General features: G+C 43.3%; 2 protein-coding genes across 2 annotated transcripts; both read right to left on the bottom strand.

Moving 5' to 3' along the window:
• Positions 1 to 3,455: 3,455 nt before the first annotated feature.
• LOC116986654 (chitotriosidase-1-like) lies at positions 3,456 to 34,628 on the bottom strand. The gene is made up of 7 exons (XM_033042228.1): positions 34,499 to 34,628; positions 21,909 to 22,113; positions 18,159 to 18,215; positions 12,826 to 12,991; positions 11,841 to 11,965; positions 5,016 to 5,139; positions 3,456 to 3,665 (listed from the first exon to the last, which is right to left on the bottom strand). Exons 1-7 carry the CDS (start codon positions 34,626 to 34,628, stop codon positions 3,456 to 3,458), a joined length of 1,017 nt encoding a protein of 338 aa, XP_032898119.1.
• Positions 34,629 to 45,166: 10,538 nt separating this feature from the next.
• Positions 45,167 to 57,691, bottom strand: LOC116986653 (acidic mammalian chitinase-like). Its single transcript, XM_033042227.1, has 7 exons — positions 57,633 to 57,691; positions 56,746 to 56,802; positions 51,701 to 51,866; positions 50,224 to 50,348; positions 48,539 to 48,662; positions 48,231 to 48,413; positions 45,167 to 45,336 (listed from the first exon to the last, which is right to left on the bottom strand). The coding sequence occupies exons 1-7, from the start codon at positions 57,689 to 57,691 to the stop codon at positions 45,202 to 45,204; spliced, it is 849 nt and encodes a 282-aa protein (XP_032898118.1). The 3' UTR covers positions 45,167 to 45,201.
• Between the last annotated feature and the right edge of the window lie 1,008 nt (positions 57,692 to 58,699).

The raw sequence follows: 58,699 nt of genomic DNA, 5'->3' as shown, positions 1-58,699 counted from the left end.
GGGGAATATTAATCAATGTGGTCCTTAGCTTCAAGAAGCATCACATACATGTCTTTATCCTACATGAGCATGATCTTATTGGTAGCATGAAATTACTTGCCTGGCTGATCAGTTTGCATAACACAGGATTTAGCTACTGCTTGATATCGCCTTTATTTATGTTAGGCGATGACTTATCCATTGGCTGACGAAGTGAACTACAATGTTACAGACAGGACTAATATAGAAATATTTAAAAACAAACACATATTTGAATCATAGCGCTGAAAGAGTAATAGCAAGCCACCATAAATAAATATATCAAAATAATTTATAATAAATAAATAATGTATACTTTGACATCGATACTTCGCATATTATCATATCCAATCCAAACTCCTTCCTTGACAGCGAATGGAATCTTCTGAATAGAATTCCAATGTTTATCTGCTCCTTTCAAAAACTCACAGATCTGTTAATAAGAAAGATTAAACGTTGTTCATACATATTAGTGGATCACTTGAACGTTGTACTTGAACTTTGTCATCTTCCTAAGTTCTCTCCCAGTTTCACATCCTCTCCCCTTCTGTGCAGCCTGTTTAGTTTCATTGATTGAAAGAAACAGCTCTTTGTTTTTTGCTCAAGATTTCAGTGTCTGCAGTCTCTTGTGGCTCCAAGTAACGTCTAGATCTTTGACGCCGAGGGACATGGAATTAGTTTAATTTAGTTTAGAGATACAGCAGGAAACAAGCACTTTAGTCCACTGGGTGCAAACTGACCAACAATCACCTGTTCACACTAGTTTCATGTTTTTCCACTTTCTCATCCACTCCATACACACTCGGGGTGTATAATTTACAGAGACCAATTAACCTACAAATCTGCATGTCTCTGGAATGTGGTCATAAGGAATAGAAGAATTAGGCCATTCGGCCCATCAAGTCTACTACGCCATTCAAACATGGCTGATCTATCTCTCCCTACCCCATTCCCCTGCCTTCTCCCCATAACCTCTGACACCTGTACTAATCAAGAATATATCTCTCCTTAAAAATATCCTCTGAATTGGCCTCTACAGCCTTGTGTGGCAAAAAAATTCACAGATTCGCCATCCTCTGACTAAAGAAATTCCTCCTCATCTCCTTCCTAAAAGAATGTCCTTTAATTCTGAGGCTATGACCTCTAGTTCTAGACTCTCCCACTAATGGAAACATCCTCTCCACATCCACTCAATCATTCTTCTGAACTCCAGCGATTATAGACCCAGGGCCGACAAACATTCATCATAGGTTACCTACTCATTCCTGGGATCATTCTTGTAAACCTCCTCTGGATCCTCTCAGGAGCCAGCACATCTTTCATCAGATATGGTGCCAAAACTGCTCACAATATTCCAAATGCAGCCTTACCTGTGCCTTATAGAGCTTCAACATTACATCCCTGTTTTTGTATACAAGCCCTCTTGAAATAAATGCTAGCATTGAGTTTGCTTTCAATGTGGGAGGAAACCCGCACAGTCACAGGGAGACCATGCAACCTCCACACGTACTCAGCAGGTCAGGAAGTATTTCTGAGAATGGATTGATGATGTTTTGGGTTAGAATCCTTCTTCAGATTGGGGAAAGGCTCCAATCTGAAACATCACCTTCCTCGCTCTCCACAGATGCTGCCTGACTTATTGAGTTACTCCAGCACTTTGTGTTATGCTACTAATTTAATGATTGCAGAGGTGTAAATGTGCCTTTAAAATAATATTTTTTCTCCGAGGAGTGTAACATGTGGGTAACCAAAATTAACTGTATTCTGGTGGTGTAAAGGTTTGAGGGATATTTCTGACAGACTGGATATATTGATGAATTTAGAAGCTTGCAATAATTCTCTTTGGTTTAAAATATATTTGCTAAACATAAGGCGTTGAGCAGGCACCATGCATGTGTGTAACATTATAATCCTTTACGATCAAAACAGAAGAAGTGCTTGGAAGCTGCAAGCTCAGGCAGCAGTATCCAAGTTGGCTACCAAGATGGGTGGCATAGTGGTGGAATTGCTGCCTTGCAGCGCCGGAGACCCAGGTTCGATCTTGACGTTCTCCCAGTGAGGTTTTCCTCGGGTGCTCCGGGTTCCTCCCACACTCCAAAGATATACTGGTTTGTAGGTTAATTTGGCTTTGGTAAAAATTGTAAATTGTCCCTAGTGTGTAGGATAGCGTTAGCTTATGGGGATAGCTGGTCGGTGGGCCTATTTCCACGCTGTATATCTAAACTAAAACTAAATTATCAGAAATTATAAATGAGAGAAATCCACAATAGTGATGTCTGAAAGTGAGGATATCCATATTTAAATGATTATTTTTTAGATGACACATAATTTGAATCCAGGGTGAAACATAATGCCAAATTGTGAGGAACCCAATTTCTAGGTGTTACGTGTACCTAAAATTAGGTATTTAGTTATTGAGCCAAACGTCCCATTTTTAAATTGACACTTTGACAGCCTTCAGCTCCAAATATAGCTGCAGCACTCTGAATTATCATTTCCAACAAACAATTTCAAGAGCTGTGCTGTTCTCATGTCAATGCTTTAACAATGTGAACAATTTTGCAGACATAAGGAACTGCAATTGCTGATATAGAAAAAAAAAGACCCAAGTGCAGAAGTACCTCAGTGGTGTCAGGCAGGATTGCTGGAGAATATGGCTAGGTGATGGAAAGAAGGGTCCAGACCCAAAATGTCACCTATCTAATGTTCTCCAGAGATGCTGACTGACCCACTGAGTTGCTCCAGCACTTTGAAAAAAATTGACTTTCTCCATCCCACCCACCGCACATTTCCTTTGCGGAGTACTGTAAGTCTTTTATGATCTACTCTCTAACTGAATTTTCACATCCCTGTCTAGAAGAATACAGGTAAAGATCTCAGAACAAGGTTTTGTTATTCTTATGGTGTTCAAAATGATGGGGAAGTTATGGATTTTAATAATAAATGGGGCCACTGGTTTGCACATGCACAAAATAGAACATAGAACAGTACAGCACAGGAACAGGAACTTCGGCCTACAATGTCTATGCACAACATGATACCAAGTTAAACTAATCTAATTTGCCTGCACCCAATCCATGCCCCTTTATTACCTGCATATCTATGTGCTTATCTAAAAGCTTCTTAAATACCAATATCGATCTGCCTCCACGAACACCCTGGCAGCACGTTCCAGGCACCCACCACTGTGTAAAAAAAACTTGTCCCACACATCTCCTTGAATCTTTGGCCCACTCACCTTAAAGCTATGTTCCCTGGTCATTAACATTTCCATCCTGGGAAAAAGGGTACTGACTGTCTACCTTAGTGATAAATACATTTAAAAATCTAATATATAATATATGAATAACTATTTAATACATACATTTATCATAATCATAGATTTAGGATGAATATAAATACAACTAGCACTTAGTTTTGATTTTAACTTTGCTCAATTACAATGATATTAATGTTTTTAGCACCTCATAATATGCCATGGTACCAGGCTGATTTGTATATCTGCCATTTGGACCAGGACCATTTGCTGGAGCACCAATACGCCAACTTGTGGTTTGAAGTTTGAAGCTCCGTCCGTAAGTTCCAATTCCAACTAGTAGTTTTTTTCCTGGTGAACCTTGAGACCTGTAATATTTAACAGCATATTCCTGTAACAGATGAAATTTGAACAATGAATTTGGGAAAGGTTAATCATTCAACTTTTGTTTTAAGAATAATTCAAACATCAGTTACAATGGGTTTAGGTTTATTACTGTGATGTGTATCAAGGTACAGTGAAAAGCTTTGTTTGGCATGCTATCTAAACAGATTGAATATACCATACATAAACACGATCAAGTCAAGCATAACTACAATAGGTTGAGCAACGCGGAAGATACAGAGTGCAGAATATAGTTTTCATCATTGTAGCGCATCAGTTCCATCAACAAAGTCAAATGTCCGCAATGGGGTGGAGGTGAATTGGACATACCCTAGCTTATTGGGTGGGCGGCGCAACTCACGTCGCAGCGGCCTCTGCAGTCCGTCTGTCGTTTTTTTTTTGTTGTCTCGTTTGAATGTAGTTTTTTTTTTAATGGGTATGTGTGTGGGGGCAGGGGTGGGGAAACTTTTAAAATCTTTCCCCTGCACAGAGAACCTGACCTTTTCTCTGTCGGGTCTCCGTTGTCGTTGGGGCCTAGCACCGTGGAGCGGCCTCCAACCGGAACGACCTGGGGCTCCAGTCGCGGAGCTGCGGACCTACTTACCATCGTGGAGCTGGCCGAGTTCGGAGCGGGAGGAGCTGTGGTGGCGCGCTGCTGCGACCCGACCCCAGAGATTCGGAGGCTCCAACCGCAGGTCTGGTGGACAGTAACACCGGGAGCCCGCAGGTCTCTGCTGGGAGACCGCTTTTCGGGGCTTCCATAACGGCGATTTCTCCTGCCCGAGTTGCAGGACCTTACATCATCGCCTGGAGCAGGGCCTTACATCATCGCCCGGCGCGGCTTTAACGGTCGTGGGACTTGCTAGCGCCCGCCAGGGGCTCCAACACCAAGGCATCGCCCGGAGCGCGGCCTTGCATCACCCGGCGCGGTTTTAATGGCCGCGGGACACTTACCATCGCCCGCCGGGGGCTTTGACTCTGACATCGGGAGGAGAATGAGGAGTGCAGGGGAGAGATAAGACTTTGCCTTCCCTCAGTGAGGAGGCGATTCACTGTGATGGATGTTTGTGTAAATTGTGTTGTGTCTTGGTTCTTTTTCTTGTGTGTATGACTGCAGAAACCAAATTTCGTTTGAACCTCAATGAGGTTCAAATGACAACAAATAAGTTGTATCATTATGGATGGATCATTCAGAAGCCTAATAACACAGGGAAATAAGTGGTTCGGGTGGTGCCACATCTAAGGTTCTGCTGGACAGGAACAGGGTGAAGCAGGAATGACTGGGGTGGGACGAGTATTTGATAATGTAGTTATTACATCTGTCATATACCACCAAGAAATGATTTTGCTAACATACCACATTCAAATACTGCAGCTCTCCGTGTTCATCTTTATTTTGACGCAAAGGACTATGGTGTCCAATGAAAACATTCCATGGACCATGGAAATCAAATGCCATCACAATGATGAAATCCAAATATCTACAAAAATGAAAATAGAGGAACTTAAATGATAATTAACAATACTGATTCATCTTGCTAAAAAAAAAATCAATGACATACATTTGAAGTTTTGTACAGCAGAAAAATAGGTTATTCAGCTCATCATATCTATACTAACCTTTTAGCTCATCTGGCAGGCAAGGTAAAGTATTAAGAGATTTTACAGGTATATTAAGTGTACAAGGACTGGGGAGAGAATAGGTCAGCATGGTCATCCTTGTGAAGAGTCACAAGAGATGAGGGAGATATTAAATTAATATTTCTCATCCGTTTTCACTAAGATTGTGAAAGCTGTGGATGTTGTGATGTCTTAGATCATATATAAACTACTAAAGTGTTATGAGCAGTTTTAAGGTACATTAAGAACTCCCTAGAGTCTGACTGAGTGTATCCTTAGACCATTTGGGAAGAAATTGCAGAGTCCTTCCCGGCGTAGAACAGCACCGCGAACGCAGCAGCCCCCTCCGGTCAAAAACAACGGCGGCGGTAAACTAAGTGCCCAATGACGACAACGTACTTTCACCGACCACCCGTACACTTTGGCCACGACAGGGCCCCCACTGACTGTCGCTGTCCACCGGGCCACTCCGGCCCTGTCCGTTTACACAGGGACGACGTGACAACTTTTAACAGCACCAAGGGAGGACGTTTATTATTCCCTCCCGTGTCTTATTTAGTTTTATCATTTATCGCGATTTCCCTTCTTTTTTTTAAACTAGTAAAGCGGGGTTTTTAATCTTTTAAAATCTTTTATCGCGCAAGGAAATCTCTGTGCTACCAACCGAGACCAATTTTATCGAGACTTTCTTTTTAAACTAGTAAACCTGTTATCGTGCATTTCATGCTGCCAGACGAGACCAATTTTGTGAACTTCGCTGGTAACTTACTGCTTTTAACTGTTTTTAACCTTGAAGATTTTCCTGCCACCCAGCACAATTGCAATATATACCATAGACTACTGTAACCTCGCTCGTGCCATATTGGATTTCTAAAATCGAAGATTGAATTAGTACCATGCTTGGATCTGGAAGAATACGAAACACATCAACACCAGTGTGGCATTTCGTTCTGTTGATTGCCTTCTCCCAACTTGGATTGAGGACTTTACATGAATGTGATTCTGGTCCGTCAAAAATTAGTGTCCAGAAGACGTACGTAAATACGTTTCGTGGAAATGGGTCGAAACACTCAGCTACCCTAGAGGTCGCCTACCATTGTTCATTATTGTCAATTTACATCAACCTCAACCCTGGCCCAAAAGGTCAGCACCGTGGATGTAAACCAAAGTACCCGTGTGGTTTGTGTTCATTTGCTGTTAAAGATTCTGGCATTCAGTGCTCGATGCACAAGTTGGTTTCATCTGAACTGCTCCAATCTGTCAAACGACACTTTTGGGTTTCACTCCAAAAATCCAAATGCCATCTGGTTATGTCCATTGTGCGATGTCATCAATCTTGCTAGTTCATTTTTTGACTCGTCAAGCGACCTTACAAGTATGCTCAACTTGAGCAATTCATTTGAAAATCTTACATCTCTGAGTGATGACCCTGATTGTGACGTATGGAATCATGAGAATTTAAGATCATCCAGCCCAAATTGTGCTGACCACTTACCGAAAATAACACTTTAAAAAACTGCTTCTAGGTAGTCTTGTGGAACGACATGCAAAGCAGAAAAAAAACCTCTGTTGAAATGTGCGAAGACAAAGGATGGCTGGACCGTTGTTGGGAAAGATGGTAAAAGTAATACCCCTGTTGATGACAATCCTCCATCCTCCCCCGACACCAGCTATCACACCCGTCAACATGTTAATGGACAAAGAAATGCGTGTAATGGTGATGCTCAAAAGGAGATTCATGGTACCAACAAAGATATTGATCACAATTATGTCAGCAATGAACATGGGATCAAAATCGGTCTTATAAATTGAGCTGGACCTTGGGGCTGAATCTTGGCTGGGCCCATCAATCAAATCAGAAAATCATTTTCCCTCCTCACCTCCAAATTTTTAGAAAGGACAGAAACACGCATGGAGTTAACAATACCATTCCTTGTTTTGAAAGAACAGACTTAGACAGCGACTCTGAGCAAATCTGGTGTCAAGCTACACTCGAGTCGTTACAGATCGGAAGCTTTTACCGACTACCTGACATGAAAACGGAGCCTCTTTTAGATCTTGGATCAAACATTCCAAAATTAACGCCTCGTCACACTCTCCACTTATCATCCTGGGGGGCGATTTCAATGTCCCGGGTGTAGATTGGTCTGATGGCATACAAAGCGAACCAAAAGGGGCTCTCCAGGAAGCACTAGCTGACCTTACTCTGGAAAATCACCTGTCCCAAAAAGTCACTTTCCCTACTAGGCGTGATGAGACAAGTGACACCGAAAATACTTTAGATTTATTGTTCACTTCACATCCAGATTTAATTTCGGAAGTTTCATCGTGTGCTGGAATTAGCGATCATTATATTATCCAAGCAAAACTGCACACAAAGCTTAAAGTTCCTTCAAAACCACCGCGTAAAATTTCCCTCTGGAGAAAAGTGAACAGCGAGGAATTTAAAGACTTAGCAAAAAAAATGGGAAAAGATTTCTTCAACCTGCAACCAGATAAAAGATCCGTAAAAGACAACTTGGTGTGTCTGAGAGACTCTTTAAATAATATTGATGAAGCCGAATAAAGTTACAAAAATAAGAAAAAATTAAAATAGGTTTCTGGGCTAGCTTACAGCTTATATTTAGTGACAAATTAGGCTTGCCTCAGGTTGCAGTGTGTGGGATAATAAATACCATAACATTATCTCCCAAGGGAGGAAGTGACAGAGAAAGAAACAGCTAGTCACATCTTTGAAGTAAGATACCGTAAACCAAATGACCAATGTTTATGGGGGAGGAGGCGATAAAGGAAGAGAGAAACAGCTAGTCACATCTTTGAAGTAAGATGCCGTAAAACAAATGGCCTATGTTTATGAGGGACCAAGTGACAGAGAGGAAGCAGCGAAAGAGATAGGGTGATCTCTTTGAAGATAAAATGACCTAAAACAAATGGCCAATGTTTTTAGTATATCTTGTACCATGTAAACAAAAGGCCTTTGATGTGATGCATTCTGTGGAAACCTTTTCCTGTACCTCTGACCATGACTAATGTCTGTGGAATGTGCTAAGGGGACAAAAAAACCCTATTTAAGGCAATGTAATTCTGTTGTTCAGAGAAGTGGACTGAGGACAGTCGAGTGTCTACATTCGTTCACTTGACTGGAGTTCTCCCTCCCTTCCATCGGCCGATGTTAAGTAAAGTTTTGAACTGGTCTACCAAACAGTTTGTGTGGTGTCTGTTTATTAAGAAGCGAACCTGGTTTAGTTGTTAAGAAAAGTAGCTTTTTCATTGGCGTAGTTATGCAGGCCTCGCTGGGACCACATCAACGGCTGACTGTGCAAGAGGTTGCAGAGGTTGCCGGGATTGGAAGGGAGATAACTGAGCTCTATCGGCCCCCTTGTAAGACCGACTCCCTAGAAACTCCCGGGAACGTCTGTGATCCTTCATCAGACATTGAATTGGTTCCCTGCCGAGGTTCTTAGAAACAGACAAAGGTAAGACCAGTTGGGCTTTATATGTTTTTTTAAGAAAGGATTGTGTATGTATTTTTAAGACAGAATTGTGTATGTATTTTTAAGAAGGAATTGTGTATATTTTTAAGAAGGACTTGAGCGGTTTCTCTTTCTCTCTCTCTCTGTCTATCTCTCTTTGTTTTCTTTTTTTTTCTCTCTCTACTAAGGGCTCATCGGCCTCATTGAGACATCCGTGATTTGTCGGGTTGAGATACGGGAGGTGAGGTGTGCGTCTGGCTTATTGAGACATCCGCAGAGTTATCGGATTGAGAAATAAGTGGCGTTGTATATTAAGTTTAAAACGTCTGCCAGGTTGACACTGGGGTCTCGGTTATAGAGTTGGCCTCGTTGAGACACTTGGGTCGTATATTAAAGAGTTAAAAAGTCAGCCAAATTGAGAAACTGGGGTCTCGAGTAGCGAGTCGGCCTGGTTGATATATTTGGAACGATTCGGAATTAAGAAGTCTGTTTTCTCTCTCTTTCTATCTATCTATGGGGAATGCTCTGGATAACAGTCCAACATATGTGTTATTTGAATTCTAAGTATAATAAGAAATTTAGAATGTTAAGAACCTGGTTTAGTTGTTAAGAAAAGTAGCTTTTTCAATATTGTCACAAATCATGTTCCTCAAAAACTCATTAAGGGCCGTATACGTCCTCCTTGGTTTTCGGCAAAACTGAAACGTCTCTGCAGTAAGAAAGAGAAGTTTTATATCCGTGCCAAAAAAAGGGGCACAAAACTGGACTGGGACAATTTTACTAGAGTGCGAAAGCAAGTCGATCGTGCTCATAGGCAACATGTTTCTTCTATTCTTGGGGGAGAGCAACCCAAGGCTTTTTGGAGATATGTGAAATATAGACGGACAGACAACACTGATGTCCAGATACTTAAAGTGAACAACTGTCTGATCACTGAGGACCAGGCGAAAGCAGAAGCTCTTGCAAACCAATTTCAACACGTTTTCACCGGGGAAGATATGGAGCCTTCATCATTTCCAGATCTACCGCCCAGCCCGTTTGCTGATATGCCTGCTATTAAAATTGAGGTTGAAGGTGTCAAGAAGTTATTGCTCAACATCAATACCACAAAAGCAATTGGACCAGATCAGATACAGAATCAAGCCCTCACAATCGCGGCCGAAGAACTGGCTCCAGTTTTGAAGTTCATTTTCCAACAATCGCTTGACTCAGGTGATGTTCCGCTGGATTGGAGGAAGGCTAACATCACTCCTCTCTTTAAGAAGGGTTCAACCATCAACCCAGTGAATTATCGTCCTGTTTCATTAACAAGTACTTGCTGCAAACTGCTGGAGCATTAAATTGATAGTAATCTGATGCAAACATAACATTCTTGCTGACAACCAACATGCATTTAGGAGGCATAGATCATGTGAGTCTCAGCTTATCCTGACGACAAATGATCTGGCCAAGCACCTTGATGGTAACGTCATCACGGATTTAGTAGTGCTAGACTTTTCTAAAGCATTTGATATCATCCCACACCAGAGACTGCTTCGGAAGCTTGACTTCTATGGTATTCGTTCCAACACGAAACGATGGATTTCAAGTTTCCTGACAAAACATCTTAAGCGCGTGTGTGTGAATGGAAAGAGCTCCAATTGGCGTCCAGTGTTGAGTGGTACACCTCAGGGCACAGTACTTGGCCCACATCTGTTTTTGCTTTACATAAATGACATCCATGAAAAAGTCACAAGTAAGAGCAGACTATTCGCTCATGATTGTTTGCTGTACTGTCCAATTAAGTCAGCTGATGATGAAGATGATCTCCAAAAGGATCTCGATACAATGGTTGAGTGGTCACAACAATGGGGCATGCAGTTCAACCCTTCCAAATGTGAAACCTTGCGTGTCACCCGAAAGAGGAATCCAGGTGAAACAACTTACAATATACTTGGTGCCACCCTTGAAGAATCCAAACAAACCAAGTATCTTGGCATCAAATTGCAGAATGATCTACGTTGGAATGGTCAGACTCATCATGCAACGGTGAAAGCAACAGGTGTCCTACATTTTCGGAGGCGCAACTTTCATCATTGTTCAACTTCTGTCAAGGAGAAGTTATACTTCACCCTCGTTAGACCTCATTTGGACTACACAGTTGCAGCATGGGATCCATACACAAATAAAAACATTTCTTCCATTGAATGTGTCCAAAGACAGGCAGCTCGATTTGTTACTAACACCTATGAGAGAGAAGCGAGTGTTACCAAACTTCTGAATTCACTGGGGTGGAACCCTCTCCAAGACAGACGTGAAGCTCACCGTTTGACCTGTTTTTACAAAATGTTAAATGGTCAGCTCGACATAGATTACAAGATATACACCAAACCCAAACCAATTAGGAGCAGAGGGCATTCGATCCAATTTGAGGTTCCAGCTACCAAGACAGATGTGTACAGCAATTTGTTCTTCCCCCGCACAATTAAAGCATGGAATAATCTCCACCCTACTATAGTTACCCAACCAGATGCAACTAAACTCTTTCTTCCCAAAAACCCTTTCTGGCTTAAGTCCTCCCTCCACCACCTCCAGTTTAAATTCCAATTTGGAATATTTTGGAGGACCAAGAAACCAAGATATTTGCATCATCTTTAGCCACGGGTAATGTCTGGAAGGCTGGAGCATATCACCAAAGTACTGAAAACTTCTGACAAGCAGCACTGGCATAGACAAGTGTAGATTTCCTGCACAGAACAGGTTTAGAGTACCTATATAAGGGCAGAAGAATTTCTAGTACATTTAGGAGAATAAATTAAGAAGTTACACATTGTAACTTTGTCCGAATCCTTATTGAACAGATGAAAACATCCCGTCTTCCTTTTATTTTACAATCTATATATATGTATGAATAATTTGTATATATTTATGTCTGATTTAATCATCAGCTTGGCATCAGATGATTTTATCCCTTATTTTCTCTTCATTGTTTTCAATTTTGTGATTTCTTTTTAATATTAGACTCAGACCAAAAATTCCCAACGATTTTTGGTCAACTTGAAAGCTAAAAACCATGTAAACAATTTCTATTAAATGAAGTATATACTTACTTAGAAACTATGCCAAGTTCATAACTATCATCAATTAACTGTTTACCAGCAGACATAGAAGCTACAAGCATCAGTTCATGTTGTTGTGTATCTGTTGCCTCTTCAACAAAGGCAATTTTCATTTCCTAGGAGGAAAATAAAGAATCATTAGAGTAATATTTTGGATCAATGGCCCAAAAGGGCAATTACTTGGATCGCAGACCAGGTATTGAATGAATGAATGAATACGTTTATTGGCCAAGTATTCACATACAAGGAATTTGCCTTGGTGCTCCCCCCATCAAGTAACAACATGACATACAGTGACAGTTAGGAATGACACATAATACATTAAACAGTAATTATAAAACATTATCGATTTGTTACCTTTGTTCTAACACTTTCCAGGTAACGCTTCCTCATGGAAATACAAAAGCCTTTTCTTCTTAATTTATTTTTAATTTTTAGCGATACAGCATGGAAATAGATCTTCAGCTCGCCGAGTCCACGCTGATCATCGATCACCCGTTCACACTAGATCCATGAAATCCCATTTTCCCTACATACTAGGGACAATTTACAGAGGTAAATTAACCTATAAACCCGCACGTCTTTGGGATGTGGGATGAAACCGGATGGCCTGGAGGAAACCCACGAGGTCACAGGGCGAATATGCAAGCTCCACAAGAACAGCACCCAAGGTCAGGATCAAACCTGGTCTCAGGTGCTGTGAGGCAGCGGTTCTACCAGCTGTGCCACTGCTGTTAAAATGGTGAGCAAAAAGCAAAGTGCTGAGGTGCTCATGCCAAAACAACACAGGGTTTCAGTACAGTACACTAAAATAATAACCCTCTTGAAAATGTTTGGATTTAGCCTGAAAATACATCCAAATAAAGATGAGGCAAACTAAAATATAATTGATTTTAGGATATATGACATTTAATAGTTAAAAATATTAAAGCATTTGCACAACAAAGATTTGTATAATTAAAGGCTGTCTTCTTACCTCAATCAATCTTGTGTAGAGATTTTTGTTTTCTGCTGGGTTTCCTTTAGCCCCGGGATAGTGCCAAGCTAAATCTATACCGTCAAATTTAAATTGTCTCAGGAAGCTAATCACAGACTTGATGAATGCCCGTCTAGTTGATTGAGTGGACACCACATTGTTGAAACTGATGAAGAAGCCGGAATAGTTAGAAAAAACAACAAATACATGTTGGAAGGAACTGCAGATGCTGGTTTAAACTGAAGATAGACACAAAATGCTGGAGTAACTCAGCAGAATAGGCAGCATCTCTGGAAAGAAGGAATGGGTGATGGGTGAGATCAGGTAGGTGCAGGCAGACTGAGCAAAGGTGCTCAGCGAACTATGTCCTGGTTGCCAAAGAACACCTTTACTCGGTCCGCCTGATCTGCTTGTTGCCAAACACTTTAATTCCCATTCCCACACTGACCTTTCTGTCCTAGGCCTCCTACATTGTCAAAGTGAGGCAAAACGGAAATTGGAGGAACAGCATCTCATATTTCATGTGGGGAGCTTACCACACAATGGTATGAATATTGATTTATCTAACTTCAAGTAACACCTGCATTCCCTCTCTCTCCATCCCTCCCCCACCTATCGCACCAGCTTCTGGTTCTCACCTAGCAAAATGCCTCTTCCTTTATCATTGTTACTTTTTTGCATATCTTTCATTCATTTGTTCTATATCTCTCTACATCCCCGTCTGTATCACTCATTTCCCTTTCCCACAACTCTCACTGTAGAAGGGTCTCGACCTGAAACACCACCCATTCCTTCTCTCTAGAGATGCTGAGTTAATCCAGTATTTTGTGACTAAACGACAGATATATAGTGCGCTCCATAGTGTTTGGGACAAAGGCCCATTTAAACCAAAATGTATAAAAATGGCCTTTAATAAAATCTGACAATGTACACTTTAACCACATGTGATTTATCTATCTATCTATCTATCTATCTATCTATCTATCTATCTATCTATCTATCTATCTATCTATCTATCTATCTATCTATCTATCTATCTATCTATCTATCTATCTATCTGTCTATCTGTCTGTCTGTCTGTCTGTCTGTCTGTCTGTCTGTCTGTCTGTCTGTCTATCTATCTATCTATCTATCTATCTGAGGGGAGGAGCCATCTTGGTGAACGGCTGCTAACCAGCAGCCGTCCGTTTTAAATTCGTTTTTTTTAATAGTTTTTAGTGAGTCCTGTTTTTTGTTTGTAGGGGATATGGTCTTTTTAATGTGGGGGGTAGGTGTAAACTTTATTTCTAGGTCCCTACCTGGTCGGTGTGGCAGCCTTTTCTCCGGGCTGCCCGTCGACCCGTCCTCGTGGCCAAAGATCTTATAAGATCTTTGCTCGTGGCCTACCAGCGGGCTTGGAGCGCCGTTTCCTGGCGGGGACCGCCCAGCACCTCGGCCTCGGCGGCGGCACAGCGTTGGAGCGGAGCAGAGTGGAGCGGGCGACGCCTTGCCTGGGTCGCCGCGCTGGAGCTCTGGCGAGCTGGACCGCCGAGAGCAACATCTCCGGGCTGCGGGTCTGCGGAGCGGAGAGGCGGCGAGGTGGCAGTGCGGAGAGGCGGCAGTGCGGAGAGTCGGCACCGACTTTTTCATCGGGAGCCTGGGAGCTCCAAACCGGCGCGGCCTTGTCGGCTTCGGCAGCCGCGGTCTCCAACCAGGAAGCGGCCGTTCCAGGTGGCCCAGCCGACGAAAGGACTCTCCCGACGCCGGGGCAAGACCACCCGGTGAGAACGGCCAGGGACATCGGGCCTCCGTAGAGGCAATTGCGGTGGCCTCAATAGGCCTGACTTTGGGGTGAACATGGGGTGGGGACTGGACATTGTGCCTTCCCCCACAGTGCTATCCACTGTGGGGGGATGATTTTTTTGTCTAATTGTAGTCCTGTAGGTCTGTGTCCAAGATGGCTGCTGTGAAGAGAGAGTGGACGCTGGCGCGCTTTGGCTGCCGCTGCTCTCTCTTCACACTGTGTTTTTGATTTTCTGTTTTTGGATTGAATTCTGTTTTTAATTTGTGTCTCTGTGATGTCTTTATTACTTGTTATATTCCGATTATATGTTTTTATTCCGATTACTATGTAAGGTGTCCTTGAGATGTCTGAAAGGCGCCCATTAAATAAAATTTATTATTATTATTATTATTATTATCATCTATCTATCTATCTATCTATCTATCTATCTATCTATCTATCTATCTATCTATCTATCTATCTATCTATCTATCTATCTATCTATCTACTATTAAAACTCTGTGGCTGCCGCCTGCCGTGCGGCTGCCTTTCTGCCTTTGATTCATTGCCACGCCGAATCCAGACGCTCAATCGCCAAGATCTTTTCCATTTCGGTAGAGATTTCACTTTTCTTTCTAAGTATCCGCTCCTCATTACATTTCGGCGTGTTTAAGTACACGTTTTTAATCAAATCCCTCTCCGCCCCCCCCCCCCCCCCCCACTCACTCATTTTGTCGCCTCCTGCTGGCCAGCGACCATAACGGCTGCTGGCGCCATTTAAAACGCCATTTAAAAACAGCCGCACTGCTCATTCCTGAGCCGCTTGAGTTGGAGGACCACGTCTCCCGTGGGGGCTACGGGTAGGGAACGGCTGCGTTGGGGGAGCAGACCCAACGGGTCTGCCCTTGGTCTAGTTTCTATTATAATTCTCAAATCTAAAATCGAAATGATGGATCTTTGTCCCAAACATTATGGAGGGCACTGTAGTTGTGTTACATTTCTTGAATTAAAATGAATTGATACATTTTCTGGACAAATGTATTTAGTGGAGAAGCCCATTTTTCTTGGTACCGATATTTGGATGCACAAATGTACATTATCATTAAGGTATAAAGTTAGAAGTTTCAATTTCATTTTCTGTGTTCTCATTTCAATAGTTATTTTATTTACAGCTTAGAAAATGTTAATGATGCTGCACGGGTCTGTGGAATTAGCTTCTGCAATGCATTAAAACGTTTACTGATGACATTGAATTTGAAGAGAGGACAGTGGCCACTGAAAGAACATTAATAAAATATTTGCCAACACACCAACCAGGAAGTTGGACAGTGAGAATAGAGTTAAAGAAATTCTACCTGGAATCAAGAACCAGGGGACATCGGTATAAGGTGAGGGTGGAAAGATTTAATAGGAACCCGAGGGGCAACTATTTTTTACACAAAGGGTGGTAGGTATATGGAATGAGCTGCCATAAGAGGTACTTGAGGCAGATATTATCACAATGTTTAAAAAAACATTTGGACAGTTAAATGTTTAGCATAAATTTAGAAGGATATGGGCCAAAAGCAGGCAGATGGGACTAGTGCAGATGAGGCATGTTGGTTAGTGTGGGCAAGTTGGGCTGAAGGACCTGTTTCTGTGCTGTATGTCTCTATAACTTTAAGGAGGCAGGTGAAAATGTGCGTTCACGCTTGGCTAATGGAACCTCAGAGGAAGTGCGTCCTTGAATGTTAGGGAAAGGAACTAGAGAGGAGCAGACCTGATCGTTTCAGTTTTTCTTTTGCATGTCCAGTAGCTCCTGGAAAATACACACTCAAAACTGCACATTCAAAGTACCAAATGTTAAGTCTTTGGATGTCTATTTGTCATGACTTTCTTCAACAGCAATCTGTGTAACCAAAGGTTGACTCACATCAGTGAGAAGACTTCAGTGAGAGAATATTCATTGCCAAGTCACCCAACAACAAATCAAATAGGCTTGGATTCTAGTAGGTCATTTTGTTTTGGTCATTTATGCTTCTCCCACATCCTCTCCAGCTCCCCATTCATATCAGTTGAAAGAAGGGAGAAAAGTCAATGAGGCTCACTTTTCCAAACTCCACTTGCAGCTTTATAGCTTTTGGAAAACAATTACGGCTAATTTTGTTTTACATAGAAACATAGAAAATAGTGCAGGAGTAGGCCATTCGGCCCTTCGAGCCTGCATTTAATATGATCATGGCTGATCATCCAACTCAGTTTCCTGTACCTGCCTTCTCTCCATACCCCCTGATCCCAAGGGCCACATCTAACTCCCTCTTAAATATAGCCAATGAACTGGCCTCAACTACCTTTTGTGGCAGAGAATTCCACAGATTCACCACTCTCTGTGTGAAAAAACATTTTCTCATCTCGGTCCTAAAAGATTTCCCCCTTACCCTTACCCTTAAACAGTGATTCCTTGTTCTGGACTTCCCCAACATTGGGAACAATCTTCCTGCATCTAGCCTGTCCAACCCCTTAAGAATTTTGTAAGTTTCTATAAGATCCCCCCTCAATTTTCTAAATTCTAGCGAGTACAAGCAGAGTCTATCCAGTCTTTCTTCATATGAAAGTCCTGACATCCCAGGAATCAGTCTGGTTAACCTTCTCTGTAATCCCTCTATGGCAAGAATGTCTTTCCTCAGATTAGGAGACCAAAACTGTACGCAATACTCCAGGTGTGGTCTCACCAAGACCCTGTACAACTGCAGTAGAACCTCCCAGCTCCTATACTCAAATTCTTTTGCTATGAATGCTAACATACCATTCGCTTTCTTCACTGCCTGCTGCACCTGCATGCCTACTTTCAATGACTGGTGTACCATGACACCCAGGTCTCGTTGCATCTCCCCTTTTCCTAATCGGTTCAGCATTCAGATTAAAGTCTACTTTCCTGTTTCTGCCACCAAAGTGGATAACCTCACATTTATCCACATTATACTGCATCTGCCATGCATTTGCCCACTCACCCAGCCTATCCAAGTCACCTTGCAGCCTCCTAGCATCCTCCTCACAGCTAACACTGCCCCCCAGCTTCGTGTCATCCGCAAACTTGGAGATGTTGCATTCAATTCCCTCGTCCAAATCATTAATCTATATTGTAAATAGCAGGGGTCCCAGCACTGAGCCTTGCGGTACCCCACTAGTCACTGCCTGCCATTGTGAAAAGGACCCGTTTACTCCTACTCTTTGCTTCCTGTCTGCCAGCCAGTTCTCTATCCACATCAATACTGAACCCCCAATACCATGTGCTTTAAGTTTGTATACTAATCTCTTATGTGGGACCTTGTCGAAAGTCCAGATATAACACATCCACTGGTTCTCCCTTATCCACTGTACTAGTTACATCCTCGATAAAATTCTATATGATTCGTCAGACATGATTTACCTTTCATAAATCCATGCTGATTCCATGTTTTAATGTTGAACACAATTGTGGAAGGCCTATAATTTATTTGTTATAAATTCAACAGTTTTTCAAGGTAGCACTGATGAACATGATTGTAGTTATTGATATCTTTTATTAAAAATGCTTGTCACATTTTCTTACCGTGCGGATCCAAATATCCACCCTCCAACAGACAGCAGCGTCTTCAACTTGTGATTTCTTTGAGAAATAAAGTATTTTGTGATGTTACTTTAACAATTCATTTAAGCTTTGTATCTTATAAACAAAAACTGTTGGTTTAAAGAATCACCCATGCAAGTACCTCGTAACATAACCCTGAGTGTTGCATTTAATATCAGAGATCTCCTGCACAAATATGTGCATATCTGGTCTGTCCTCTACAATGGAAATATATTATTAAATCAAGGGGCTAGAGATTGAATAAGTTAGCACCATAGGTGCTATGGAATGTAATATCTCCACTTTAGAGCGAGTGCTCTTTGTACATTTTGAATTTGTTAGCAGCACACTGTGCTCCTTATATAATTAAATATACAGATTTAGAGCATGGGAGGGAGCTCATGTTGTTCGACCTCCCCATGGTGCGCCCTGTCAACTGACCTCAGTCAGGCGATCGACAACTAACATGGACAGCAGCAGCGTCGCAGCTTGGCGTCAACCCGGAGCAGGTGCCCCTTTTAGGGCGGGCACCTACGGATTTAGACCTGGATGGCATCACCCTGCTGCAGACATTTGCTGCCTCAAACGCAAAAAGAAGATGAGTTAATCCTGGTTTTCCTAAACCTCATAATGTTTACCTTAATAAAAACACAGGCCACTTTCAAAAAGGGATTTTGTTTTAGCAGTTGTTGTGCAGCACCTGCACTATGTAAGGGGTTGATCAATCACTCGTATTTTGGTAGGGAATCTATAATTACATCTTTGTCATAGGTGCCTCAGTCCTAATTTCACAGAGTGAACAGCAGGAATATTAGCTTCAGGACAAGAACTGATTTGATTAGGAAAAGGGGAGATGCAACGAGACCTGGGTGTCATGGTACACCAGTCATTGAAAGTAGGCATGCAAGTGCAGCAGGCAGTGAAGAAAGCGAATGGTATGTTAGCATTCAGAGCAAAAGGATTTGAGTATAGGAGAAGGGAGGTTCTACTGCAGTTGTACAGGGTCTTGGTGAGACCACACCTGGAGTATTGCGTACAGTTTTGGTCTCCTAATCTGAGGAAAGACATTCTTGCCATAGAGGGAGTACAGAGAACGTTCACCAGACTGATTCCTGGGATGTCAGGACTTTCATATGAAGAAAGACTGGATAGACTCGGCTTGTACTCGCTAGAATTTAGAAGATTGAGGGGGAATCTTATAGAAACTTACAAAATTCTTAAGGGGTTGGACAGGCTAGATGCAGGAAGATTGTTCCCGATGTTGGGGAAGTCCAGAACAAGGAGTCACTGTTTAAGGGTAAGGGGGAAATCTTTTAGGACCGAGATGAGAAAATGTTTTTTCACACAGAGAGTGGCGAATCTGTGGAATTCTCTGCCACAGAAGGTAGTCGAGGCCAGTTCATTGGCTATATTTAAGAGGGAGTTACATGTGGCCCTTGTGGCTAAAGGGATCAGGGGATATGGAGAGAAGGCAGGTACAGGATACTGAGTTGGATGATCAGCCATGATCATATTGAATGGCGGTGCAGGCTCGAAGGGCCGAATGACCTACTCCTGCACCTATTTTCTATGTTTCTATGAAGCAAAGCAAACATGCCCCAATGGTTCAAGGTGGGAAGTGATGTAGGATTCATAGAATCATAGAGTGATACAGTGTGGAAACAGGCCCTTCGGCCCAACTTGCCCACATTGGCCAACATGTCCCAGCTACGTTAGTCCCATGACTATACATCTCTATAAGATCACAACTTATTCTCCTGCATTCAAAGGGGAAGGGTCCCAGCATACTCAACCTCTGCCTCTAGCTCAGATCCTCTTGTCCTGGCAATATCCTTGTAAATCTTCTCTGCACCCTTTCCAGCTTGACATCTTTCCTATAACATGGTACCCAGAACTGAACAATACTCTAAATGCAGCCTCACCAACGTATTATACAACTGCAACATGATCTCCCAACTTTTTTACTCAATACTCTGACTGGCTACTACTTTGGCCAATGCGCCAAAATCCTTTATGACCACCCTATCTATCTACCTGTGACTCCACCTTCAAGGAACCATGTTCCTGCACTCCATTCATTCCTATATTCTCTTCCTCAAGAGTGTACAGGGAGTCATGCTCCCATCCCCAGCTCAGGCAGTGATGAGATACAACATTGGCCTCATTGATCTTACAAAGCTTTCTTTTAACTTATGGAAACAAACCCACAATTGTCATTGTAGACACAAGAGGTTGCAGATGTTGGTGCACAAAAATAACACAAAGTGCTGGATTAACTCAGCAGGTCAGGTAGCATCTCTGGAGAACATAACGGAGGCTCTGTCGGAAGGCCGGGATAGAACGGAGGTGGCCGAACTTGTGCAGGGTCTTTGTCAGAAGGCCAAGACTGACGGAGTAGCTTCGCCGGGCAGCCCAAGTCCCTTGCGGCTCCTCGTACACGGATCCCCCACCCGGGAAAGCTCGTTGCACATGGAATGGAGTCGCTGGAGACATGGGAGGGAGGGCAAGGGTCGGTAAGAGGGTGAACCGGGGTAATGCCTCCAGTACCTTTAAGTAGGCTGCAGCAGGTTGCTCCCAGGACACAAGATGACCGACGAGGAGAAGAGAGAGCCAACGGTTTTGCAGGCTCTGGTCATGGGCGACGGAGGGGATCGGGAGCTACTTGGGTAGAATGAATATGCGGGAATCCAGAATTTGAATAATAAAATGGTGCCGCACATGGCGGCGCTGACATTATTATATGCAAAATGCATTTCATTGTATAATGTTTAATTGCATATGTGACAATATCCATTGAATTGAATCCATTGAATGTCTGAAGAACTGTCCTAACCCGAAAGGTCATCTATCCATGTTCTCCAGAGATGTTGCCTGACTGAGTTACTCCAACACTTTGCTTCTTTTTTAAGCCAGGATCTGCAGTTCCTTGTTTCTCCACAGATGTTGCCTGCCTCACTGAGTTCCTCCAGCATTTGTGTTTTGCTCCAGAATCATAATAGTTGCTTCCTTCACAGATAATGTTCTGGAACATCAGTAACAATTCCCCAGAACATAAGAGTTCAATGCCTTGAAGACAAAAGAGATGAAAACATATCTAAACGTAGAACGGTATTGCAGAGAGGTCTCTCTTGAACTTCTACGGGTGTACATTAGAAAGCATATTGACTGGTTGCATCACAGCCTGGTTTGGAAACTCGAATGCCCAGGAGCAAAGAAGACTGCAAAAAATGGTGAATACTATCCAGTCCATCACGGGTTCTGACCTCCCCACCATCGGAGGAATTTACAGGGCAGCCGGCATTATCAGAGCCCCACACCACCGTGGCCACACACTCATTTCATTCCAACCCTCGGTAGGAAGATACAGGAATTTGAAAACTGTAACGTCCAGGTTGAGGAACAGCTTCTTCCCCACAGCCATCATGCTATTAAACACTACAACCTCCAAATAAGCTCCGAACTACACAGACGTTGGGGTATTGGTTTTGTCATTTTGCACTATTATTGTTTGTTTGTTTTTATGTGTATGTAAAACTTTTTCTAGCTTATTATATTGTTTACAGAGGACCATGTTTACATATTACATATTCTGTTGTGGTGCTGCAAGTAAGAATTCCATTGTTCTGTCTGTGGCATATGACAATAAAACACTCTTAACACTTGAAACTAAAATTATTATTAAGATAATTTTTTTAGTTTAAATGAAATCTCAATAAATGGATTTCTACTCACTGTAGTTTGAGATCATTGAAGATTTTGTATGTATCTTCATCATTGTCCTCGGTGGTAACAACTTGATGCCGTTCATTAATGGCAGCAAATGCAAAAATCAAATGGGTGCACAAAAAAGGGTCTATATCCTTAGCCATGAACCGACTAGCTCCAGCTCTGTATTGTGCCCAGTTTGTGAAATAACAAGCTAGCATAACACTGTTGCCTAAGAATTGAAAATAAATTATATTCTGATAGAACCCATAATTCACCACAAGAAATATATTTAAAACATGTTAAATCATGTGGGAAGAAATAACCTGGTTATGTTTTATTGATGGTTCAACTTTTTAGTAGCAAAGATGGGTGACACAATGGCGCAGCAGTCGAGTTGTTGCATTACAGCGTCAGAGACCTGATCTGAAGTGCTGTCTGTATGGAGTTTGTACGTTCTCCCTGTGACCGTGTAGGTTTTACCGGGTGCTCCAGTTTCCTTCCACACCCCATAAAAATACAGGTTTGTTGGTTAATTGGCTTCATAAATTGTCCCTAGGGTGTACGATAGAACTAGTGTACGGGTGATCGATGGACGGCGCGGACTCACCGGAGGGCCGGGCGGCGCCAACTTTATCAACGGGAGCCTGGGTGCTCCAAACCGGCGCGGCCTTGTCGGCTTCGGCAGCCGCGGGCTCCAACCAGGAAGCAGCCGTTCCAAGTGGCCCAGCCGCCAAAAGGACTCTCCCGACGCCGGGGCAAGACCACCCGGTGAGAACGGCCAGGAACATCGGGCCTCCGTACAGGCAATTGCGGTGGCCTCAATAGGCCTGACTTTGGGGGTGAACATGGGGTGGGGACTGGACATTGTGCCTTCCCCCACAGTGCTATCCACTGTGGGGGGATGATTTTTTTGTCTAATTTGTAGTCTTGTAGGTCTGTGTCCAAGATGGCTGCCGTGAAGAGAGAGTGGACGCTGGCACGATTTGGTTGCCGCTGCTCCCTCTTCACACTGTGTTTTTGATTTTCTGTTTTTGGATTGAATTCTGTTTTTAATTTGTGTCTCTGTGATGTCTTTATTACTTGTTATATTCCGATTATATGTTATTCCGATATACTATGTAAGGTGTCCTTGAGATGTTTGAAAGGCGCCCATTAAATAAAATTTATTATTATTATTATTATTATCTCTAATCTAAACCAAAGATATTAAACTTGCTATATTTTATTTCCATAAATTACTGCAATGTAAATTTCTGGCAGCAGCAATTTATAGTTTTTAATAATTTAAAAAAAAAAAGAATTTTAATACTTATTTGGTATGTAATTTTTACTAAGTTAATAGTTCAATAATTTATAAGAAATGGTCTAAAGTGTGAGGTATGACTTACCCAGATGCAGTTGGCTCAAAATGATGAATCCCACTAGAAAGAAAACCCAAGAAATATAGTTTGTCGTTTTGCTTCAGTATAAAATGCTAACTACATGGTCAAAAATAAATTATTTGTACATTATATTTAATACTGATAAAATGTCACAATGATGGATGTGGGCCAGTGGCTGAAATTTTAGGAAAGGCAAAAGTTTAAAGAAATAATTTCAGAGTAAATACTTAATAAACAAAAAGAGATCAGAGAAGCAAAGTCATTTTACTAGGACATACCCGAAAATGGGACATTGAAGTCAGAAGTCAAAACTGCCAATAGTTGATCAATGAGAGGAAGAAAACAGCCTTTATTGGAGAAATATTTGAACAATCCTCAGATATAATGGTCAAGAGTAAAAAGAAGAAAACTAAAATAGGGAGATAGACACAAAAAGCTGGAGAAAATCAGTGGGACAGGCATCATCTCTAGAGAGGATTGGGTGACATTTTAGGTCGAGACCCTTCTGAAGAGATCTGTCTGGCCCACTGTGTAATTCCAGTTTTTTTGGTCTATTTTCGGTTTAAACCAGCAACTGCAGTTCCTTCCTACACATAAAATAGGGAGATGTAGGGGTGTGGAAACCTGGACATCTGTCAGATGCTCAAAGGGTCACAAAGTTCAGGAGTAACTCAGCAGGTCAGGCATCAACTCTGGAGAACATGGATAGGTGACGTTTTGGGTTGAGACCCTTCTCCACATGACCTATCCATGTTCGCCACAGATGTTACCTCATCTGCTGTGTTTTCCAGCAATTTGTGTCCTTTTGTGTATTAATCAGCTTCTGCAGTTCTTTGTTTCTACAATCTGTCAGATGCTCCTTGACTGACATGGTCAACTGCAAAAAAAAAGTGCTTTATACAGTTGTGTGTGCATAATTATCTGAATGGTGGCTGATTAGGAAAAGGGGAGATGCAACGAGACCTGGGTGTCATGGTACACCAGTCATTGAAAGTAGGCATGCAGGTGCAGCAGGCAGTGAAGAAAGCGAATGGTATGTTAACATTCATAGCAAAAGGATTTGTGTATAGGAGCAGGGAGGTTTCTGCAAGAGACTCTGGGTGGTTTCTGTTCTTGTGGCTTCTCAGATGCCATTAAGTCTAGGTTCTAGATGCTGAACCTAAAAGTGTATGTAATTTGTTTGGGTGTGTTGGTTGTCTTTCTTCTGTTCTATTTGCACGAGGCTGGTGTGGGCTAACGTGAGTGGATCCGAGACCGTCCTTGCAGTTTATTCAAATAAAAAAAGGTTTGGACTCCGGTGTTGAATTCAGTGTCTTTTACTGATCCAGACTAGGGGGTAAGATTAGATCCGGAATTAACATTGGGGGCTCATCCGGAATCTCAAAGAATTGCCGACGTGAGTATGCGGCCAAGGAGCTGTGTCGTCTTGGAGCGCGGGAGAAGAAATAGGCACCCGGTGTGAGTAGTTTTTCCCCGTTCCGCTAATCCAACAACGAATCAGTCTTTCGCTGACTTTGTGTGGAATCCCGACAAGATCGATAAGGTTAGTAGTCTGACGAATACTAGTTTGGGTGAGGGTTAGACTCCCTGCCTTGGAGTAAGGTGTTTGATCAGGTTACTGAGGGTTCAGTATTGGGATAAACAATTGGCAGTGTACCTTAAAGTACAACACTGAGAGTTCAAGGCTGAGGTAAAAATTGACTATTTACTTTAAAAGTCACGCTGGGAGCCAGCATTAAGAGGGAGTAATGCTGAAGACCAGTGACCAAATCACAGCAATAACTCTTGATCAAGATATCTATTTACATATTTCAGCATCTTTAGATATATTTCTATTAGTCATACATACCAAACAGGTGACGTATTAATTCCATGTTTTAATTCTTTGAGAATGGGTTTTTCAAATAATTCTTTGATCTGGTCGATGGAACAGTATAACTGATGAAAATGCAATGATTCCAGGCATCCTACAACATACAGAATTATTATTTTAGTTTAGTTTATTATTGTTATGTATACCAAGGTACAATTAAAAGCTTTTTTTGTTGTGTGCTATCCAGTCAGCGAAAAGACTACATTATTACAATTGAGCCATCCAGTGTAAAGACGCAGGATAAAGTGTATAATGCTGAGTGCAAGAAGAAAGCCTGATGAAAGATGGTTTGAATGTCTCCAATGAGGTAGATTTACCTGATAAGTTGCTGGGAAGAAACTGTCCGTGAATCTGGAAGTGTGTGTTTTCAAACTTTTGTACCTCTTGCCTGATAGGAGAGAGAAGAGGGAGTGACCGGGGTGAGATTGGTCCTTGATTATAGAAACATAGAAACATAGAAAGTAGGTGCGAGAGTAGACCACCAGGTCCGTCGAGCCCGCACCGCCATTCGCTCATGGCTGAACACTAAACAGACACACTTACCCACAAACAGTAGACACAAGACACAGAACACAAGACACTACCCTCCCCTTTATACCGCTATCACCCCTCTCCACCCCAAAAACCTCGTGATCTCCTGGGAGAGGCAAAAAAACGGATAAAAACCCAGGTCCAATTCGGGAAAAAAATCCGGGAAATTCCTCTCCGACCCCAATCCAGGCGATCGACACTTGTCCAGGAGATCACTCAGGTCTTACTATACTAACCATACCTAGGTCCATATCCCTGCCCTCTCCCCGTAGCCCCTTATCCCCTTGGCAGCTAAAAAACCATCTATTTTAGTCTTAAATATATTTAAAGTTTCTGCTTCCACTGCTCCCTGGGGCAGTGAATTCCATAAATTAACCACCCTCTGGGTGAAGAAGTTCTTCCTCATCTCCATTTTAAAAGAGCCCCCCCTTATTCTGCAACTATGTCCCCTAGTTCTAGTTTCCCCGATCATTGGGAACATCCTCGGTGCATCCACCCGATCAAGGCCCCTCACGATCTTATATGTTTCAATGAGATCGCCTCTCATTCTTCTAAACTCCAAAGAGTAGAGTTCCAGCCTACTTAACCTTTCCTCATATGTCAATCCCCTCATTGCAGGAATTAATCTTGTAAACCTTCGCTGCACTGCCTCCAGGGCTAGTACATCCTTTCTTAAGTATGGACCCCAGAACTGTACACAGTATTCCAAATGTGGTCTCACTAATACTGTGTACAGCTGCAGCAAGACCTCCGTGTTTTTATACTCAATCCCCCTAGCAATAAAGGCCAAAACTCCATTGGCCTTCCTGATTGCTTGCTGCACCTGCATACTAACTTTTAGTGATTCATGTACTAATACCCCTAGATCCCTTTGCGTTGCATTACAACGCAGCTCCTCCTCATTTAGAAAATAACTTGCCCTATCATTTTTTTTCCCAAAGTGAATGACTTCACATTTATTAGTATTAAACTTCATCTGCCAAGTTGTTGCCCACTCACCTAGCTTATCTATATCCTTTTGCAGACTCTTCCTATCCTCCTCATCCCCTACTTTTCCTCCCATTTTTGTATCGTCCGCAAATTTTGATATATTACACTTGGTTCCCTCCTCCAAATCATTTATATAAATTGTGAACAACTGGGGTCCCAGCACCGACCCTTGCGGAACCCCGCTAGTTACCGGTTGCCATCCCGAGTATGAACCATTTATCCCCACTCTCTGCTTCCTATTTGTTAGCCAATCCTCTACCCATGCTAATATATTACCCCCAATCCCATAATTTTTTATTTTTAGCAATAGTCTCTTATGTGGCACCTTGTCAAAAGCCTTTTGGAAGTCCAAGTATACCACATCCACCGGTTCCCCTTTATCCACCCGGGTTGTTACTTCCTCAAAGAATTCGAGCAGATTCGTTAAACAGGACTTCCCCTTCACAAAACCATGCTGGTTCTGTCCGATGAAGTCATGTTTATCCAAGTGCTCCGTTAGTGTTTCTTTAATAATTGTCTCTAACATTTTACCCACCACCGATGTTAGACTAACCGGTCTATAGTTACCCGCCTTCTGTTTACTTCCTTTTTTAAATATAGGTGTTACATTGGCCATTTTCCAATCCACTGGGACCGTTCCTGCCTCCAGGGAGTTTTGGAAAATTATCACCAATGCATCCACAATCCCCACCGCTATCTCCCTCAAGACCCTTGGATGTAATCCATCAGGCCCAGGGGATTTATCCTCCTTCAGTCTCATTAATTTCCCTAATACCACCTCCTTGGTGATCTTAATAGTATTTAGCTCCTCCATTCCTACCGCCCCCTGTTTATCCAGCGTTGGAATATTTTTTGTGTCTTCTATGGTGAAGACTGATACAAAATACTCGTTTAATGCCTTTGCCATTTCCATGTTCCCCACCAACAACTCTCCAGTCTCACCCTCCAATGGACCAACGTTCACCTTAGCCACCCTTTTTCTTTTTATATAGCTATAAAAACTCTTACTATTAGTTTTTATGTTGTTTGCTAATTTCCTTTCATAGTCTATTTTCCCCGTCTTAATTAATCTCTTAGTTATTTTTTGCTGACCTTTAAATGCTTCCCAATCCTCTACCCTCCCACTATCTCTGGCTACCTTATATGCCCTTGCCTTCAACCGAATACTATCCTTTATAGTTTTACTGAGCCATGGCTGACTGTTCTTACCCTTACCCCTTTTTTTCTTCATAGGAATAAATTTTTCTTGAAGGTTATACAGTAGACCCTTAAACGTACACCACTGCTCATGTACCGTCTTATTCTTGAGTCTGCTATCCCAGTCAACTTTGATCAGCTCATTCCTCATACCTTCATAATCCCCCTTATTTAGACTAAGCACCCTAGCCTGAGTTTCAACCTGCTCCCCTTCTATTTGAATATGGAATTCGACCATATTGTGGTCACTTGTTCCCAACGAGTCCCTAACTATGACATTTTTAATTAATCCTGCTTCATTACACAGGACCAGATCCAAGATTGCCTCCCCCCTTGTCGGTTCTGTGACATACTGTTCTAGGAACCCGTCTCTAATACATTCTATAAACTCTTCCTCTAGTCTACCCTGCCCAGTTTGGTTTGCCCAATTAATATGAAAATTGAAGTCCCCCATGATTACAGCAGTTCCCTTTTTACATGCGTCAACTATTTGCAGATTTATGTTCTGACTAACAGCGTCACAGCTATTTGGAGGTCTATAAATTACACCCACTAGTGTTTTTTTTCCCTTGTTATTCTCTATCTGTACCCAAGCTGTTTCACTATCCTGATCCTTCAACGCAATATCCTTCCTCTCTATTGCCGTTATTCCCTCCCTTATTAAAAGGGCCACCCCTCCTCCCTTTCTTTCCTGTCTATCTTTCCTAATTGTCGAGTACCCCTCTATATTTAACTCCCAGTCCTGATCCCCTTGCAGCCATGTCTCCGTAATGGCCACAATATCATAACTATATATACTTAATTGCACCGTTAATTCATTTATCTTATTACGAATACTCCGTGCATTTAGATAAAGCACTTTCAGATGATTTTTACTACCCTTCCTTTCCGTTTTTGCCCCTTTTACATCTAGAGCTTTATCTTCACACATTCTGTCTCCTGTCACTTTTTGACTTTCCGCTTCCCCACTGATACCCTGCTCTATTTCCTCTACCCCTGCCGTTATTACCCCCCTTGATACCTCCCCCCCGCTACTTAGTTTAAAGACCTCTCTACTGCCCTAGTTATATGATTTGCCAGGACCCCAGTCCCAGCACCGTTCAGGTGAAGTCCGTCCTTACAGAACAGATCCCCCCTGTCCCAGTACTGGTGCCAGTGGCCCAAGAAACCAAACCCATTATTCCCACACCAGTCTTTGGCCTTGCCGAGGCATTGCGAAGTGTAGATGTGGTCCATAGAAGGGAGGTTGGTTTGCATGACAGTCTCGGCTGTTTTGATTTTATACAAGAATAAAATTGGTTTCAATATATTAGTTGATATAGAGGATCAAGCTGGTGAATTAACAAGAAGAAATAAAGAAATGAAAAAATGTCTTAAATCTTTTTTTTCCATTAGACTTCATTGCTGAAAACACTGCAAATATTGCTAAGATGACATGGGCTAATTTCAAATAACATGAAAGAACTTGCAGAAATCCCAATCACAGGGATAAAGTATTAGAGAAACTCATGGGAATAAATTCAGAAAGAAAATGGCTGCGAAGAAAGTGAAGCCATTGGTTGAAATTTTTCAAAACCTCCTAAATTCCAGGTTCTGGAAGGCTTGGAACCAGCCAATTGAAAACAGAAGACGGAAAATTATACGTCAATTAAATCTATTGTTATCAAGGACATGGGACAAGAAAAGAAAGTTGGATAAGATCAGACACATGGGAGATGATTGACAGAAGAGACATAAAGCAGAAGAGAGAGCAAAGACAATTGAAGAAAGGAAAGAAATGGTAAATTATAGACAAATACACAAACTAGTGAAGAGGAGATGCAGAAAAGATTTTTAAAAAGCTTGGATCGAAAGGAAATGCGCAGAAGCACAAGAAGCCAGGGACAGAAATGACCCCTGTACACTCTACCACATAGCCAGAGATCTGGGAGATTCCGGTAGTAGCTCTGGTGCCCCCATAAAAGACAAGAGCAGGAGAGTACTTCTGACAGAAGAAAAGCAAAGCATGCAATGGGTTGAACACTTCAAAGAGATATTGAATCAACCTGAACCATCTGAACTGTTTGTCTTCCCTGAAGAGGAAGATACTCCAGAACTAGAGGTGGAAGTTGGACCAATCACAGAAATGGAAGTTGCAAATGCAATTAAGAATCTGCAAAATAACAAAGCAGCAGGCCTCGACCATATTCCAGCAGAACTACTAAAGAGCGGAGGGGAAACGTTGAGAGGGAAACTCACAAAGCTATGTAATGCATGCTGGGAAGAAAAACATGTACCAGAAGATTGGAGGAAAGGTGTGATAGTGAAATTGCCAAAGAAAGGAGATCTTAGTGACTGGAAACTGGAGAGGGATCACGTTGCTCTCAGTCCCAGGAAAAATGCTTTGTTCTGTACTGCTACATATTCTTAGAGCAGCTCTGGATATGAAACTCTGTGATGAACAAGCAGGATTCCGCATGGGAAGATCCTGCAGGGAACAGATCTTTGTGTTACGAAATGTGGTAGAACAATGCCTGGAATTTCAGAAGGCAATACTAATAAACTTTGTTAATTTCAAAAAGGTATTCGATAGTGTACATATAGACACCCTGTGGCGAATTCTTAATGTGTATGGCATCCCAGAGGCTTTCATAAACATCTTCAAGAACCTTTACGAGGGATCCAGTTGCTGCGTCAAAGTTGATTCAGGAAACACAGAATTCTTTGACATTGTCACAGAGGTAAGACGAGGTTGCCTTCTATCCCCCTTACGGTTCATTGTCACGATCGACTATGTCATGCAGAAGACAATGAACAAACCTGACTTTGGAATATCGTGGAGAACAGGAAGACGCCTCACATAGATTTTGCTGATGACATTGCACTACTAGCAGAGTCGAGGCACACCCTTCAAGAGATGACAACCGCTCTGGAGGAGAATGCATCAAAGGTTGGATTAAAGTTCAGCTTCCGGAAGACTAAGACCATGCAGACTGGAGACCAGCAGCCAATAGACCAACTTATAAACAATGGGGAACCTGTGGAAAACGCCACAAGATTTACCTATCTTGGCAGCATGTTCACAGTAGTTGGAGATGTAGAGGTCGACATCAACTCCCAAATTGGTAAAGCTGCATCAGTCTTCAGAAGAATGCAGCCAATATGGTCTAATGGCGGGATATCCAAGATGCTAAAGGTCAAGCTCTTCCAGTCCGTAGTCCTCCCTACAACCCTCTATGCCAGTGAGATTTCACTGGCTCTCCACTCCGCATTGGACCACTTGGACAATAAAAACACTTACGTCAGGCTGGTATTTATAGACTACAGCTCTGCGTTTAATACTATCATCTCTTCCAAGCTGGTTACCAAGCTGACGGAACTGAGTCTCAGCGCATCCCTCTGCAATTGGATCCTCGACTTTCTCATCCATAGAACAGTCTATTTGAATTGGCAGAAACACTTCATCCTCATTAACAATTAGTACAGGAGTACCTCAAGGCTGCGTGCTCAGCGCCCTGCTTTACTCACTCTATACCCATGAGTGCGTAGCCATAGTGCAAACTCCATCATCAAGTTCGCCGACGACACCACTATTGTGGGACGAATCACAGATGGAGGGATGAGTCAGAGTATAGAAGTGAGATCAACCGATTGACCAAATGGTGCCAGCACAACAAGCTGGCTCTCAACATCAGTAAGTCCAAGGAACTGATTGTGTACTTTGGTAGGGGGAGGATGAAGACCCACAATCCTGTTCACATCAATGGGACAATGGTGGAGAGGGTCAAAAACCTCAAATTCCTGGGCGTGCATATTTCCGAAGATCTTTCCTGGACACAGCACACCGATGCAATGGTAAAGAAGGCACATCAGCGACTCTACTTCCTGAGAAGATTACAGAGATTCGGCATGTCGAAGAGGATTCTCCTAAACTTCTACAGGTGCACGGTAGAGGGCATTCTGACTGGTTGCATCGTGGCCTGGTTCGACAACTTGAACGTCCAGGAGCGGAAAAGACTACGAAAAGTTGTGACCACTGCCCAGTCCATCGCCACTGTCGAAGGGATCTATCGTAGTCGCTACCTCAAAAAGGCAGCCAAAATCATCAAAGACCCACACCATCCTGGCCGCACACTCATTTTACCATTGCCATTGGGAAGAAGGTACAGGAGCCTGAAGACTGTAACGTCCAGGTTCAGGAACAGCTACTTCCCTACAGCCATCAGGCTATTAAACACAACAACAAATAAGCTCTGAGCTCTGAACTGCAAAAGACTATTATTACTGCACTATATTTGTTATTTATTGGTTTTTTCTCTTCTCCCGTTATGTACTATGTTTACATATTCACATATTCTGTTGTGCTGCAGCAAGTAAGAATTGAAGGGTTTCGGCCAGAAACGTTGCCTATCTCCATCGCTCCATAGATGCTGCTGCACCCGCTGAGTTTCTCCAGCATTTTTGTGTACCTCCCATCCGGGACTTATGACAATAAAACACTCTTGACTCTTAATATGGAAAATCAATGTGAAGATGAAAAATAAATTGGATGCAATCCAACAACGCTGCTTCAGGAGGATCCTAAAGACTAGCTAAAGAGACAAACGAGGAAATCTACCAGGAAACTGCAACAAAGCCTCTCAGCCAGGACATAGAGCTACACAGGATGAAATGTACAGTACTTGTCCTCAGAATGTCAGCAGAACGTGCAACTAAGATAGCAATGACATGGTAACCTGACGGAAGAAGGAAAAGAGGCCAACCAAAACTCACATGGAGGCGAACATTCCAGGTTTGGTAGCCCGGAACGCAAACCTATCGAGGGTGGAAGGCATCGCACATAACCGAACAGAATGGCGAAAGCTTGCTGCCCATCACACTCAACAGAGGAACTCAGTTTAAGTGATTAAGGACAAATTATAAGGTCCTACTGTGTGGAAACAGGTTCTTTAGCTCAGCTTGCCCACGTTGACCAACATTCTCCATATACACTAGTCCCACCTGCCGACCTCTGGACCATATCCCTCTAAACCTTTGCTATCAATAAATAATTACCCATGAGTAATAACTAATCATTTTGGCCACACAGAATCCGTGGAGGGAATGGAACGACGTCTTGGGTCAGGTTGAGAAGGGTCTCAACCCAAATGTGGCCTATCCATGTTCTCGCTGTGTGCTGCACAATCGCACAGTAGTAGAGTTGCTGCCTTACAGTGCCAGAGACCCAGGTTCGATCCTGACTGTGTGGAGTTTGTACGTTCTCCCTGTGCTGCATGGGTTTCCTCTGGGTACTCTTTTCTCTTCCCACACTCTAAAGACGTGTGGGTTTGTAGGTTGATTACTGTGTGTACATGGGGTGCTCGCTGGTCGGTGCGACGAAGGGCGTTTTCCACGCTGTATCTCGAAAGTCTAAAGTAGGTGCTGCCTGACCTACTGAGTTACTCTGTGAGTCATTTCTTTTGTCACTTCAGATTACATACAATTATTTTTTCCCCCTAAAATTATTTTTTAGTGTGGAACTCCTCAAATACACATTGTCCCAGAACTTGGTGTACTTTTGTGTGAACTAGCGTCTACAGTTCCTCGTTTGTACTTGTTTGTACATCTCCAAGTTTGCGGATGACACGAAGCTGGGGGGCAGTGTTAGCTATCTGGAGGATGCTAGGAGGTTGCAAGGTGACTTGGATAGGCTGGTTGAGTGGGCAAATGCCTGGCAGATGCAGTATAATGTGGATAAATGTGAGGTTATTCACTTTGGTGGCAAAAACAGGAAAGTAGACTATTATCTGAATGGTGGCCGATTAGGAAAGGGGGAGATGCAACGAGACCTGGGAGTCATGGTACACCAGTCATTAAAAGTAGGCATGCAGGTGCAGCAGGCAGTGAAGAAGGCGAATGGTATGTTAGCATTCATATCAAAATGATTTGAGTATAGGGGCAGGGAGGTTCTACTGCAGTTGTACAGGGTCTTGGTGAGACCACACCTGGAGTATTGCGTACAGTTTTGGTCTCCTAATCTGAGGAAAAACATTCTTGCCATAGAGGGAGTACAGAGAAGGTTCACCAGACTGATTCCTGGGATGGCAGGACTTTCATATGAAGAAAGACTGGATAGACTCGGTTTGTACTCGCTAGAATTTAGAAGATTGAGGGGGGATCTTATAGAAACTTACAAAATTCTTAAGGGGTTGGACAGGCTAGATGCAAGAAGCTTGTTCCCAATGTTGGTGATGTCCAGAACAAGGGGTCACAGTTTAAGGATAAGGAGGAAATATTTTAGGACTGAGATGAAGAAAACATTTTTCACACAGAGAGTGGTGAATCTGTGGAATTCTCTGCCACAGAAGGTAGTTGAGGCCACAGTTCAGGCTATATTTAAGAGGGAGTTAGATGTGGCCCTTGTGGCTAAAGGGATCAGGGGGTATGGAGAGAAGGCAGGTACAGGATACTGAGTTGGATGATCAGCCATGATCATATTGAATGGCGGTGCAGGCTCGAAGGGCCGAATGGCCTACTCCTGCACCTATTTTCTATGTTATTGACTCAGCGGGTCGGGCAGCTTCTGTGGAGGGAATAGGCAGGTGTCGTTTCAGAGGAGATTCGTGAGGGAATGTGCACATTGTGGTGGAATATTCCCCTGCCCGTCCCCCATTGCTCTTCACCTCCGGTCACTCGTCTCTCCTCCTCCTCCTCCTCCTCCCGCTCCTCGACGGCCGGCGGACAACCACCGCTCCCGCCAAAACGCGGCGCGTGCGCAGAGCCGGCGGGACGCCCACACCCTGTGCCGCGCATGCGCAGCGGCGGTGGCGGCGGCGGAGAGGGAAATGGCGGCGTCTAACTGGTCTACAGCCGCTCGTCGTGTCGTTTCACATCCCCGCGGCCGGGGACACGGTGTTGGCGCGATCCTTCCACCGTGCTCTATGCTGGTCAAATACTGGCTTCATGTACATCCAATTTCCAAGCTCTTAGGCCAAAACATTGACAAGACATGACTCAACTGGTATTTTACAGCTACTTTCCTATTACCTTCACAGCTTTGAACCAACTTGTACATTCCTAATTCTACCTCAGCAAGGGGGCACGACTTGCACTTGTTTATTTTCCAAATGTCTTTTTGTACATATTCTTTAACGGTCTTGTAGAAATAAATATAACAAATTATATTTTTGTGCATTGTCTATGTGCCTACAATGGTGTAAGATTTTCATTATACCTGTACCTCACCGTGCTTCTGCATGAAATTGACTTTGACTTTGACATCGGGAGGAGAATGGGGAGTGCAGGGGAGAGATAAGACTTTGCCTTCCATCACAGTGAGGAGGAGATTCGCTGTGATGGATGTTTGTGTAAATTTTGTTGTGTCTTGGTTCTTCTACGTGTGTATGACTGCAGAAACTAAATTTCGTTTGAACCTCAATGAGGTTCAAATGACAACAAATAAATTGTATCAAATAGATTAGACCCTACAGTTCCTTAATCCTGCCAGCCTTGCCCTTCACTATAATGCCCATGAATTCTCCTTAGCTCACTTATAAAAGCCTCCCCCTTTCCAGCAAACAGCCAATCCCAGTCAACCTATGCAAGCTCCTTTCCAATGCCATAATTTTTTTAATTCCTTGTCCCAATTTAAGATTTTAGTTAATGTCCCATTCCTATAATTTTCCATAACTTGCCAGGCTTTGCCCCCCCAGATCTCTTTTCCAGCTTTTTCTCCCTACTGAATGGTCCCGGCCTGAAATTTTGCCTGTTCATTCACTCTCGAGATAGATGCTGCCTGACCCACTGAGTTCCTCCAGCACTTTCATTTTTGCTCAAGATTCTGATTTCTGCTGTTCCTTGTGTTTCTACAATGAGAGAATATAGTACAGGTCCACCATCAATTTTCCCGTACCCTCGGTTCCAGATCCTTTCTGGATTTTGCTGGACTAACAGAAGGCACAGCCTCTGAGAGGAGTCAAACGATCCGTCGAGGGGCTGAGATATCGACCTACAATGTCATCCTCGGAATTTAGCTATGGGAACGGATCTGCCAGCTTCGGCCGAGCCAGAGTTCGAGAGCCCAGGCCGCAGGGGGCAAATTCGGCCCACCGATCGACCACGAAAGTCGAGATCGGCTGTTTCACCCAGCCTAGGCGTCACATTTTCGGGGGGACTTCGGGGAGGGGGGGGGGGGGGTGTTTCACGTGCACTCATAATTTTGTCTGGATTAATGGAAGTGCCAGACTGCTAGTTGCCGGAATATTGGTGGTGGGCCTGTGATACCACAAAGTGAATAAGATATTCAGTGTAGATTGGCTATTGCATGTTAGCCAATCAGAATGCTTAGTAATTATAACTCCGCATAATTATATGCTTTATAGTGTAAGAACTCGCCTACTGTCTAGCAGTAGCTGCAGTAGACTGAACGTGTGATGTACTGCATATGTGATGATGAACTAGACAATAAAGCTGCTTGTACTACAACCTGTGTGAGACTAAGGAATTTACATGGTATCAGAAAATCGGGTCTAGCCCACTTCTGTTTACCGCAATTTATTTTCTTTTTTATCAGTTTTTATTTGTGAATGATTTTGACAAAATGGCTAACTCCTGTCGAAAGCCAAGTCAGCTCGTATTTGATTCAGATATAGCCGAGCGCTGGCGAATGTTTGAGCGAGACTATGCTCACTATATCCGCATTGTTCACTGAAAGGACCCAGATGACCTAAAGGCATCGCTACTGTTAAATCTAGCGGGTCCGGAAGCAATGATCCACGCAGACACCTTTGAATTCGCACCAGCACACCTCGATGCGAACGGTCTGATACTGGTGCCAGCTGAAACTATCGACAACCCGACGGTCCTACTGAGAAAGTTTAGAGAACTGTGGGACCTGTCATCGAATCGTATACTCAAGAGAACAAGATTTTTTACCCGACAACAACAGGCTGACGAGCCTGTCGAACGATTTATCAGCGACCTACGACACATGAGTTCACGGTGCCACTTCTGTGAATTGACAAATGAGCTCGTGCGTGATAAAATTGTGGGAGGAATGAGCGACCGCAAGCTAGGAGCTGAACTGCTTCGGAAAGCTGAACTGACTTTGGAGCAAGCCATTCATGCATGTCGAATGGCAGAAACTCTATCCCCACTGACTGATTTTGACCCCACCAGTCCACCACAGCAACATAACGTAAATTTAGCTAACTACTCTCCGCAGAAAATTTTAAACGCGTCCCGCAAAAGTCCGAATATGCCTGCCACGAGATTTTCACTCTAGGGGGCGCCAATTCTGCGTTGCCTATGGGAAACTTTCTCGCAAGTGCACGAAACTCAACCATTTTGATACTTGTTGTCGGTCGCGTGGTTACACTGCTTCAAGGACAAATCTGCACCTGATTCAACAAGAGCCGTCTGATTCTGATTCCCAAGAACAAGACGATGCTTCCCACGGGAACGATTCCGATAACATATTCCCTTAACCTGCGCTCCCCAGGCAAACTGATGGATCCTGCGGTGACCATGATAATCAATAACAAGGCTTTGAATGCCAAAGATGACACTGGCGCCAGAGTGAACGTAATGTCACTCAAAGAGTTCAACAAGATAAGAACCACTGAACTCATGAAAAAAGACTCCTCCACCCTACATGCTTACGGGGGGGGGGGGGGGGGGGGGGGAGGGGGAAGTTTTTCACCACGGTGGGTAAAGCTGATTTAAAATGCACTGTCAATGAGCAGACAAAAAACCTGATCTATATTGTCCAACCAAACTATGAAACCTTGCTTGGCATCAATGCATGCCATGATCTAAGTCTGGTTTATTTCGGGCGTGCTGTCCACAAACTCTGTTTGACAGAGGAACCAACACAGCAGATGCTATCTCTCTTCACACTGTGTTTTTGATTTTCTGTTTTTGGAATGAATTCTGTTTTTAATTTGTGTCTCTGTGATGTCTTTATTACTTATTTTATTCTGATTATATGTTTTACTATGTAAGGTGTCCTTGAGATTTTGTATGAAAGGCGCCCATTAAATATAAAATTTATTATTATTATTATATCCAATTATAAAGACTTATTTGACGACAAGCTTGGCAAATTGCCTACGATATACAAGATCACTGTAGATCATGCTGTCACCCCATGGCATGTGGGAGAGAATACACACCAAACTCAAGCGTATGATCTCCATTGGAGTCATTGCCGAGGTCAGCGAACCCGCGGACTGGCCCACTATGGTCGTCACCACAAAAAAAGATCAGAAAGAATTACGCATCTGCATCATCCCTAAAGATTTAAACATAGCAATCAAATGCCAACACTATCCGATGAGAACCACTGAGGACGTAGCGGCACAGATTGGCAATGCAACGGTATTCTCAGTCCTCTATGCCAAAAGCTCTTTCTGGCAAATACCGCTGGACTGAGCATCGTCTGCCCTAACAACTTTTGCCACACCATTTGGCCGCTACAGGTTTTTAAGAATGCCCTTTGGCATCAAGTCTGTCAGCGAAGTCTTTCAGCACGCAATGGAACAACTATTCACAGAATATCCATGTGCCATCATTGTTGACGACATCCTAGAATACGGTCGCGACATGACTGAGCATGATGCCAACCAACCTAATTTGAAACTCAACCCTCTGAAATGCAAGTTCAGAGTCTCTGAAGTCACCTACGTAGGTCATGAGTTCACCAGCAACGGATTAAAACCTGATCCATTAAAGACTGCAGCCATCAACGAGCTGTCGGTCCCAACCGACGTCACCAGCTTACAACGATTCCTCGGCATGGTCAATTACCTGGGCAAATTTATTCCCAACCTCAGTGAACTTTCTGCTCCCCTACGACAACTGACCCACAAGGACAATGCATGGTTTTGGTACCCGCAACACCAAAGAGCCTTCGAGACTTTAAAACTCCAGCTAGCCAGCGCACCTACACTGGCATACTTCAATCTCAAACTGCCAGTCACTATCACCTGCGATGCATCCCAGTATGGGCTAGGCACAGCATGCCTATAAACATCCTTCAATGGCGACGTGATGCCCATCTCTTACGCATCACGCACCCCGACTGAAACTGAGCAACGCTCTGCTCGGATAGAGAAGGAACTGCTCGCCGTTGTTTTTGCCTGCTCAAAATTTAAAGACTTGATCTTTGGCAAAACCTTCACGGTCGAGACCGACCACCAGCCACTAGTTACCATCCTGAGCAAGCCTATCCATGCTGCCCCTGCTCGACTACAGCAAATGATGATGCAGCTGCAACGGTTTGACGTCCGCATTGTCTACAAAAAAGGTAAAGACATGCACATCACAGATACGCTATCCAGAGCCCCGCGCACCACCAGCGAACGACATCCATTTGAACAGGACGAATTCTCGGTCGCCGGTCTGTCCCTGCGTCCCCTGTTGTAACCGGCACCCCGGTGTCCCCGTGCCGGTCCACCCCAGGTTCCCCTGCGGCGGCCTCCCCCCACAGACCCATTGGGTTCCCCGCGGTTCTACCTACCCCAGCCCTCATCTTTTCGGAGGAAAAGGTTGATGAGGCAGCCCCTACCGTACGAGGACCAGGCAGGTTAGCAGGCCACCTATTAGATATGGCGATTTTGTTTAACCCCATTATTATTTACTCGGTTTGTCGTTTGAAATGCCTTAGTTGCTTTTTAATTTCTACAAGAGATGTAGATTGGCTATTGCATGTTAGCCAATCAGAATGCTTAGTAATTATAACTCCGCATAATTATATGCTTTATAGTGTAAGAACTCGCCTACTGTCTAGCAGTAGCTGCAGTAGACTGAACGTGTGATGTACTGCATATGTGATGATAAACTAGACAATAAAGATGCTTGTACTGCAACCTGTGTGAGACTAAGGTATTTACATTCAGTAATGGGTTGATTTAGACCATTATATTACGAGTGGTGGCGCCGTTGAGTGTGGCAGCCTCGCCAGCAGCTGTTCGTCCTTTCATACTTTAAAAAAAAATTTTAGTCTCAAAAGGTTTTGTTTTGGAGGTCTTTTAGTCTATTTATATGGGGGATGGGATCGTGGATGTGTCTTTCCTCCGAGCCGCATCTTCGCCCCCTCCTCGCTGTCTACCATCTGGATTGGCGCGGCCTTTCCTGCCGGAGACCGGCCAGAGCTTCAGCTTCAACAGCGGCGCAGCACTGATGTACCATCGCGGAGCGGCCGATGCCTTACCAGGGGTCGCCGTGTGGAGCTCCGGAGTGCTGGGACTGCCGACTAACACCGTGGAGCTGTGGTCTGCGGAGCTTCCAGCCGCGGGCAGCGCTGACTTTAATATCGCGGGGCCCTGGGATCTTTTCGCCGAGGATCGCCGTGTTGGAGCTCCGCCCAGCTCAGCCTGTGGACTTCTGGAGCCGCGGTCTCCGGTAGGAAGCGGACGTTTCGGAACTCCAAGCCGCTGAGAGTGTTCTTCCGACGCCGGAGTTCCATCATCCGGCGCCGGAGTTCCATCATCCGTTACGGTGACTACGGAGGCCTCAATAGGCCCCGACCACAGGTGAACAAGAGGAAGAGGACTGAACTTTGCTGTCTTCCCTCACAGTGGGAAACGTTGATTCCGCGATGGGGGGATGTTTTTATGTTTAATGTTAAATTCTATAGTGCTGTGTTTATTTTATTAGTGTGCTGCATGGTAACTCAATTTTCACTGCACCAATTGGTGTATGTGACAATAAATGTCTGTACAGCACTTTGGCCAAATGTGGGTTGTTTTTAAATGTGCTTTATAAATAAATTTGATTTGATTTAATTTGATAAGTTATTTTAGCTAAGTCTCACAAGCAATTATTTGCTTGAAGCATAAAAAAGACACAAGCCATTTTTCATAGTTTTCTATTTTATATAGAAAAAAACGTCTAATCTGCAGCCACATATATTAACCAATCTAAGAAAGATATATTTATTAAATATATAAACAATTACAATAAAATTCAACAGATTCCAAAACAATCGGGCTGTACAAAGTAGGTCATGTAAAAATGATGGCAATAAGTATTTATTTCTTCTCTCCAATGTCTTGGAGCCTAAAATAATTTCATTTGAAATCTGGAAATGTCAGCACAAATATTTAATAACACTAAACATTATACTTGCCACATATGTAAACCTTAAAACATTTATTCTTGCACACCCTTCAGCTTGGGGTGAGGTGTTGTGATGACTACAACCTTAGTGTTCCCATGAAAGCCTTTGTGATAAACTGTTTCATGTGCATTTCTGCTGGCTTGTTGTTGGGGTTGTGAAGGTCCTGCTGCTGAAACACATTATTCGTTGTAGAGATATATAATGTTTTTGTGGAAATTTAATGTAATATAATATGTGGTGTGGATAGACGTTTGTGGACCAGTTTGCAAATAAATATGTACAGTGGTTACAGCATAAAACTAAAGATGTATTTTAAATGAATTGTTTTATAAATTACTATTTGTAAAAGCATGTAATGAAAAAAATAAGCTATTCTCTCGATAATACTAAGATTTTAATTTATTTTTATAGAGCAGAATTTCAATATAATGCAGATCATACACCTGGGCTTTATTTTACATTCTCTTGATTTCACCATTTCCAAACCGGAAAAAAAGTCAAAAATATAATGTCTTTAAGGTTGTAGCCAAATTTACAGATCAATGAATGAAAATGAGAATAAACACAGTAAACTGTACTGTATAACTCTGTGTAGGAAGGAACTGCAGATGCTCATTTAAACCGAAGATAGACACAAAAAGCTGAAGTAACTCAGCGGGGAAGGCAGCATCTCTGGAGAGAAGGAATGGGTGATGCTTCGGGTCGAGACCCAAAACGTCACCCATTCCTTCTCTCCAGAGATGCTGCCTGTCCCGCTGTTACTCCAGCTTTTTGTGTCTATCTTCTGTATAACTGTATCAAACATCTTAAATGATATTGCCTTAAACTGGGACCTTATGGAAGTAACCTAAAGATAACATTTTGTGATTCATACTGTGGTTTTAATGATTGATGCCATTATGGACTGGTTGGTTGTTTTTGTGGTTTGTGAATATTATAGAACAAAGTTTGAAAATATGTTGATTATGTGCCAAATTACTAATCACGATGGCATTTTTTTCGCCCAATTCACCATTGAAGGTCTCCATCAAAGACACTATGGAAACTATATGGGAAAAATTAAGTCTTTGTGATTTCTGTAACTGCATGTTCCCTCTTTGAATACTATTTATCTCCAACATCGATTCAAATTACACATTTCCAGTACAGAAGAATTAGATTGTCAATTGTACAAACACTCAACTGGTTGATATGCCATTCTGCTGATACTCTATCTCAACTGACATGTTTTAAGGCTAGTTCCAACAGTTCTCGACATAGGTCAGATCGTAAAGATAATATTCATGATCGATAGCTGTTGTCTGAGCAAAGGCAGATTTACTAGGATCTTCCAGGTCAATGCAAGTGCAATCTTTATTGTTGAAGCATCATCAATATAATATTGCCATCATTATTTCCAAAACTAGCACAAATATTTTCATTCTGGATGTAGTTAACTGCGAAGCTAATATAGTAAGAAAAACAAGATAATTTGGTCTCTCAGATTTATGCAGCTAAAATTAACAAAGTTAATGCATCTGGACAATGCTGGCAAGCTCAATAAGTCACACAGAATCTAAAGACAGAATCAGAGGTCTTGATTAAGAATCCATATTATCCTTGAATATTTTCAAGGATTCAGGCTTTCTGTGGTGAGAAATTCCAAACACTGCAAATCCTTTAGGTGAGGAAATTATTCCTAATCCCAGTTTGAAATGCACACCCTTTACTCTGGCCCTCTGGTCTTAGGTCCTGTATGGAAAATATCCTCCCAGCATTTATCTGGCTAAACACCCTAACAATTTCAATAAGATTGCCTAACAAAATGATCTTTTATAATTCAATTGACTGCATCCAAGACATTTTGATTGGCAGTAAAAACATTATTAGTATTTATATACATTTGGGCAGGAACATGGATGGAAAAGGTTTAAATAGATATGGGCCAAACGCATGCAAATGGGACAAGCATATAGATATCTTGTTTAGCACGGAGGAGTTGGTCCGATGAATAATATTAAGCTATATATCAATAACAAGTATTACCACTACCTCAGATCAATACATAAAGTATAGCTGCAATAAGGGCAAATCTTTTACCTGAAGATGCTGTGAACAGTTGGTTTATATATACCAATACAGGATATGATCCACGTTGGCAATGTCCATGTAAATCATCATAATCAATGGTCCACACTAAAACTCCTCCATATTTACGCTTCTTTAACCAGTCGACCTACAAAGGTAAATTAACTATTAACTGCTTCTCCTGTTCCAATGATTGAGGCACAGCAGCCCATCTTTCAATGGCACTTTGCAGCCCTGAACACCAAAATCTACAATTTCAAATATATCAATACTGGCTAGTACTGATGGAAGTTAATTGACATATGATCTTAACTCTTTCATTCTCAATAGATGTTGCCTGACCTGCTGAGTATTTCCACCACTTTTTATTTTTATTCATATTTCCACCATCTACAGTGTTTTATATCTCACAGTTCCAGTGTTTTTATTTTCATTTTTCTGCTTTCATTCATCTCTTTCTAGGTATACTTTCTTCAGAATGATCACCTGTGATTAACTACCGTAGCTTTCAACACCTGAGGGGGAGGGAGGTGGTGTGGGGGAGGGGGTTGGTGTGGGGGAGCGGGGTGGGGGAAGGGGTTTTAGGGTGTGGGTGGGGGAGGGGGTGTGCATGGTGGAGGGGGTGTGTGGGAGAGGGCGGTGTGGGGGGGGAGGGATGGTGTGGGGGGGTGGTGGTGTGGGGGGGAAGGGGGGGATGGGGGAGGGGTAAAGGGGGGTGTGTGGGGAGGGTTGTGTTATGTGGAGGTGGGGGAGGGGTGATGTGTGGGAGGGGGGTGGGGTGGTGTGGGGGGAACGGGGGAGAGGTAAAGGGGAGGTGTGGGGGGGGGTGTGGGGAGGAAGGGAAAGGCAGGAAAGGGGGGTGAGGGTGTGTGGAGGGGGGTGTGTGGGGGGAGGGACTCCACAGCGGCCACCAGCCGCAGCACCATACAGCACCTCCCAGCTCTACTCAGCAGCTTCCCCGACTCCACTCAACGACTTCCCCGACTCCACAGCGGCTTCCCCGACTCCACACAGCGGCTTCCTTGACACCACTCTTGCGGACTCAATCAGCACGGCTTGTGGACTCAGCCCCGCCTCCGGGTTTTTTCTCCTCTCCCCGGTGATTGACAGCGGGTGCCAGAAGGGGTGTTACCTTCATGATGACAGACAGGTGAGAAGACCAATCAGCTGATCTCACGATTTTTTAAACCTTCATAACTTGTAATATTCCACTGATCGGAACAAATCTTAGTGCACTTGGAGCAGAGGAGAACGGTGCGTAAGGTGGCCAAAAAACCTAGCGCAATAGGGTACCGTTTTTGTTCAAATTAAACAAAACACACAAACCGGAAGAGGACAAGATGAGAGTTTTAGTAATAGTGTAGATTTTCTCCACCTCTTTCCTTCTTTTCATTTAAGAGATACCACCCATCAAAGAAAAATCAATTTCTTGAATATAATGTTGACATGAAAACCCTCACACATACTGTAAATGTCAGTAATTTTATCCACTCAATGGCCCCCTGAGATCCCTCAAAACATTAATTAAACAGTTAATGCGATCTGTTTCATAACATGCTGGTCCATTTATGGAGCTTGTGGCCACATTGGTTCTAATGAAATTGACATGACAATTGTGTCAAATTAGAAGAAAGTGAAATAAAAAAGCTGCAGATGCTGAAATCCAGAAACAAAACGAAATGCTGGAAGCACTCAGTAGGTCAGGCATATCTGAGTAAACATAAAAAGAGCTAAAGTTTCAGTTGAAAGACTTTGTCAGCTACTATTTGATTAACATAACTACTCTTGATGGTATGCAGAGTCTTAATGATGTGGGTGATTGTTAATGGTCACTTTTTTTCCAGAAGCATTGCGGATGTGAGTTTTATTCCAAGTCGGATAATGGCTACTGAAAATCATTTGTGAATGTGTCACAAAATGATTCTCTTTTCACTACTGCTGTATAGTGCACAATCAAATTGCTTAAAAAACAGAACAATGTACGGAATATTCCATGGAATTAAACTCTGACCAACAAGCTTGTATCATATTTTACTATATCAGGCTTTGTAGTTTTCACCAGTCCATTAAAAAAAATAGCAGGACGTAGTCTGCATAAATTCAGAATTAATTTAAAAACTAATAAATATTTAACTCAAAACAGAATTATAATATTTTCCCTCACAATTAATTGGAATAAAATCATTCATTGCCAATTTCTTAATATACAAACTGTACTTTGATTTTAATACTTCGTAGGTTATCATATCCAAGCCATATATGATCCTTGACTGCATATGGAACCTTTTGTTCATCATCCCAAAAATAGTTTGCACCTTTCAGAAAGTCGCAGATCTGTTAATGAGACAGAATTAATATTGTTACTCATTGTGAATTGGCGTCTACACCTTTATTGTGAAATAAAACAAAATATCTACCATGTTTATGTTATCATCTCCACTGCATATAAGCTGTAGGGCGAGCATCAAAAATGTGTCTAGAAATCAACTTTCGTGACCCATGTCTCGGAATTACATGAAATTTTGCACAGATTTAGATAAAATATATTTGAGAAGGAAGTCATAACTCGTCAGCCAAAAGTTGCACATTAATTAATTAAACTAATTAGAAAATGAGATAAAAAAAGTAAGCGCCATATAGTGTCCCATGCCCATATTACACCATGGGGAGCCTATTTCCATGTTGCAGTCTATTTAAACCATATATTATTATACCATATATAAGAGATGAATATGACAGTAGTCATATATAATTATGTATAATTATATTATATATAAATAATATCATGAATATAATTGTGAGTGAGTTTTTTGAATGAGACTGCTGCAGAGGTCCGGCTCCCGAACCAGCCTAATTAATGGGTGAGGGCAGCTCCTGTGGGTTCCCCCGTTTACTGAACCCCACTGACTGCCAATTGCAGAGTGGGGTCACGGCCATAGCGGGACTGGGGCAGTGCCAGGCTGGGGGAAGGCTAAGACATCTTCCACTGACAAGAAAATGCTTAACCCTATACTAACCTTTCCAGAGCTGCCCACGGCTGGAGCTGGAGCAGCTTTGGAATCGGCTGCGGGCTCCGTACGTGTGGCCCCGCAGCATGCCCACCTCAGCCTGCATGCCCTTCTCGATCATCGTGGTGATGATGGTGGGTAGCAGCACTGCCTTGCACGCTGCCCGGGCCGCCTTCAGCACCCCCACTGCACTGGCTCCATCAGACTGACCGCTCGCGCGCTGCAACACCGGCCTACCGACAGCCCGACCAACCCCTCGCAGCACCCACCGGCCATCCGACCACTCGCAGCACCCACCGGCTGTCTGATCCCTCGCAGCACCCACTAGCAGACGACCACTCTCACCATCCACCGTCGGCCCGGCCACTCACACGACCCACTGACGGACCGACCACTCTCACTACCCTCCGGCGGCCCGGCCCGGCTGACCACTTTCACCAGGCAGGTACGGGATACTGAGTTGGATGATCAGCCATGATCATATTGAATGGCGGTGCAGGCTCGAAGGGCCGAATGGCCTACTCCTGCACCTAATTTCTATGTTTCTATGTTCACGACCCACCAGCGGCCCGACCACTCTCACCACCCACCGGCGGCCCGGCCACTCTCACCACCCATCGGCGGCCCGGCCACTCTCACCACCCACCGGCGGCCCGACCGATCCTCCACAGCATCCATCAGCCTACTGACAGGCCCAACCGACAGACTGACTGATCGACTGACCCTGACCCTAGCTCTACATTTGTTTTTTATCATTTTTATTTAACAGTTCACATCATCTATATAATTAAAAGTCTCATCTTGACCACTTCCTGTTTGCGTTGTTGTTTGAAAAAACGCTACCACGTACGGCTGTGATTTTTGGCCATCTTACTCAAAGTCCTCCTCCGATGATCAGTCCATGAGGATTATTCCCATCAATGAAAAATAAAAGAGTTATTAGTGTTTTTAAAATCTTGAGATTATCTCTCCTGTCAATCACAGCAATGAAGGCCATGCCCCTTCTGGGGGGGGGGGGGGGGGAGGGTCTATAAATCCAGAAGTCTGGACGTGGCTCAGTCGCTGCAAGATGACAAGGGAGAGGTCACGACTCTCAGTCTGAGCTGGGAATCTACACAACACTGAGTGTCTACTGAACTGTGAGTGCCCTTTATGTGATTTTGAAACCAGTCCCTTCGGCCCACAACACCCATACTAGTGCTCCAGAAAGCCCCTCCCCCCACTGGCCGGCAATATTGGAATTGGTGGAGAGGTGGAATATTGCGTTGGGGTCTGGGACCCAACGGGTCCGAGGGTCCTCGCTGTCTAGCGACCATAAAACAAAGCGCGGGATTGGTCAATTTGTGTCCGACCAATGTCAACAATGTCAAATGTGCATTGATTGGACAATTACTACACGGAAAATTGGAAGTTTTTTTATATTTATTAAAAAATGTGCAGGTTTTGTTCTTGATTTATATAATATTTTTACACAATATGTTAAAAATTAAGGTCGTTCCGTGAGTTGGGTCACGAACTTGAAAGAAATAACTCCTCGGCCAACAGCCTAATAAAATGATTTAATAAATTGCCATTTTGTCATTCGATTGACAGGTGTTCTCTTGTTGTTGTGCACATGGCGAAGAACAAGTGTAGTTTTGCTGTCAAGAGGGAAGTGTAATTTTCCTGGCCCTTCAGAGGGAGATCTGAAGCTGGATGTCAGAATGTAATTGTTCTTAATTATTATCATAAGATCACATCAGCACAGCGAGACGGCCATCTCCACTGAGAGATGTATTAAATCATGAGGGGAATAGATAATGTGAATGCACTGTCTTTTTCCCAGGGTGCGAGAACTAGAGGGAAAAGGTTTAATGTTAGAGGGAAAACATTTAATAGGAACCTGAGGAACATATTTTTTAATTTGGAGGGTGGTCAGTATATAAACAAGCTGCCAGGGGATATATTTGAGACAGTTACAATAATAATATTTAAAAGACATTTGGATAGGTACATAAATAGGAACGTTTAGATGGATATAGGCATACACGGTCAAATGGGACTAGCTTAGATGGGGCATCTTGACTGGCATTGACAATTTGGAAAGAAGGGCCTGTTTCTGTGTTGTATGACTCCATGAATGGGCTTATATCACACATTTAGTCACAAACACAAAAAAACAATGTAAATAGCAATTAGTTTTGATATGCTGAATTAATAAATATTCTCACAAATGATCACCTCATAATTTGACATGACACCAGATTCATTTGTGTATTTGGCGCTTGGTGCAGGACCAGTTATTGGGGCACCAACTCCGCTAAATGAAGTTGAGAGGTTGTAGCTCCGCCCATAAGTGGCAATTCCAACTATCAGCTTTCTTCCTGGTACACCTTTTCCTCTGTAGTATTTAATAGCAAAGTCCTGCAGGTTGCAATTCAAACAACAGTTCAAGAAAGATTAAGCACATTTTGAAACCTCTTTCCAGAAAATGATTCAGAATTGAAACCAAATGTAATGACAGCTTTAATAGGAATTTACAAACGTACAACACTAAAATACATAGAATCACCCCTTTTGTCTTTCCGAGGATACAGGGGACTGCTGTGACCTGTGAAATTTTCCCAGGGACCATGGAAATCAAATGTCTGCACACCAATAAAATCCAGATATCTACAAAAATTCAAATGCAGTAAAATATATTATTCACAAACAGCAATACAATACTATCTATACTATCCAGCAATACTAATTCATTTGGACTTAATGGAGTAATACAGAGAACAATTAGGATGCAAAATATTTCAGATTATTCTCCCTGTTGCAAACAAGTTGATACTGCCTGATTCAAATTCAGATAATACAATAAGCTTGGCATTTAAAGCTATATAAATCTGTTGTCTTTCATCTGTTGACCTGCATGTAACTCCACACCAATAGTGAGATGGACATCACTGCATCTGAAATTCACTTGTAAACTACTCAGTTATATCAAACTACTGAAACGGGTATAATATGAAAAGCCAGGCAGCTTGTACTATCTTGATCTATGGATAAAATTCAGCAAAGATAGACACACCCCCTCCTGTTGACCCACAGAGACCTTGTTAATAACATCTGAGGAAATTTTCTAAATGTGGCAGTGATTAAGCAAGCCACAATCTGTGTTAGTCATTTTGACAGAATCAAAACTATTAACCAACCTCCGAGGCTACTCCCCTATTATCCAGCTCCAATTAAACATTTCAAAGTATCAGACAATTAAGTGCCTGGACTTATAAATCTTTGATATTGACTCATGTATCATTACATTTTGTGGTATCAACTGAAATGCAGCAAGAAAATCATGTGTCAAGCTGGTGAATGAGTACTTTTCCATGTTGACACAGAGAGCAAGCAGAATTGATATGTATTTTGGGTAGAAGATATTTAATGTCCATCACTGTGGATGTCTTGGTAGCACAACTAATGAACAAGGTGGCCTAAAAAGATATAGGTGTCAGATAATGTTCGGTATGCGCTGAGGAAACCAATATGAGAGTTAACCCTCCGTGACAGCAAGATTGACAACCATGGGGAACTGGTACCTTGTTGACAGTTCAATTATATAATCCACCATATGGCCTGGAACTTTCTTTGCTTACTACAACCTTCAAGCCTGGGGATTAATAATGTTGGCCCACGTCATTGAACAGTACAGTATAGGAACAGGCCCTTATGTTCATAATATCCATGCCGAACAGGATGCCAAGATAAACTAATCTCCGCATGATCTCTATCCCTCCATTACCTGCAAATCCATGTGCCTATGTAAAAGTCTTTCAAATTTCAATATCCTCCACCACCATTCATTGATCATGATCATAAGTGATAGGAGCAGAATTGGGTCATTCAGCCCATCAAGTCTACTCCGCCATTCAATCTTGGCTGATTTATCTCTCCTATCTCCCCATAACCTGTCACCCGTACTAATCAAGAATCTATCTATCTCTGCCTTAAATATACCCACTGACGTGGCTTCCACAACCTTTTGCAGCAAAGAATTCCACAGATTCACCACCCTCTGACTAAAGAAATTCCTCCTCATCTCCTTCCGAAAAGAACATCTGTTAATTCTGAGGCTATGACTTCCTATTAGTGGAAACTCTCCACATCCACTCTATCCAAGCCTTTCACTATTCTGTACATTTCAATGAGGTCCCCCCTCAGTCTTCTAATCTCCAGCGAAACTTACTTAATAATCTTGGGTATTTCATAACTATTATCAATGATCTTTTTTCCTGCAGCTAAGGCAGCTGAAAGCAGTAATGTAGGTTTACTTTCTTTTCTTGCCTCAAGTATAAATGTGGTTTTCAGTTCCTAAGGGTAAGCAAAATAATTAGAATAGTATTATAGAACCAAAGTCAAGGAAATTATGATGAAAGTTTACGACGGATAATTTAGGTTTCAGTGTTTTAGCTACATTTCCAATTCATGCTGCTACCAAAGACATTTGCCACTGAATTGCAAAAGACCTGATGTTAAACCAGCCGATTTACCCAAAGTCAAAATGGATGAGAAATACATGGCACATTTCTGCCAATTGGGATTTTAAACAAACCATTCCAGGCAAGAAATACTACCAGCCCTCAGAGATAGTGGTGTACCTAATAATCTTAAGAAGCAACCTAATATTATTATTAGACCTGCAAAAATGTGATCTCCATTATGCATCATTGGATGACAAGAAATTCCTCCATCTAAAGTCCTGGTAGACCAAAACAGTTATCTTTGGTCCACATAAGTTATCCAGCCAGCAAAGCCATAAAATATAGAAACAGGCATTTCGGCCCACTGCGACGATGATGAACATCAAGTACACTCCTGTACTAATCCCATTTAACTCCTCTCCTGATTCATTTTATTTATGCAGTGGTCCTCATTCATGTGTTTGCTATCTGTGGATTTGAATATTGCAATGCACCTTCGGATGGCTTCCTTTACTTATACATGCCCAAACTTGAGACTATCTAAACTCGGCTATTGGTTTTTAATCTACAACGTTTAATTCACCTGCTACCCTAATTTTGCTAACTTTCATTAATTCCCAATAAAGTAATAGTGTGTTACTTTATTGGAACTTAATGAAATTAAAATTCTCATTTTAAAACTTACTATTAAGCACTGCCACTATTCCCATTCTTCCACTTTCTCCCACCTCAACATCTACCAGTCCAATTCACAAAAAGATCAGAGCTCCCCCAAATCTGGGCTCTATACAATCATGTATTTAACTGCCCCTTAAATGATAACTGAGATATCCATAGCAAAGCCCTTAACTTTGAAATTTCCTCCCTAAACTTTCTGCTTCTTCCTTCCCCAATAAGATAACCCTAAAAGCAGACATTTTTAACAAAGCTTGGCATTTTGGTTTAATATTTCCATATATGGGTCAGTCAAATTTTGTACAATATTCTCCTTTCAAGTATTTTGATACTGTGAAGGAAAAATGTATCCACAACAATAACACATCACCTCTCTTATCTCCTCTATAAAATAAATTTTAATTGTCATTTACCAGAACAAGAATTCTCTTATATTTTTAAATTGAAAACTTTAAGCTGAAAATAAATCCAGGGAGGAGGTTGATTTGAGAGTATGCCACATTATATATTCAATTATTTCATAACATTGGTCATCAGAGATATAAAATTAAATGTTGTCTTTCTTACCTGAATCAATTTTGAGTAGAGTTGTTTGTTTTCTGGAGGATTTCCTGTTATAACAGGGTACGCCCAATCCACATCTAAACCATCAAACTGATAATGCCTCAAGAAGCTAATCACAGAATGGATGAATATTGTTCTAGTTAACTGAGTACTCACCATTTTATTAAAACTGGAACAGTAAAGAAATAAAAAATGTCGTTATGTGTTTCAATCTGTGTATACTTCTTAAATATAAATCTACATGCATTTTAAAATTTAAATCAAATTTCACATTTTATGGAAAAATGCATTTCTATTCCAGATTTAGCCTCCTGGTCTGTGCTAAATCAGGACAAGCCAAGAGGAAATAATTGGATTCAGTGGACTCTTGTAAAATCACGGCCCTCTCACCAACACACATGAATGGGAAAGGGTTTGGTGGCTAGTATTATTTAAAATTCACATACATTTAAACTTTAAAATGTAGGAATCAGGCCACAAATTCAATTAGAATAAGCAGTAAATGTAGAATGGTGAAAGAAGGAACTGTGGATGTTGGTTACAAAAAAAGACACAAAGTGCTGAGTGTAAAATGACTTGCTTGTCACACAAAGTCTTTTACTATATAACTTTATTATAAGCACTACACACACTATGCACTAGCTGTCCGTGGTCATCACTGGAGCTAGAGAGAGAGCTGGAGGTGGGGAAGCTACAATTATACAAGAGACAATGGGGAGTGGTTAGTAGTGGTGAGGTCACTATGTTAAAGGAGCATGCACTGATCTACATCCTTCCTCTTGGAAACAGAAGCGACCACGGCTCATACACTAGAATCAGAAACCGCGCAGGGAACGGTTAGAGCATATCATGATACAGGCTACTCAAACACCCCGTACCGGACAGGCAGCTTGACCAGCCGCCAGAGCGGGTGCGCAACCCGCCTTCCCCTTCAACCGCAGGAGCTGCAGGGACAGAGATGGGAGATCCGGGTGAAGAGTGCCCAGGGGAAGGAGGAGAACGGGGAGGCGAAACAGGTACACTCGCAGGTGAGGCAGGAGAAGGAGGCTGGCGTGTGCGGGGCACAGAGAGCTGAGAGGGCAGTTTCCGGGGCATGCGAGGAGTGACGGGCAGGAGGAGTTTCGGGCAGGGGGGAAGGGACAGGCGGAGAAAACGGGTCTGCGGGAGGCAGAGCAGGCTCGTTGGCAAGCAGCAGGTGCTGGCGGGACCGACGGTACACGGTGCCCTCGTGGTCAACCAGGTATGACCGGGGAGAGTCAGCATTGCCAACGACAACGGCCAGCCGGTGGTGACCGGAGGGGGACTGCATCCGGACAACCTGGCCTGGGAACAGGCGGGGGAGGAGACGGGACGACTTGTCAAAGGAGCGCTTCTGGATGATCTGCTTCTCGATGATGCGCTCCTTGACAGCGGCAGGGCTCCGGACCGTGGGCTTGAGGGATTGCTGAGAGACCGGGAGAGGAGGGCGAGTGGTGCGGGACATGAGGCGCTGGGCAAGCGAACCGAGTGCGGTGTCTCGGGAAATGTTTTGGAGGTTGAGGAGGGCAAGGTAGAAGTCAGAATGAGAAAGCCGACAATGTTCCAGCAGCTCCTTGGCGCTGCGGATAGCGCGCTCCGTAAGGCCATTGCTTTGCGGGTATTCGGGGCTGCTGGTGATGTGGCGAATGTTCCAACGGGTGGCGAAGGCACGGAACTCTGCGCTGGAAAACTGGCTGCCGTTGTCGGATTGGAGAGTCACCGGGGACCCAAAGGTCGAAAAGTGGCGGCGAAGCTTCCCGATGACGGCAGCAGACGTGAGGGAAGGCAGCTGGTCCACCTCGAACCAGCTGGAGTAGGAGTCCACCAGGACCAGGAAGTGTTTGCCACGCCATTCGAATATGTCAGTGGCGACAGCCATCCACGGCAACTCGGGAGCCGGCTGCTGCATGAGAGGTTGGTGCTGTTGATGAGGCAGGAGACTGTTGCAGGCAGCACAGGCGGAGACCCTGTCCCGGATGTCCTGAGCCATGCCCGGCCAGTAAAACTGGCTTTGGGCCTGGGACAAAGTGGCCTCAACCCCGGGGTGGCCGTTGTGGGCGGTTTGAAAGTAATGATCCCGCAGAGCGGTCGGCACCACGACCTTGTGACCCTTCACCACCACGCCGTTGTGCAGCACCAATTCGTCCCGAACCAGGAAGTAGGGCACGGCACCAGCCGGCAGGGAAGAGCGTCAGTCAGGCCAGCCACGGCGGATGACGCCCGCAAGCTGTTGCAGGGCAGGATCAGCGGCAGTGTGTTTGACCAGGGACTGCATCTGCCAAGAAGGAACAATGTTAACGTTCAGTACCATCAGGTCAGACGATTCGCATGGATGGCGGGCAACGGAAGGGAGCGGCGCACGGGACAATGTGTTGGCCACGAACATCTCCTTGCCCTTGCGGTACACAATTTGGAACGTGAAACGCTGGAGCTGCAGCATCATTCGCTGCAAACGTGAAGAGGCAACATGGATGGGCTTGTTCAAGATAGAGACCAGCGGCTGGTGGTCAGTTTCAATGGTGAAGGTGTTGCCCAGAATGTAGTCCTTGAATTTGGAGCATGCGAACACCACGGCAAGGAGCTCCTTCTCGATCTGGGCGTAGCGCTGCTCAGCAGGGGTCATGGTGCGAGAGGCATAGGAAACAGGCAGCTGCTGGTCGTCATAGAGCTGCAGGCAGGCGGCACCGAGGCCGAACTGAGATGCATCGCAAGTGAGGACAATTGGCCTGTTTAAATCGAAGAACTTGAGAGTCGGGGTGCGTGCGAGCTTGGACTTCAGGGCCACGAATGCCGAATGGTGATGCGGGAGCCAGACCCAGGCATTGTCCTTCTTGATCAGCTCCCTCAGGGGAGCACTCAGTTCGCTGAGGTCGGGTATGAACTTCCTCAGGTAGTTGACCATGCCCAGAAAGCGCTGCAGGCCGGGCACGTAGGTGGGAGCGGGCAATTCGGTGACCGCTGCCGTCTTCTGGGGGTCTGGCTTTAGACCCCCGGCCGTGAAAACGTGGCCTACGTAAGTGACTTCCGGAACGCGGAACCGACACTTCTTCGGGTTGAGTTTGAGATTGATCTCACGAGCCCTGTCCAGGACCTGGCGGAGGTGCAGGTCGTGCTCAGCGACGTCCCTCCCGTACACCAGAATGTCATCCACGATGATAGCGCACGGCAACCCGGCAAACAGCTGTTCCATGGTGCGCTGGAAAACCTCGCTTGCTGAGTTGATCCCAAAAGGCATGCGGAGAAAACGGAACCTGCCGAAGGGTGTGATAAAGGTGGTCAGGAAGGAGGAACGTTCATCCAGAGGGATCTGCCAGAAGGAGCTCTTGGCATCTAGGACCGAGAAGACTGTGGCCGGACCGACCTGTGCAGCGACGTCCTCCACTGTCCGCATGGGGTAGTGCGGGCGTTTGATGGCAAGGTTCAGGTCTTTCGGGTTGATGCAGATCCTGATCTCGCTTTTGTCCTTCTTGGCAGCGACCACCATGGTGGAGACCCACCGGGTGGGAGCACTCACCTCCTTGAGGATGCCCATGGCCACCATGTCACGTAGTGTGGACTCCACGCGGCCCTTCATGGCAAAAGACACACGGTGGGCCGGTCTAATCACCGGGTTGACCCCCGGGTCAACAACGATTTTGTAAGCACAGGGCAGTTTTCCCAGAACGTCATCAAAACGGTCGGGGTACTCGCTCGGGGGGGTCCATGGGGGCCTGCACCAGGTGGATGTCGCGGTGGGAAGAGACCAAGCCAAAGTCCTGGCATGCACGGGCGCCCAGCAGGGTGACGTTTTCAGAATCCAGCAGGAGAAAAGTGAGGGGCCGAGAGGTCTCAAGAACTGTACAGATAAGCGTGGCATCAGGATGAGCGATTGCAATATAGTGTTCATAGTCGCGCTGGAAGACAGTCCAGTGGTGTACGATGTCCGTGTCAAAAACGAGCGTGTCGGGACGACGACACGAGTTGGACATAATAAGAACAGGGGGGTGGGGACACAACCGGGAGAAAACAAATAATAAAAATAAAGCCGATGAACAGGAGACGCGAGTCTACCGCTGTGACACCATGTAAAATGACTTGCTTGTCACACAAAGTCTTTTACTATATAACTTTATTATAGGCACTACACACACTATGCACTAGCTGTCCGTGGTCATCACTGGAGCTAGAGAGAGAGCTGGAGGTGGGGAAGCTACAATTATACAAGAGACAATGGGGAATGGTTAGTAGTGGTGAGGTCACTATGTTAAAGGAGCATGCACTGATCTCCACTGAGTTACTCAGTGGGTGAGGCAGCATCTGTGGAGAACATGGATAGGTGACGTTTCGGGTTGGGACCCTACTTCAAGCTGATTGTTGAGGGGAGGCGGGGGAGAATGCTGGAAGAGAGGGGCAGGACGAAACCTGATAAGTGGTTACAGATGGGAGGTTTAGACATGCGCGACTGATGGACCCGCACTGCGCAAGCGCGACTACCGCGTTCAAAGTTGTACCATTGACGACAGAAATTAAGTTAAAGTTAATAAAGTGAATAGAGGACCCGTGGAGACATTTGTAAAATAGAACAAAACTTATCCGTGAAGCCGTTGGGTCCCCGTTGTGAGGTCAGGCAAGTACTCGCGAAAATAAAAAGGCGATCTGAAAATCGGCAAAGGCCTCAACTGCGCAGGCGCGGCTGACGGGTTCCCTTTGTGATGCCAGAGATCTCCGTTGTTTCGCGCATGGCAACCCTCCCCCAACTGCGTAGGCGCGGACGGCAAGTTGTGGAGCTGTTTTAAGTTAATTTAAGTTTTAAAACGTCAATAACTTGTAAAATATAACATCAATCTGAACTAAACTTAAGTTAAAGTTAATAAAGTGAATATTTTACATTTACAGTTTAGTAATACTTTAAAAATTGCTCGTGGCATTTATACATTTCATTTGGAATACTGCGGATAGCTTGCAAAACGGCATCAGGTAATTATTGATGGGAATTTTACATTAGTTACACGTACATATTTTACCAATATATCCTCAGTACAAACTCTTACCGAACAGAACCAAAGTTCCAACCTCCAACAGCAAGAAGTGTCTTCAATTCACTATTCCTTTAAAAAATAAATCAAATTCATGTATTTAAAAAAAAATAATTGAAGTAAACCTTCATAATGTTGGTAACAGATATTGGTCTCAGTGGTCTAAAGGAAAACTTATTCAAGCACCTTTTCAAAATAACCTTAAGATAAGATATGATGAGATTATCTGGGGATATGGCAGAAAATTTGGCCTTGTGCTTTTAAGGAACACTTTAAAAATTAATAGTGGAAAGAGTCCAGAGGTAGGTTCCATGGTCCAGTATACCCAGCCACTGTAGTCGTGGTTGGTCGAGCAAAGATTCCAGTTAATGACCTCTACCCTCTGACCCAACAATGCTGATGATGGAAGAACATGGTGATGGTCATGCCCACCGAATTAGCAGTGAGAATCTCTATTGTTGCAGATCTTCACTAAAATAGAAAGGGGCTGCATATGGGTGAAGTACAGAGGGATGTGGGTTTTGCAGGAATCACAAAAAGGTGAAGCAAGTAGTTAAGAAGGCAAGTGACATATTGGCCTTTATTGCAAAGGGGTTGGAGTTTAGAAATTAGGAAGTTTTGTAACAAGGGTATTAGTGAAGCCACATCTGAAGTGATGCACTTTAAAACAAGGAACTGCAGATGCTGGTTTACAAAAACAGACACCTACAGCTTTGGTCTCTTTACCAAAGGAGATTTGCCAGGTTTATTCCTGGGAATAAGGAGATTGCCCTAACAAGAGAGGCTAAAATGCTATCTAGAGTTTAAAAGAATGAGGAATGATCTGATTGAAAAAACATAAAATAATAAAGGGGCAGACAGAGTAGATATCGAGATGCTTTCACCAGTGGGAGAATCTTGACCAAGAAGATGTGGTCAAGGTGTGCAGAAATTTCTTCTTACAGATGGCGATCTCTGACATTTTCTATTAAGGAGATGAGGCTAAATCATTAAAGATATTTAAAGTGCAGGTAGATCGTTTTTTTAAAGATAGGGAATTTGAGAGGTTTAGCGCCGACAGGGCTGGTTTGAAGGGCCAGGTGACCTACTCCTGTTACCTTCTTGGCTTCACTGCATGGCATTTGTGTGGCTCAAAAACTTCATCCATCAAATTGCTGAGGGTTGCAATAGTGAACCAGAACACATATATCCTGCTTCTTGTGGACAGAACTAAATTGGGTATTTGTTCAAGTTGTCAGGTAGAGCTGCTGACATAACTGTACTGGAACACTGGCAAGAGGGAAAGGTTCCACTGTTCCAATATTGGCCAGCCTTTTCTGAGCCCAGTGCTCTTAGCTGTTCCTTAATATCAAGTAGGGTGAATCCAAATGACTTTAATAGATGTAGGATTCCCGGTCTTCCCCTTTGAAGATGACAGCAAATTCTTCAAACTTGAGGATGATGCACTAGCATATAGACTCAGAAACACACACAAAAAAAAGTGTTGGTAAGAGACAAAGGTGTTTGATTACGTTGAGGAGGTGACCTAGAAAGAATTTTTTTCAACACAGTTGTTTTCCTGCTTTAAGACACATGAGACTACAGATGCTGGAATGTTGAGTAAAAAAACAAAGTACTAAAGGAACTCAGCAGGTCAGGCAGCATCTGGGGAGGGAAATAAACAGACAATGTTTCAGGTCACGACTCTTCTTCAGACTGCTGAAATAGAGGGGAGAGATGGTAAAGAGTGATTTCCAAAACAAATCTCGTGATTTTCTAGATCCTAATCAAAATTGTGTTATAACCAATTCGATCAGCATAATATAAATAGCATTCCTTAAATTATCAATCATATTATATCCTATTTTCATTATGAGAACATGTTATAGCTGAACTGCCTGCATTCGCAATTTGCTTTCGAACTGTTGCAAGCAATTTGACTGTATTTTTTCTCCATTCTTGCGTCACAATTTAGTAGTTAAATGTCCAC

The sequence above is a fragment of the Amblyraja radiata genome, chromosome 24 (assembly GCF_010909765.2).
Source record: "Amblyraja radiata isolate CabotCenter1 chromosome 24, sAmbRad1.1.pri, whole genome shotgun sequence".
Lineage (NCBI taxonomy): Eukaryota > Metazoa > Chordata > Chondrichthyes > Rajiformes > Rajidae > Amblyraja > Amblyraja radiata.
The sequence above is the reverse complement of the archived record's forward strand: the minus strand, read 5'-3'. Positions and strand labels throughout refer to the sequence as shown.

Coding starts and splice junctions, on each gene's coding strand:
- LOC116986653 (XM_033042227.1), bottom strand. CDS start 57,691: ATGTCAGAGATCGCCATCTGTAAGAAGAAATTTCTGCACACCTTGACC. Junction 51,867..56,745: donor TGGAACTTTGGTTCTGTTCG/GTAAGAGTTTGT, acceptor TTACTGTTCCAG/TTTTAATAAAATGGTGAGTA. Junction 45,337..48,230: donor GTGTCATGTCAAATTATGAG/GTGATCATTTGT, acceptor TCTCATTAACAG/ATCTGCGACTTTCTGAAAGG.
- LOC116986654 (XM_033042228.1), bottom strand. CDS start 34,628: ATGCGCGGCACAGGGTGTGGGCGTCCCGCCGGCTCTGCGCACGCGCCG. Junction 18,216..21,908: donor TTCAATGATCTCAAACTACA/GTGAGTAGAAAT, acceptor TATTTCTCAAAG/AAATCACAAGTTGAAGACGC. Junction 11,966..12,825: donor TCTACACAAGATTGATTGAG/GTAAGAAGACAG, acceptor TTTTCCTCCTAG/GAAATGAAAATTGCCTTTGT.